Source organism: Anopheles moucheti, chromosome 2 (genome assembly GCF_943734755.1).
Source record: "Anopheles moucheti chromosome 2, idAnoMoucSN_F20_07, whole genome shotgun sequence".
Classification (NCBI taxonomy): Eukaryota; Metazoa; Arthropoda; class Insecta; order Diptera; family Culicidae; genus Anopheles; species Anopheles moucheti.
This window is the reverse complement of record NC_069140.1, coordinates 67,666,771-67,738,859: the sequence shown is the minus strand read 5'-3', so window position 1 is coordinate 67,738,859 and position 72,089 is coordinate 67,666,771. Positions and strand designations below refer to the sequence as shown.

Below are 72,089 nucleotides of genomic sequence, written 5' to 3'. Positions count from 1 at the left end.
CAAGATGGCGGCCAAGATGGCGGCCAAGATGGCGGACAAGATGGTGGACAAGATGGCGGCCAAGATGGCGGACCAGATGGCGGACAAGATGGTGGACAACATGGCGGACAAGATGGCGGACAAGATGGCGGCCAAGATGGCGGCCAAGATGGCGGACAAGATGGCGGACAAGATGGCGGACCAAGATGGCGGACAAGATGGCGGACAAGATGGCGGACCAAGATGGCGGACAAGATGGCGGACAAGATGGCGGACAAGATGGCGGACCAAGACGGCGGACAAGATGGCGGACAAGATGACGGACAAGATGGCGGACCAAGTTGGCGGACAAGATTGCAGACAAGATGGCGGACCAAGATGGCGGACCAAGATGGCGGCCAAGATGGCGGAAAAGATGGCGGACAAGATGGTGGACAATATGGCGGACAAGATGGCGGACAAGATGGCGGACAAGATGGTGGACAAAATGGTGGTCAAGATGGCGGACAAGATGGCGGACCAAGATGGCGGACAAGATGGCGGACAAGATGGCGTCCAAGATGGCGGACCAAGATGGCGGACCAAGATGGCGGCCAAGTTGGCGGCCAAGATGGCGGACAAGATGGCGGCCAAGATGGCGGACAAGATGGCGGCCAAAATGGCGGACAAGATGGCGGCCAAGATGGCGGACAAGATGGCGGACCAAGATGGCGGACAAGATGGAAGACCAAGATGGCGGACGAGATGGCGGACAAGATGGCGGACAAGATGGCGGACAAGATGGCGGACAAGATGGCGGACAAGATGGCGGCCATAATGGTGGCCAAGATGGCGGCCATGATGGCGGACAAGATGGCGGACCAGATGGCGGACAAGATGGCGGACCAAGATGGCGGCCAAGATGGCGGACAAGATGGCGGCCAAGATGGCGGACAAGATGGTAGTCAAGATGGCGGCCAAGATGGCGGACAAGAAGGTGGACAACATGGCGGACAAGATGGCGGACAAGATGGTGGACAACATGGCCCCCAACCACCCCACCCTACTTGCATTGGCGATCTCACGTGTTTGATAGTATGCAATAGCAATAGTGATGGGCAAATTTGTCCCAAGCTGCAGATGTCACCACTTGAAAACATGCTCTCCTGGTATCGGAAATCTGAAAACAATTGTGTGCGCGGCAACGGTATAGTGGTTTTCACAGTTGACCAACTGATTTGGTCATTGGACAAATTTGTCAGCATTTTGACAACCCTCGTGGCCCTGCACCTAATGGATCAAAGAATGCTATAAAACATAATCAATTGTTGAAATAGTTCAGTAAGTAGAAGCTCACCACAGAAATCAACCGTTAATTTTTGTTCATCGCCTAAAACATCGACGTGAGCGAATGATCATGGAGGTAGTCTTTCAACACAAAAACTTAACCTAGCATTTTAGTTTTCAACTGCTAAAAGCTATGCAAATCTAACCGACTGTGCATGACACAAATTATTATTATTATTATATAAAATTTGCGTTGTTTGTTTAATGGGATACACAATGGTAAACATTCCACTAAATAATAAATAAACAAAAAAATCGAAAGTCACAACTTAGTAACTCGCTCATTCTGTATTGCAAAATGTATGACAGCCTGACTACCCCTCACAATGCATCAGAGAATGAGCGATCTCCCGCCACGATATGCAATATATACGCGTCATACTTACGTGAAGTAATTTGATTGGATTAATTTTCCTCTGCATTCGGCTCCATCTGGGGATCATTCTCATTGATGACGACACCACTACCTGTGTTTGTCCCCGTGCTCCAAGGTCTCGGCTGTCTTCCTCGGTGACGTATCTTAAACATACCATGAGTCCAACCGGCTTCACCCCGTGGAAACAGGATCAGGTACTGTAGTGAACGCATCATCTGGATGGTCTCATACACTGGCCTTAAGGATCCTGCAGCACGATGTTGCAGCACAATCTCCCGTGTATATTCCGTGCTACCGGTGATATCGTCACAAACACACATGAACCACCTCACCTGCAGTCGGTGCGTTGTTCTGGCACTGGTCAATACCTGGTATACGTGAAAAGAGGCAAAGGCGCAGCTCATCGCGATCAGACATGCGTTCATACGTATGACTGAACATCCATGTTAGTGGATTGCGTATGATAAATACCCAGGATACAGGAAAGACAATAACGATTAAGTCCACCACCAACTACTGGTACTTGAGTGTTTTGTTAAGTTAAGATCGAAGAAGTATAACTGAGTGTTGCATGGCGAATATCTCGGAAGCACAGCGAGCGAACCAATTCGATGGAAAAGTGCTCCTTGGATGCTGTAGTTGTAAATTCCACCACGTGCAGCTTCTCTAAGCTGGCGCACGTATGATTGAAGCTCCATTTAAAAGAGTGCAGGTACAGTGGTAACTGGTGCTGGAGGTGATATAGCCGGTTCCGATATTTAATTCGAAGATGGTGATGGCCCTGGCCATTGAAGAACATGGTTAGGGACGGCCCAGCGGCGGATCAAACGGTAGGCGGAGTAGGCCCCTTCTTACTGCGCTTTTCGCCTTGTCTCATTTCAAGTCCCCTCAATGTCCCCCTTCCATCCTGCATCGTTTTTAAAATTAGAGGCCCCAACTATATTTACGCCCTGGGCCTCCAAGGGGATTGATTCTCCACTGATCATAAGGCTTGGTTCGTTTAGAAATGGGGCACTTTGCACAGCGGATATCTTTTATACCATTAATCCAATTGAAAAACTTTGTTTGAATGAATCATAGGTTTCGATATATTATATTAGTTAATTTTTACATGGCCGGTTTGGCCATAAAAAAATATGTTTTTATTAACTAAAACTTAAAACTAAGTCTTAACACTATTGAGTTCCTAACCAGACCTGCACTGGTTGGCTGCTTAACTAGAACTGCTTCGTCTGAATGCTCAACTGGAACTATCTTGCCTTTGCTTTGTTTTGCGTGGATGCCGGTTGATCTTGGGAACGGATGTTTATGTTGAATGCGCGTTGTCAGCTCTCTTGGTGTCAACGCGATTATGCTCTTTGTTCGATGTAACGCTGCACGGGAATTTGTTTACGCTGCGGCGCAATCTGTTTACGAAACGCGATCTGTTTATGTAGTGCGATCATGGCTGTAGGAATATACGTTGCGCTATGTTTTATGCTGAGTATGCATTATGCTGCCTTTGTGTTGAATATGTGTTGTGCTGACTGTTGTGCTAACTTATTTAAAAAAAATATGATTAAAATTACACTTCGCTTTTACGAAGAAATTCTCGGACTTTTCTGTTTATACCGCCCATCAACCGTCGCACAGCTGCATCAGTCACTGTCCTGGCCATTAAATTCCACAAATTCTTCATTTGTATTATATCCTTAGTAATTGCATCCTTTTTCTTTAGTTTTTGTTTCATTATTGCCCAATATCGCTCTATTGGACGGAACGGGGTGCAATTTGGTGGATTCAGTGTTTTTGGTATAAATTTCACACCATTATCGTTGTACCATTGTAGCACGTCCTTGCTATAATGGCAGCTTGCTAGATCAGGCCAAAACATTACTGACCCATGATGAGACCTAATAAATGGCAAAATACGTTTCTTAAGACACTCATTCTTATACAAATCCGAATTCATGTTCTTATTTGTCACAAACACGTTGGTCTCTTTGTCACATGAACAGATTCCTTGCTAAATTATAAATTTTTTAGCAAATTTATCGTTAAAAACAAATTTGAATCTCTTGGGGACGTTGCCGCGAGCATAAGCCTTATAAAATTTAACACCCGGGATTTGTTTAAAATCGGCTTTCACGTAGGTTTCATCGTCCATCAAAATGCAACCATGCGGTTTGATCAGCACTTGATCGTACAGCTTCCGAGCTCGGTTTCTGGCCATTGTTTGTTGCTTCATATTTCGATTGGGATGTTTACTTGCTCGAAAACATTTAAAACCTTCTCGGAGTCGGATTCGCCGAACAGTAGAGCGGTCGGCGTTAAGATTTTTGGCCAAGTCGTAGTCGGGGATGTTTGGGTTAGCCTTGATTTTCCGAATGACTCTCAATCGCAGTTCACGATTCACGGTTCCACTCCGTCGCTTAGTTTGCACCTTACGAACAATCGTCTGTGTCTCTTTGAACTTTTTAATCACTCGCGCAACAGTCGACTTAGGCAAACTTAACTGTTTTGCCACCTCCAGAGATGACTCTGCTGGATTTTGCAGATAGTTGTGTACTATAAGTTTTCGCTTCTCCTCTTGCATGTCGAATATCTTAGAGCAGGGAAAACAAAATTGCGTGAAGTTTTCACAAAGCGAAATGTTTACTATTGTCTACAAAACGCTGTCAAAAGTTTCCATTTTTGTTCACGGGGGGCGCCACTATAAATCAATCAAAGTGCCCCATTTCTAAATGAACCAAGCCTTAACTACATTTCCAGATGGCACAGGGCACAGCGAGCTCCACTGCAGGAACCAGCAGCAACCGTAGGAATACGAATTCGGCACACGGACAAACATCGAGGACGAGGACAATACAATACTGGAAGTAGATGATCATTCCGGTGGGCATCATCATCATCCTTTGTTCGTCGTGATAGAATGTTCCGATCGTGTGTTGCAGTTTCGGTCATAATGCCTGAATAGAATTATGTTAAAGATTGTGCGGATATGTATTGTGATATAAAAACCTTTTAGTGAAATAAAATAATAAACAAAACAAACAAACAATAATTATTTTCATTAATATTTAATAATCTTGAGAAATATTCATTATTATGAACCTTGGGGAAAGCATCAGAGCTGTCAATCTGAATTGTACGAATAGATCTTCTTCTTCCTAATCGTACAATTGCAATTGCCCTAACCGGTGCACTATCAGTACAATTGTGCCGCCAGGGGAGTGTTTGTTGATTACAATCACTGGGGGCAGCGTTTAATGTTATCCAACGGTCGATTAGAATGCGACAGTTGGTTTCAACCGTTTGGCTGTAGAGGGCACCACAACGATCGGTGCAACCGATCGAGCCGAGCACGCCCGAACTAACAGGATCAACGACCTGGAGAAGGCAATCTATAAAGCTATCCCAGTGAACGAGAACGTGATTTTTTAGCTCCGCAAATAAAGCATGCTAAAGAAATTCCTGTTTGTGTATTTTATTATGTTTGTGCATTTATGTGTTAATGTAATTGAAAGAACGATGTTGCTTGTGGCAACACATGACTTAATCTACTATGCTTTCGTAGATGCTTTCCAACGCTCGTCCAATATGCCTACACGCAGTGTCAGTTCTGAGAATTCATTCTCTTTATACTGCGCCAAAAACGTGTCGATTCGTGTCAGCGACCGCACGATCCTATCGCGCTCGCGCTTTAGCACTTCAATGTTTGAAACCACTTCCATGTTCACGTTTTGCATCGCGTTTTCCATACACGGAGCATCCGCAAAACCTGCAAAATCGTCTTCTTTACTGGTCGACATACCTGACTCCAAACGCTGTTCACGTACACAAAAAAACAAAGATCGATTTCACACGCTTTCGCGATTTTTAGATGAAGAAATCAGCAATAGTCTATGTCCTTTTCACTTTGTCCTAAATCACCAAAACTAAGCAAAAATAATTACACCATCCTGGTCACGGCACCAATGTTGCTTTCTAACATCTTGGCGATTCCAGCCCCTACGTTGTGATATAACTTTTTTATTACAAAGTGATCGAGACGTCTGCTCATGATCTTGTTTCCAGCGAGAGTGTGTCCGCTTTTATTATTACAAATAATCCATGCAGAGCTGTCACCTGCAGTGCTGCCATACCCAATACATTTTTCCCAAGTAGCAAAAAATTCTAATGGCAGACTGCCCGTAACAGTAAACAAATTCCAACAGTCACCATACAGAAAAAGACAGACCAATACAGTATGTATCTATAAACCTTTAAGGTTTATGAGCAATTACAGACACCATTAATCGTTCTTCAAGACAAATGTATGGCCTGTGAGTAGGCAATTTTGAGATATGATGCTCAATCTTTCCTAATATGAAATAGAATGTATGTTTCGACATTCTCATATATTCGAATAATTTGACTTCATCTCGTAAAAGCTTCACACACACATAGTGTGAAGGATTGCGCCCTACACTGATTGATTGAGAATTCGAGAGGTGAATCCTCCAAGGGGGCCAAGAATAACAGCTTGATTTAATAAAGTTGTCCTAACCACCTAACCTAAGTTACCCAGATGGATTCTCTCCCTCCCCCACATACTTCCACGTTTCCACTTTTATGTGTGGTTATGAGACCCCGAATAGCATTCTACAGGGTTTGGTGCTCCAGCTTCCCCTGTAGCAGCTATGTCGCAAACTAATATTGGTAAAGGTGAGGGCTAGGCGTCACTGAAAACCCCGTGCGAGAATTGCAATAGTTCTATACATATGATACATTACGCTTGTGATCGTCATTTGGTGAAGTAAGCTTTGATCTGTGCCTCGAAGTGTGTTTTTTGCTCTGTTTGAAAGCGTGTTTTGAAAAAGTCAAGCTTTTTAATTTTTAGCTATTTATTTTAAAACTTATAAGCTTAGCTTTTATTTTTTTTAGCTTATTCTTTTAAGCTTATATTTTTTTAATACTATTTTATTCTTAGTTTTTAAGTTTTAAGTAAGTAATTAGTAATAAGTTTGTTTTCTTCACATTTTTTATACTTTTTTTCTTTGAATTACTTACTTACTTTACGAATTACTTCTTTACTAATTTACTCTTATTTACTATTACTAACTAACTAACTATTACTAACACAACTACTACCACAACATTATGAAACGCTACCACAGTGGCGCCGAGAAGCGCAAAAAAATTAAAAAAGATTATGAATTTGTGCAATCGCAAAAAAATGCGTTGGATAAGTTTGTTGTCGTGCATGATAAAGCTGAAACAACAACAACAGATATTTTGCTTAGTTGCGACCAAGCAAGCCACGAGGAAAGTAGAATTATCGCTCCCATCCGTAATGTATCACACGATACAAACGAAACAGGTTCAACTAGCTATACTGTACCAAAAGATATTTCTCTGTGGAAACGTCCTTTTTCAGAGGTGTTTGTTGACTTTGTTATTAGAAATAAACCAACAAACTTTGGTAATATATAAGATTCCAAAACGCTGTATAAGGACAATGAGCATGTATATTACAGAAGCCTGACACAAGACCATTTTTATAGAAAAAAAAGCAATGGTGTTTTGGAAGAGAGAACTTGGCTTGTGTTTTCCTCAACCAATAAATATGTCTATTGCTATCCTTGCGTGCTTTTTTCTAATTCAAATTCGAAATTTATAGCAGGTCTAAATAACTGGAAGTCTATTACCGCTCTTTTGTCAGGTCATGAAACATCAAAAGAATACATATCATCAATGTGCAGCTTATTTAAAAGATCTGGAATGCTTAATAGAGTCGATTCCGCGTTGGAGTTAGAAATGGACAAGGAAGAGAAATATTGAAGAAGCAAGATAGAAGTTCTTAAGCGAGTAGTCAGTACAATTAAATTATTGAGTCATTTAGGAATCGCTTTCAGAGGACATGACGAAAGCGAGCAAAGTCAAGGAAAGGGAAATTATCTGTCCTGCTTATATTTAGCAGAATATGACGAAGTTTTAAAACAACATTTAGAAAAATATGGCCATCCTGGTCGTGGGAAAGTAAACTATTTGTCACATCATATCTGCGATGAGTTTTTAAAACACAAATTAAACAAAATTAAATTAACAAATTAACAAATTAAAAACCAAATAGTAGAAGATGTAATATTAGTACAATATTACAGCATCATAATAGATTCTACACCGGACGTAGCTCACATCGATCAACTAACTTTTGTAATACGATATGTTGCTCCTTATGGGAAAATATTCGAACGTTTTCTGGGATTTATTCCAATAGATAGACATAACGCATCTTATCTAGAACAAGAAGTGTTAAATAAATTAAATAAATTAGGTTTGATTGTTTCTAACTGCCGTGGTCAGTCATTCGATAATGCGGCAAATATGTCTGGGAAACACTCGGGATTACAATCACGGATTAATCAACACAGTTCGAGTGCCGTATTCATTCCTTGCGCTAATCATGCTTTGAATGTAGTAGCAAATTTTGCAGCTGAAAATTGCAAAACAGCTGTACACTATTTCAGTTTCATACAGAAACTATACACATTTTTCTCGTCTTCAACCCACCGATGGAAAGTTTAAACCGAGTGCTTGAAGAAAAATGAAAATCAACCACCTGTGTCCTTGAAACGATGTTCAGTTACCAGGTGGTCAGCAAGAGCAGATGCAGTGTTCGCTTTAAAAGTGGGTTTTAAAAATATTCAGGATGCATTGTTTAATATATGCAATGATAAAAATGAAAAAGTGGCGACATTAGATGAAGCAAATTCTCTTTTGAAGCAAATGAAAAAACAAGAAACTGCTTTAATGACTGCTATATGGAACCCACTTCTTCAAAGGATTAATGCTACAAGTAAATCACTCCAGACTGTTGAATGCGAACTATTAAAAGGAGCAACGTTACTAAATTCATTGGTGAAATTTATTAAAAGTTTTCGAGGTAATTTTGCAAAAATTGAAGAAGATGCTAAAGAATTTTCGGGGTTGTCTTCCATGTTTTCACCAGAAACACGTGTTCGAAAGCGAAAACTGTTTCATGACGAATCTGGGGATAATGAATACCAATATTTAGTAAGAGAAGAATTTATAGTAAATTCATTTTACGTGATATGTGATAATATCAAAGGACAGATTTTGCAAAGAGCTGAAACATATGAATCTGTCTTAGAGCCATTTAGAGTCTTTTACGACTGGAATTTCTCAGTAGAAATCAAGAAGAAATCACTGAACATATTATCAGAGCTTAATCGAAATGATATTGATGCAATAGGTTTGGAAGACGAACTAGATCAATTTGTAGTCCTTTTTAAGGAAAACGAATCCGAAACGAAAGATAATCAGAATGCCGAAAACGTTGAAAAAAGAAAAAAAGAGTAGAAAAAGGTATATTTAAGCAAAGTTTTCATTTTATTCCCGTGTAAACAGTAAAGGCTTATATCTTGATTTTATCTGTTTTGTTGTTTCATGTTTGTAGTGTATTAATTTAATAACTTACTAACCTCATGACTTCATCTTACTATTGTGCATGTTTTATCAGGTGGGTAATGGGGTCGCTCGGCTAATAAAATCCACCTCAGGGCGCCATCGTATTCACCCGATCGTACTTCACTTTAGATAGTGTGTACCAAAGTTGGGCGGCTTGATGGCGCGGTTATGGTGTCATCTAATAGGCCTATTACATCAGGTGGTTTCGGATAAAATTTTTTCGTCATATCGTTACGTCGGTAAGAAAAGAAATCGGTCTTGACGAATGTAAATTCTTTCATTGATGGGAATTATCTGTCTACCGGAGCAAGGAAGAATTCTGTGCGTGCTAGACAGTGGAGATGGTTTTAGGCGACGATAATTTAGTCTCGAATCCAAAAAATTACAGAAAATGTCCTTCCAAAACCACCAGATGTAACTTACCTATAAAACTGTTGAAATGTCATGTGGTGCAATTATTGCCAAAGTTGCTTGCATTACGCAATGTTAACCTGCTTCGATACTTACTTATAACTGCATCCATATTTTCATCAATGTGTACTTCGATGTAACCACTGTTTCATTGCATCTAATAGACATCATGTTTGGAACGGTTGAATCGATTTGATTTGCGGGAGGTTATTATCGTCGATGAATACTGCTTGTATTACAAAAGCTCATTTCTAATTTAGAACAAATTTTGGTAGTTTAAAAAATTAATTTATGTATTTATATTTATACATATTTATATTTTTTTTATATTATATATTTGATGACGAATACTACAATGAATGAATTTTTTTGCCATACATTCAAAAAGCATCCATTCCATTGAAATTAGTATAGAAACCGAAAATAAAAACAATATATTTTTTGTTTCGTTCGAACGGCCTGTCCGTAGCAACTTATTTTACCACGTTAGTCCTTGCTACGGGGGATTGGTCCGCATGGGATTTTGGTCGGGACCGTTCGTGAGAAGACCGGCTCCGCTACTCTCATGCCACCGGGCCGCCCCTAATATTATTCCTCTCATTGAAGTATTTCCTACTACCACACGCAGATTAGAACCAAAAATACCTATGGTCCTTATTTTTTCCAAATGCACTGCATTTACATTTTTTTACATCGTTTTTGATTGATTGATGAAAATATGGATGCAGTTATAAGTAAATATCGAACCCACTTAACATTGAAAGCGACACTGTTGAAATCAACGGGGAAAATGTTAATTTGAACTTAACAGGTTGGCTGATAAGTCCCCGGTCTGACACATAGATGGCGCCGCTAGTATTAAATGCATATTATTTTTATATAGCACCAACCTTCAAATGATTCGTGTCAAAATTTGACATCTGTATGTCAATTAGTTTGCGAAACAGAGCGTCTTTTGTCAAGCAACTTTTGTTATTGTGAAAAAAATGGAAAAAAAGGAATTTCGTGTTTTGATAAAATACTGTTTTCTGAAGGGAAAAAATAGAGTGGAAGCAAAAACTAGGCTTGATAATGAGTTTCCGAACTCTGCCCCAGGGAAATCAACAATAATTGATTGGTATGCAAAATTCAAGCGTGGTGAAATGAGCACGGAGGACGGTGAACGCAGTGGACGCCCGAAAGAGGTGGTTACCGACGAAAACATAAAAAAAATCCACAAAATGATTTTGAATGACCGTAAAATGAAGTTGATCGAGATAGCAGAGGCCTTAAAGATATCAAAGGAACGTGTTGGTCATATCATTCATCAATATTTGGATATGCGGAAGCTCTGTGCAAAATGGGTGCCGCGCGAGCTCACATTTGACCAAAAACACCAACGTGTTGATGATTCTGAGCGGTGTTTGCAGCTGTTAACTCGTAATACACCCGAGTTTTTGCGTCGATATGTGACAATGGATGAAACATGGCTCCATCACTACACTCCTGAGTCCAATCGACAGTCGGCTCAGTGGACAGCGACCGGTGAACCGGCTCCGAAGCGTGGAAAGACTCAAAAGTCCGCTGGCAAAGTAATGGCCTCTGTTTTTTGGGATGCGCATGGAATAATTTTTATCGATTATCTTGAGAAGGGAAAAACCATCAACAGTGACTATTATATGGCGTTATTGGAGCGTTTGAAGGTCGAAATCGCGGCAAAACGGCCCCATATGAAGAAGAAAAAAGTGTTGTTCGAAACGAATTTTGACAAAAAAAATGTGTTTTTCTTTGTTAGAACGGGGACTTATCAGCCAACCTGTTAGAAACGCTGTAATCAGATAAACTAACGATTCAAAATGTGTTCAACAGCGTAAAGTGTACAATGTGTACCCATACTTTGTCAAGCGCTATGCTGTAACTCAGCGTATAAACTGATTGTTTTTCTCGACTATAATTTTTTCATGCAAATTATATATAATTAAACGATAATTTAAAATATCGAGAAGAGGTCATAAATACGCGAGTGCTAAGTTTTTTTTAGGTATTAAAAATAATTCCTCGTTCCAGCGTTCTTTGGTGTAACTTCATCGGCCATACATGGGAATTTTTTACCCACCCAAAGCCTTTTGATTTTTACAATCACTTTAATAAAAACCGTAAGTACAGAGAAATACTACGAAAATCCCAGAAACAGTTGTTGACTTACTAGGATTCTTTTTTTTCGTTAGCATGGCTGTATCGACTTATTTTACCACGTAGCCGGATAGTCAGTCCTTGCTACGGGGGATTGGTCCGGTCCGTTCGTGAGAAAACCGCTTCGCATTGGCGATGTTTAAATATTTCAACCTGGTAATTCTGAATTCGCCACTTTGTCCAATAACCAAAAGGTTATCCTGTCCTAGTAGTGCTTATTCTTATACCTTGGTGGCGCTAACCGTCTCATTTTATTGCCTACCCTCTAGGCGCTTTATCTATCCTAAACACATAGTATTCTCCATTTTGTTGGCGATCCTTGGCGATTGGTTTAGTTAATGATAATAATTTAAGTGATGATACTACTAACTGGCAGGCCTACTTTTAAGACCAAATTTCAATGATCGATGTAGCGCAGGATGGTCTTAAACATTTCAACCTGCCTCCTAGCAGCCATCAACTAGTCGCAAAAAGATTGAGATGGACAACTAGTATGTCACGAACATACGTACCTCTAGTCAAAATTCTTCCCGGCATTCTGGATGCAAGAGTCACATCACAATTGCGACGGCAGGCGGTACCTCATGTTGAATATTTACGGCAAGTATGCACCAATATACAAATCACAATCACACAAACCGGACGTACACCAACGATCGGTGTGTGATAACCAGAATGACAATTAAATGCTGCATCCGAAATCCGAATAGTGTGGATTGCAAAGGACTTTGAAGGTCGGCGATGTTGTTGCTGGCGACTGATACAACACCGTCATACGCCAATTGCCGTAAGCTGCACCCAGGAGCTAGGCATGAATCAATATCTGATACATAGAAATTGTACAACAAGGGGCTCAAACAGGACCCTTGTGGAAGTCCATAGAAACTGACCCTACGAATTTTCAGATGGCCATTGTCGAAATTCATCGCCTTTTCTGAAAGGAGGTTAAAAACGATGTTGTTTAATTTTGGGCTTAAACCCACAGTTTCTAACTTTTGACATAGCAGATGTACAGACACTGAGTCAAAAGCCCCTTTGATGTCAAGAAATAGAGAGGCCATCAATTCTTTTCGAGAATGAGCCAACTCAATTTCTGATACAAGCAGCGCCAAGCAATCGTTGGTACCCTGGCCTTTGCGAAATCCAAGCTGGGTATCTGACAAGAGACCATTAGATTCTAGCCAGTTGTCTAATCTAAAAAGAATCATTTTCTGAAATAATTTTCGTAGACACGATAACATCGAAATCGGTCGATACGAGTCTTGCTCTGATGCTGGTTTGCCAGGTTTCAAGAAGGCAATAACCTTCACCTCTCTCCACTCCGACGGGACGGTGTTGAGATCCAACATAATGTTGAATAACCTCAACAGGCGCTTCTTCGCTAGCTCTGGTAGGTTATGGAGCAATTTGTTCCTTATCCGATCCAAACCTGGAGATGAATTGTTGCTGGAGTAGAGAGCAAGAGAAAGCTCGACCATAGTGAAAGGTGAATCCATGGAGGAATCACTACCAGATGCACTGTGGATGAAAGGAAATGCTTGAGCGAAGTCTGGACAGACTTTTTTGTGCAAAGGGTTCAAGCCATTCTCCGGACACTCGTTTGCTCTCATTAGATGCTCTGCTGTTCCGCATCCTTCTCGCCATGCTCTGAAGTGAACTAAGCGAAGTTGAAGGACTGAGGTTTTGCGCACACCTCCTCCAGTAGGTCCTTTTCTTTCCCTTAAGCAAGTTTTTGCACTTGCGCTCCAGGCTTCTATACTTACAGGGTTTACCAGTCCTTAAAACAACTGTCCACTTGATTATAACAACCGTCTCTTTGATTAGTCACCACTGTCTACCACTTGTACACACGACACACAGCGTAAGCTACTCTGTCCAAATGATTAACACAATTGTCAATTTCAATTGAACAACTGTCATTCTTGCTATTCAAGCTATATCTTTATGATGTACATGCACCTAGCATTTCTATATTACCTAAATTATTTTGTAGAGTTGAGTTAGGCAAAAAATAAAAAGAACGTCTTCATCTTTAGAAATAAAAAGGATAATTGGTATTTTAAGTACTAGAAAAAAGTGATTATCCTTTCGCAGATCTCATCTTTACACAATAATTTAAGCAATCTAGAAAAGCAGGTATACATGTGCATGTACATCATAAAGATATAGCTTGAATAGCAAGAATGACAGTTGTTCAATTGAAATTGACAATTGTGTTAATCATTTGGACAGAGTAGCTTACGCTGTGTGTCGTGTGTACAAGTGGTAGACAGTGGTGACTAATCAAAGAGACGGTTGTTATAATCAAGTGGACAGTTGTTTTAAGGACTGGTAAACCCTGTATCATATAGATCTGTGGAGCCAGTGATTCTGTAATGGACAAAGGCCTTCCTCTTTGCTTTGAATGCCGCCTGACAGTCCGCGTCCCACCAGGGAGTGGGAGGTTTATAAAATTTCCTTGCCTGGGGGGGCAACCTTGTTCGGGCGCCAAGGGCGCACACTGATCATCACGAGTGGGGAGGGGCGATGCTTCACCGTGACGACGCGGTGCCTTTTTGGGGAAAAAGGATTTCTGTTTTAGTGCCTTTCTGATCGGCATCTTTTGACTCCTGTGAGAGGAGCCAGACTGGGCAACGGTTCTTTTTCCGCTAATAGGGATAGCGTGTCGAACAGGTTCACGCTTGGGGTCGCCTTCAAAACATCAGCGTACGAACTCCTTGCAATATGTATAACTGATTTTTTGTGCTCCGCTTGTCTTCTCCGATAGACAGGACAGGACACAACCTCATGCCATTCCTGTTTACAGTGAATGCATTTTTCCGCCGATTTAATGCACTCTGCAATAGAGTGCGCTCCTTTGCATTTACTGCACTTCACTGCGTTTGAGCAGTAAGGAGCTGAATGCCCAATCTGACTGCATTTGGTGCAGTTTGCCACCTTTGTTACAAAAGATCGACGAATTGGCACGCGAAGTCTCTCAAAATAGAGGGAATTCGGTAGAGATGTGCCTTCGAAGGTGATACGGAGCGAGGAAGTCTAACGATACACCTTCTTTCCGTCGACCAAACATGGAGCGTAAAGCTTTTTCACCTCGAGGATCTTGACGCGAGGAATCGATTGGTGCAAAAAAAACCCCTCTCCGTACTTTAGGATGTCCTCTAGAGGGCATTCGAAGTCATCTACAACACCGATGACTTCCACCAATCCAACGGGTATATAAACCCGATAATCCTCCGTATAGGCCGGATCAGCCGCAATGGCATTAGCTTGTATCCGGTCCTTAGCGGAAACCCTAATCATATTAGGACGCAGCCGAAGTACGTCCAGAACTCCTGGATATTTCTTGAAGATCGATCTAGCATCCAGGGGTTTATTTCTGGGCATGAAGAAAACATCATGCACCCCTTTGAAAGAAGCAGGATACGCCCTGCTTCTTGGTTTCGCATCTGCTGGGCTCATCAGCTTGAGTGAAGAAGTAGCCTGTTCCGCCAATAGGGATTTCTTCTTTGCAAGAATCCCTGGTTCAGAACTTTTACGCTTTACGCTAGTGAAGCACTTGTCTGATCCGTCCATCGGCACCACCTCCATGGCGGAGCTCGACCGAGTGGTTTGTCCAATCAGACAGAAAGGAACAGCACGATAAAAAGGAACAACTTACCGGGTCAGGACAGGTGTAGGGAAGTGAGAGAGCGCACAGATCACAGAGCGTACGCACTTTACTGAGCGGGCGCTCAGCTTACCTACACTTACAACACTAGACGATACAACTCAGCTACTACAGTTACGCACAGATCGCTTCGCTATCGTTCTTAACACTTTCACAATACGCGTTACGTGTAGTTGGGGTCGATGGCTTTTGAAATTCTCAATTCTCGTCGCTTTCGTCAGCACGGAGCGGTTACCGATACGTCCTTCACGCTTCGTGGTTAGATTGCCAAAAATTAATAATGGAAAATATGTTTTATCCGCAAAGCCTCAAAGTGTAGGTAAATCAAATAATGAAATCCGGTCTGATAAAATTGGAGAACGGTACACATATTTTATTTTGTTTTGGTTATTGTGTTACAACTCCTAACCCACAACCGAAGCTACATACAAACTTGGATTCTCCAAACATTTGTGAAACTAATACATGCGATGACGACAATGCTGAAAATAGTTTTTCCGATTCCATTTCGCAACGCAAAAACCGCAATGTACCTCTCCGTCTCCCCGCAAACATCAAACGGCTACATATGGCATCATCATCCAAACTATATAATTCTATTGGCAGTGTATCCCATATAGAAATGGATCCATTAAAACAAAAAATAGACTCAGTTATGGAAAAATTAAATAGAATTGAACAACGACAACAGGACCATGAGAACGATTACAACACAAAGATGAGTGCTTTGGAGAAAAATTAAAGTATCATTAAAGCCAAACAAGATCCTAACGGGCCATCCGGAATGGGTTTCTGAGGCTTGAGAAGTTGTTAGTCCGTAGGCGCTCCTGCGAATCGGGCAGTTCCCTGACTATGGTGGTTCCTGTTTGAGCAGGCTTCCTTGGCCAAGGATGTGGGTTCTCTATGAAAATTCTCTCCTCTGACAATCCAAAAGAAAGAAAGAAAGCCAAACTGGATTTAATCTTAGACAAGCTTTCTCTTCGATTGGTACCAACATCTACATTCCAATGGAAATCCATTAACACCAAAGAAAACTTGGATGAATTCGAACAACAATTCGGAATGCCGGATTGTAATCAAAGATTAAAAGATTATTTGGAATGCCAGTGGCCAACTGTAAGTTCCCCAGAGAGGTTACATGCGGTAATGGACCTATTATTTGGAAGGACATTGTGGACGGGTATCGGACATCCAAATAGAAAGATGGCCTTGTGAATATATGTAAATATTTTAGCTTTATTTAAACACTTAGGAACGTTTCACGGAGTGACTCCGATACAACAAAAAATAAAATTTTGCTTCCAAAATAAACTGAAACATACCAGCCAAAGGCTGCATCTTCTAGGCAAAAATGAAATCCACCCACCAACGACACCGACAAATGTAGAGTTTAAGTTAAAGTGTTAGGTAATGTTTTTTGCAATACATTTATTACTTTTCAAATTTATAATAATTCCAATTGTAGAAAAACGCGGCTTTTTCAAGGGTTTCTTAGGGACGCTATTGCGAACCAAAAAATTAATGTCTTTATTAACTGCCGGTTTTCTACCAAAAGGCTCGTTGCTTACAATCCTGCCCTTTTTACACCTTTTCTCGCAAACCTAAACTCACCACGGATCTAATCGTTCTGATCGAATGCCAAGATCTACACAACGATGTCGACATTAGAAATCGCAGTGACAGCGGCGGTCGGTGTAAATACTGTTTGTTTACAACATTGCCCCCCACAGTGAGAAAAACAATCTATATGTCTCACTCTATTTCCCGTCGCTGTCGTTATTCGCAAGCGTTTGTTGTCGTACTAATCTTCTCCTCACCGGTAAGTATTTTACTCTCTATATCCAATAACGCAAGTTTCGTTGCAGGTCGTTTATAAATACCGCTAGACGTTCGAACACTTGCCTGTCTAACTTGACCATCACCAGCCCTAACTACTTCGATCACACGACCTTTTGGCCAACTGTTGCGTGGTAGACAGTTGTCGACTATTACTACTGTATCACCCACCTGAAGCGGCCGCACGTGTTCAAACCACTTCGATCGACGGGTCAGCATAGGAAGATATTCGGCTATCCATCTCTTCCAGAACAAGTCGGCAAAGTGCTGAGCGGCTCGCCAGGCTGATTTCACGACGGCGCCACCCTCCGTAAATACCGCGGGCGGCTTCGATCCGTCGGAGCTTCCAAGCAGTAGATGGTTTGGCGTCAGCGGGGTGTCCATCTCGTCGTCCAGTGGTACGTATGTCAGCGGCCTCGAATTAATGATGAGCTCGATTTCGGTGAACGCGGACATTAGGACTTCATCCGTCGGGTTTCGTGGTAGATTGATCTGACCTAGAACCTTCTTTACCGATCGGACCAACCGCTCCCAGCATCCGCCGAAGTGTGGTGCAGCCGGTGGGTTGAAGCTCCACTTCATATCCGGGCCGGTGAATTCGGTCATCAGCGCGTCAACGTCAACAGCTTGAAATGCCTCTTCCAGTTCACGTGCCGAACCGACGAAATTCGCTCCTCTGTCGCTGATCATCTCCAACGGTTTTCCACGTCTTGCCACAAAACGTCGAATCGCCATGATACAGGATGCCGTGGTCAGCGAATGAGCCATCTCCAGGTGCATAGCTCGGGACGTCAGACAGGTAAATATAACTCCCCATCTTTTTTCCGTTCGTCTTCCCACGGCAACCAGGAGGGGTCCAAAATAGTCAATTCCTGTAAAGGAGAATGCTCGCTGCTCGACCGCAACTCGTTGAGGGGGAAGGCTTCCCATCGCAGGTGGCTCAGGGGTGGCACCACTTATCTTACATCGCTGGCAGGATTTACGAACCCGATTGTACTCACCCAAAACACGGGGTATATAATACCGGGAGCGCAGCTCACTAACAACGGTACGGTGATTGCAGTGTTTGTAGCGTTCGTGGTAGTCCAGTATCAGCAAATCTGTTCCGCGATGCTTCCGGGGAAGGATGATGGGTTGGCGCAGTGTTTCGCTGACATTCCAGGTATCGGCTAGGCGTCCTCGCATCCTCACTACACCGTGTTCGTCGAGTACCGGCGAAAGTTTGTAAATCGGGCTGCTCTTCTCCACTCCGCTTTTCCATGGCTGCGACCGGGGGGGCTCACTCTTCAGGCAGCATATCTCGCGTGCGTAAACATCCGCTTGCATTCTGCTAAACAGGATACGCTCAGCTTGCGCCAGTTCTTCCTGCGTTAGTGATCCTCCTAAAACGATGTCTCCTCGCATGGCACGACGGACGTTAGTAACGAATCTTACCACATATCCTACTGTTCGCAGAAGCCTTCTCCATCTGGAAAAGCGGTTAAAATCTATTAGCTGATCGACGATGCTGTGGTGTAGCACATTGGGACGTAGCTCCTCCTCTGTGCTCGTAGATGGTGCTTTATACGTCGGCCAGTTCAACTCTGGGCCCCATAGGAAACTCGGCCCGTTGAACCAACGACTTGTTGGTGTTAGATCCGGTGTTCTTGTCCACTTCGTCCCGTCGTCTGCAACGTTCGATTTCGTTCCGATCCAGCGCCACTGTTCCACGTTCGTTGTCTCGAGCAGTTCGCCAATCCGAAATGCCACAAACTGATTGTAACGCCGATGATCCGATCGTAACCAGCTCAATACGTTCCGTGAGTCCGTCCAAAATACCGTGCGTGAAATATCCAACCGATGTGAGTTTACGATCGTAACGGCTAATCGGGCACCAATCACTGCTGCTTGCAGTTCCAGTCTTGGGATCGAGATGAACCGTAAGGGCGCCACGCGTGTTTTCGACCCAACGAGAGCACATTCTACTATCCCATCTTCCTCGAATCTCAAATAAGCAACGGCCGCCATTCCGGTTTCGCTTGCATCGCAGAAGACGTGCAACTCTACCCTAGCTGCGACCGATGTGAGTTTGCGATAACATCTGTTGATTCTCACCTTTTGAACCTCGGGTAGCACGCGTTGCCATGTTAGATACTTTTCCGCCAATTTCTCGTCCAGCTCCTGATCCCAACCGCTCCCGGAACGCCAAATCTCTTGGAGTAGGATCTTTAAAAACATCAGGAACAGCCCAAGTAGTCCCATAGGATCATAGATGCTCATTAGGATTCGGAGTATATTTCGCTTCGTGATAGTGGTTGTGCCAGCCTGTAATTTCTCGTGAAAATGTCCAGAAAGACGAAAGGTGAAAGTGTCAGAGCTCGTGTCCTACCACATACCGAGAACCTTTTCCGTCGCCAAATCATAACCGATGTTGATGCCTTTTTGTTGCTCTGCCTGCGTTTGAAGGTGTTTCACTACCGATAACGAATTGGATATCCAATTCCTTATCTCAAACCCTCCGCTTGCGTGCACGTACCGTACTTCTTTCGCCAGACGAATAGCCTCCTCTTCAGTCTCCACACTCACCAGCATGTCGTCCACATAATGCTCGTCCGTGATGCATTTCGTAGCCCGCGGGAACTCCTTCTCGAAACGCTCCGCATTGCGATTCTTCACGAATTGTGCGCTGCTTGGAGAACACGCAGCGCCGAAAGTCATAACGGTAACCGCGTACACAGCTGGATCACCATTCGGGTCGTCTCCATCCCAGAAGATCATCTGGCTTCGTTGGTCTTCCTTACGCATCATCACTCGGTGAAACATTTCGCGAATGTCTCCGACGACCGCCACGTGAAATTCTCTGAATTTGAAGAGCACAGAAAGGAGCCCGGCGAGCAGATCGGGTCCAGCTAGAAGGAAAGAATTCAGGCTTACTCCACTCACCTTCGCTGCTGCGTCGAAAACCATGCGGATTTTCCCCGGCTTATTTGGGTTGGTTACCGGGAAAATGGGTAAAAACCAGTCGTTGGGCTGTTTGTCTTCTACTTCGCTTGCTGATAAACGTCGAATGTACCCTTTCTCCAGGTAGTCTCTCATTTTGTCATTAATTGCTGCTGCTAATTCCAGATCTTTTTGCATCTTCTTCTTTAGGGTTACGTGGCGTTTCAAGGCTGCAGCTTTATTACACGGCAGGCGGATGTCGTCGTATTTCCATAGTAGTCCTGTTTCGAACCTGTCACCCTGCAGCTTCGTTTCCTTGGTAAGTATCGCCAGCGCTCGTTCATCGTCCTTGGATTTGAGTGGATGCGGAGATTTAGTGATACCGAGCGTATCCAGGGAGAAGAATGCCTTGACCTCCACCGTCAGCAGATAGTCGTTGCTTGTCTCGCAACTGCAAACGTGAAAACTTCTGTATCCTCCAGACGCGTTAGCGGTTGCGATTGGACAAGGTCCGTATATCATCCAGCCCAAGCGCGTTTTTGATGCAATCGGTTCATTAATCCTTCCTTCTGTACATTTTAGGGATTTGCTTAATCTACAGTTGTCGACGCCAATTAGAAGTCGAGGTACAGCATGTGTGTAAGAGGCTAACGGCAAACCTTTCAGGTGTGGGTACGCTGCTTCCAATTGTTGCACATCAATCGATTGTGAGGGTAACGCTAGATTGGTAACGGTGTGTACCTTAGCCAGATCGTGTACGGAGGCTCCTTTGTACGCACCAGAGATCTGCACCGCTAACTGAACAGAGGCCTTTTCATCTCTGGTTGTATCTCCTGTCCACTTGAGACACAACGGCCGGGACGTACCACTCAAACCCAACTCTTTCATCAGACTGTGGTCCATGAAGGTTGACGATGATCCTTCGTCGAGAAACGCGAAAGTGTGAACCACTTTGCCGTCTTTACCACGTACTATTACCGGCACATAACGGAACAGGGTCCGATCGTTTGAGCCGGAGTGCGTTAAACAGTGTTTCTCCGCCGCGTTACCAGTACTCAAGGCCCCGTGAAGCAGCTTATGATGCATCGCCTCGCACCCGTTCACAGCACAATGCGTTTTAAGGTGGCACCATCCCTTATGCGATTTTAAACATTTTCGGCACAACTTACATTCCTTTATGTGATCCTTTCTTGCAGCTACCGTCCTCTTGAGGAAACGTTGGCAATCGACTAGTGCGGCACACTCTCCCTGGCATGCGGAACATTTAGGAGTAGAAAGAGTGTACTTACCGCTCGAGGCTGTAGCGTGCATGTTCACGTGCGTAGTCGTCGGATGACGCTGCTCTGGTCGTGACGGTTTACCACCGCGTCGGCGATCTGTGTCTGACGGTCCGTCAGGTCTTACGGGAACCACTCTACTGAGAGCCTCTGCTAGATCGCTGATCCACCTTCCAAACTCCGTCAAAGTTACGCTAGGTAAGCGCTGCTGATACCTCGCCCACTCGATGCAAGTCGTCGACGGCAATTTCGATACCAGCTCCTTCATCAGGACTACGTTGCATGTGTATTCGGGCAGCCCAGACGCCCTGATGGTCGCACACATGTTTCGTACCGCGAATCCAAAGTCGGCCAAGGTCTCCAGTCTATCAGCTCTTGGTGCAGGCATGCTCCTCACTTTCTGTATCAACGCGTCCACAATCACATCAGGTCTACCGAAGCGCAGCTTGAGTGTGGCTATAGCTTCCTTCAATCCCGATGGCAGCAACAGCAACGAGCTTACCGCTTCCAACGCAGCTCCTTTCAACGCCTTCTGCAACCTCATCAGATTTTCATCGTCGGAATATCCGCAGACTGCTGTCGAGTGCTCGTAGCTAGCAATAAAGAGTGGCCACTGTTCTGCCGATCCTGAAAAGGTAGGCAACTCTCTTCCGCTGGCCTTTCGTGCAGCAATTTGTGATTGGCTTAAAAATGTGTATCCGGAATATCCGAATGTTCCTGCATGTCCATCAGTCAATGGGTTGTACGGGTGAGTTCCAGGTGCGATCGTGTGTGTATGTGCAAATGTGCCAGTCTGGTGAACGGGTCCGCGAGGCTGTGCGAATGTGTTGTATCCGTGATCTTGTACGCGGGTTTGTGAACAGGTGCTGTGTCCGTATAATTGAGCATGTGTTTGTGTCGATGTGCCGTGTTCATAATCGTGTCCGAATGGTTGTGCCAAAGTGCTGTGACCAAAGTTGTTACCGCTTCCGTTCGTCGTCTTGTGCCTATTGCGAGGATCTCGTGACAGAAGTTCATCACGCGCGCGTTGCCACTCCTGAAAATCCGGGTCACATGGCGTAGTTGACTTGTATAACGTTGCTGGATTTCTCGCGGCCGTGGTCGGGTTGTCTGCACATCGTGAGCGTTGGGCCGTTTCGATGGTTCCGATGGACCTTACCACAGCGTCAGCAGAGACACCATTTTCTCTGTTCAGCAGCCATGCACTCGCCTTTTCCAATTCGGTACGCGGTTCGCACACATCTACTCGATTTATTTGTAATAACTCAAGCTCGCGCTCTCGGAGTTCCACTAAACGTTGTTGCACTTCAATTTTTAATCGATCAAGCTCGAGCTGCTTCTTTCGTAGTTCCTGCTCGGAGGTCATTAACCAACCCGGGGTCACTGACCGATGAGTGTTCGCCATCGCTGAGTTCGACGCGCCATCATTGACGCGTCCGTCGAAGTCCGGTTGTGTATGATCATTTTGTGCGGTTGTCGCTTTCTGGTTAGGGAGCGGCCGGGCTATCTGCGGTGTCACGTTCGACTTGTCGACATTCGTGTGTCTTACCGGAAAATATCCCCACGGAGTTTGCATAGTTTGCTCGCCTCGGTGGCTTAGCTTCCCTTCGCTCTGGGGCGATCCTTCGACGGGCACGGGCACTTGAGCCGAACACGATGGCGTCGTATTCACGATGGCGCCTACGTTGCCGTGCTCTACCGGCCGGTCCCTCGATGGTGTTTCGTGGCCCTCTCGCTGGCTCTTCGTATGCTCGTGCTGCACCATCAGATCGTCGTGTTCCATCTCGCGATACACCCTTTACACACGCGCGCACTGATCACAATTGCACTCCCGAAACTATACTTCCGATCGCGATTATCCCCTGTGGATAATACTTAGGGCCTGCTCTGGGGAGTTGTCGTATACGACCAACGACAACGACATGTTTTATGGGTGCTCTAGGAGTTGTCGTATACGACAAACTGTCAAAGCATGAAGGACGTCAAACCTAGCAGAAGAACGTCATACATACAAACACAACAAAAAGCGCGCGCGTTCGATTCTTCCTACGCGTACAATTTGTGAGTCGATTTGTTTCCATCAAAGTTGTGCAAAAATAATGATGCACCGTCCGGAAAGCGGAGAATTCAGCGTCCTGTTCGAGCACCTGTTGAGGCAGCCGAGGCATGTTTTATTATATATTATATCCTTTCTAACATTTATAAAACTGTATGTTTCTCAATACCTTATACCATAATAAAAGTATTTAGACTCACATATTATTACCAGTGTTGTATTTATTCCTAACCTTACAATTATAATAACTTATATCGTTATGGTTTAAAAAACGCTGTTTTAGTGCGTTCGATATATGTTTTTCCTAGAGGTTCTCTTTTTCGGATCTAACAAGCAAGAGCACAACCACCAGATTAGCAGCACCAGAACCAACCCGGCTGAAAACGTCGACCTAAATTCCGGTAGAAAAAGCGGCGGCAGTAGAGAAGGGGACTGGACAGGCTGAAAGAGACATATTCGACCCAACAACCTAAAAAAACCTAAAAAGAAACATTGAAATTTAATTACCATTTGATTTGCTGTAGCACGGATCCGTTGGGCACCACAACTTCTTTCGCTTCTGAACCAAACTGATCAACTTTTCAACATTGATGTGTTGCATTTCTGAAAAAAAACGATTAAATACATTATGAATACATTACTTTTTATGATGAAGAATACGTACCGTTCGATCGATCCAAAAAAGGTTGCAGATAATGAATATTCAAAACTGTTGATTTTTTGTTGTTGTTGACGATTTAACGGATTTGTTTTGATTTCTCCCCCCCCAAAACGCTTGTCACATGTTTTTGACACCCAAGATGCACATATGCTAGCTATGCGAACGACAAGTTTCACGAGGTTTATAGAAAAAACAAAATGATTTGTATGACGACAGATGTTTTACCAAGTTTTACGGGATTTCTCAGAGCACCTCCATAGAACGCCATACGTTTGTATTTGTCGTTGGTCGTATACGACAAATCCCAGAGCAGGCCCTTACACCTTTTGGCGGAACTTGTAGAAGCGCGTGCAAATTTAGTATTTCGAAGCAAATACGTTGCGACTAGTCACTAGTTTGACTAATTTTTTGGAATGTAGAAAAACGCGGCTTTTTCAAGGGTTTCTTAGGGACGCTATTGCGAACCAAAAAATTAATGTCTTTATTAACTGCCGGTTTTCTACCAAAAGGCTCGTTGCTTACAATCCTGCCCTTTTTACACCTTTTCTCGCAAACCTAAACTCACCACGGATCTAATCGTTCTGATCGAATGCCAAGATCTACACAACGATGTCGACATTAGAAATCGCAGTGACAGCGGCGGTCGGTGTAAATACTGTTTGTTTACAACACCAATGTTTTACCCATATGACATTTCCCGAAGTTTGCGTTCGGTTTTTGCTGTACGGACACGAAATTTAGCGCGTTTGCGCTTGTGTTGGTGTCGAATTTACCGTATCGAGCAATACGAATCGTTTTTTTACTCAATTTTGTCAATGTGTAGTGGCAATTGCAACCGCGATCGGAAAAGATCGAGAGCGAAAGAAGAACACACTCATGCACACAGTCCGTGAGGCCGTCGGTAAATGTTGTGCTCAGCTGTGGTGAAGCAACTTGCATGATGGACGCTTGTAAGTCGGCCGTGGAGCAGTGAAATATTAGTGCATCATGTTGCATAAGGTAAGATAAAGTGTAGGATAATGTTTGGGACCTTTTCTAATATCATTTTTCTCTGGTTCCTTGTGTTTCAGACGACGATTCCAGGAGCGACCGACGGCGTCATTGGAAGCGTCATCCGCACAGTCATGTACTCAGCGAGGGAAGGCTGCATTCGTTCAGCCGTAAAAGTGTTTTTTTTTTTCTATTGTTTCGCAGTGTTTTCACAGTTTCTATTTTCTAAGTGCAGTGAAAGTAGTGTGCAAGTGACCTTATAATTATTTTTATATAAAAAATAAAGTAAAGTATTTCGTATAGCAAGTGTTGTGCATCGTACTGTGTTTCCTTTGTCGCCGAAAGAACGAAAGAAATGGAAGGGAAAACTAACACTAACACATGGAAAGAAATATGTCTCGATACCCGAAGAGGACACGAACGCCGGAGAGACACGAACACGCACACATGTTCAAAACCTTCTCAATAACGACGCCTTTCGCGAAGGTATTGAGAAATTATTGAGAAGGTTTTGTATATGTATGGGTGGGATTTTGCCAGGTGGGTAACATGTAGACGTACGAAAATTATTCACCCTGGGCAAGAAAATGTAAAAACCTTGAACTAATATGTATACCGTGATGATCAGTTTGACATATGTCATGTGTCAGAGAATAAAGAGGAGAGAACTTTGTAAAAACGCGGAAAAACCTCGCTCCGTGTTTAATCTTAAAAAATCCTCCGAAAAACCCGTTGAAATCCACCTAGTGGTTTACAAACATAATGCTATTTTTCGTACGAAAGTTTCCTTATTGACAATTTTAGTTTTAAACTATGTTAGTTCAACTTACATTCAAAATAAATTACTTGATAGTCATTTTTCCTAATGTTCAAATAGAAGGTAAACTCAGTGTAAAATGACATCAATGATATATAGTGAATTAAACAAAAACAACTAGAACCTACCGGTTTCGATTGTGTTTCTTTTTTTTAAAAATACATTGTGTTACAAACTATTATTCTGTTATATTATTAATATTATATTATTCTACTAATGGATGTATCAAGCAAACAAAACAAGAATAATTTTCCTGAGAGGGAAAAATCGTGACTCAATCATTCAATCAATCCATCATTCATTAATCAATCAATTTTGTGATGCTCACCATAAATGCGCATTCTAAATCCCTGATCTGTTCGCTCTGGTGCATTCTCTGAAGAGAATGCAGTTCTTCTTTTCAGGCTTCTTCCTACTGTTGTGCACATCAAACAGCGAGGTCGTGCATTATAACCAATAACACCTATTGGAAGAAGTGTGTTAGGTAATAAACAATAAACAAAGTAATTTTTGTTATTTTACCTTCAATGTATTCCCGACCAGGTGAATCAGCTATAATCACTCGTAATTCAACGTTAAACTTTCTGCTGTTGATGGCTATTCCTTTTTTCGTAAGAAAATTCATTTCATCTACGAAGGGCTGAAGGAATTTTTCGATGTTTCCTGGTTTTTGTACATCCGCTGTAAATTGCAACAGTCATCACTGGTGCGTCAGGTACATTATGTATGTTTATCAATATTGGCCAAAATTGCCCATATGACATTTCCCGAAGTTTGCGTTCGGTTTTTGCTGTACGGACACGAAATTTAGCGCGTTTGCGCTTGTGTTGGTGTCGAATTTACCGTATCGAGCAATACGAATCGTTTTTTTACTCAATTTTGTCAATGTGTAGTGGCAATTGCAACCGCGATCGGAAAAGATCGAGAGCGAAAGAAGAACACACTCATGCACACAGTCCGTGAGGCCGTCGGTAAATGTTGTGCTCAGCTGTGGTGAAGCAACTTGCATGATGGACGCTTGTAAGTCGGCCGTGGAGCAGTGAAATATTAGTGCATCATGTTGCATAAGGTAAGATAAAGTGTAGGATAATGTTTGGGACCTTTTCTAATATCATTTTTCTCTGGTTCCTTGTGTTTCAGACGACGATTCCAGGAGCGACCGACGGCGTCATTGGAAGCGTCATCCGCACAGTCATGTACTCAGCGAGGGAAGGCTGCATTCGTTCAGCCGTAAAAGTGTTTTTTTTTTTCTATTGTTTCGCAGTGTTTTCACAGTTTCTATTTTCTAAGTGCAGTGAAAGTAGTGTGCAAGTGACCTTATAATTATTTTTATATAAAAAATAAAGTAAAGTATTTCGTATAGCAAGTGTTGTGCATCGTACTGTGTTTCCTTTGTCGCCGAAAGAACGAAAGAAATGGAAGGGAAAACTAACACTAACACATGGAAAGAAATATGTCTCGATACCCGAAGAGGACACGAACGCCGGAGAGACACGAACACGCACACATGTTCAAAACCTTCTCAATAACGACGCCTTTCGCGAAGGTATTGAGAAATTATTGAGAAGGTTTTGTATATGTATGGGTGGGATTTTGCCAGGTGGGTGAAGATTGCTGCTTGTTGTGAATAGCGGTGTTCACACGTATGTAGAAACAGGCGTGATCGAGCGCGAACGCTGTCAGATTTCACGCTAGCGCGACGTCGCGCCATATCCTGCAATGCAGGAAAAATGAAGCGCGACGCTGCCATCGAACCGTTACGGGCAACTTTAAAATTAAATAACTTTTTAATGCGTGATCCAAATCGGATGAAATATTCTAGTGAAAATTAAGAAAAAAATATATCTTTTTAAATCTATAAATAGGTTTCCTAAACTCGTTTAAAATTATAAAAGAAAAACAGTGTCAACGGTTGTTTTTTCAAATATAATATTGTTTTAATATTTAATTTATTTCATAGAAAACTGTATATAACTGGTTTATACTTTTGTTTGCCTCAGAAATGGCATCCTATAATTAAAATTGAAAATAAAGAAGCTAAATAAATAAAGAAAACTATGTAAAAACCAGGCGTATATATTTTTTTTCTTAGAATTAGGTTTTCATTGTTTTCAGGTTTGTTTACTATTTGATCATACAGCGTCAGTGCAGCGTTCTTGTGGTAATTTTTGTCCTTCGTTGGTTTTATCTTTATTCGGATTGGAAATTGAGAGTGAAATAATGGCACAGATGCCAAAGAAAGCGAAGAAAATGGTAAGTGCATTGGTAGTTGGTTCGTTTATTTATTTATGTTGTGACTCGTATTTTTATCGGTCGAATGTTTTTCATGCTGCAGTATACTTTCTTCACTTCGAAGAAAACATCGAATTTTACGATTGATCCATGTTGGTTTTGGTCGTTTCCGATGGTTAAAGAAGGGTGTATTTGGCTCAATATCAGGAAAAAAAGACATCCGTAGTGCAAGTGTAGAATTTCGGTTAGGATTAAACATCTTCACTAATATCTGCACCCACGGAGGCATCCGCTAGCGAGTCTAACGATGGGCGGAGTAGGTGCCCGACTAGGATCTCGTTATTTACGTTCCTGAATAGTATGTGGTGTAAAAGTATCTTACATAAAATGATGCACGCATGCACCAACCTTCACGCATGCCAGAGGGTACCCTAAATTAGAACACCCCTCAAAGTTCGACAGTTATGGAACCCCCTTCAAATATAAATATTTTTTTCAATTCATCTCATTCGAGGAGTCCCTTAGTTCGTTAAGCTGAAATAAAGTGTCTTTAGGCCTCACTCCGCCTCCGAGGGGCTTGATCCGTTACTAATACATCCGAGCAGATTAAGTATTTGATTCAGCCAACTAGCCAAGCAGGACGAGCACCTTTTCATTGATTACGACTTCTGGATAGTTAACACGCGGTGCAACTATCGTATTCTTCCGGTCAATGTAATAGTTTAACGTGTGTTAAACTATCTATTTATGTGCAGTGTGCAATTATATCCGAGTCGCATGTAATTAATTATAAGTAATCCTTAATGATTTTTTAACCATCTTTTTCAGTCTGTTACTATGTCGCATGATAGTACGACGCGTTTCATTGCGGCGGTTCGAGAGCTACCAGTGTTGTGGAACGTGGCACTGAACGATTATCGTAACGGCATGGCGCGGGAAAGAGCGTGGGCGAAAATAGCTGAAGAGCAGGGCTTTACCATCAGCGAAGTAAAAGAAAAGTGGAAGAGTCTTCGTTCTTCCTATCGTCACTACACCAAGGTCCGGAAGGACAGCATGTCATCCGGAGCAGGTAAAGCATGAACATTCATTAAAAATGTTTTATTTATAATATAACTGATAATATACAATCAATTATTGCTTGCTTGTAGGAACATCGCAAAAGTACCGGATTGATTGGATGTGGTACGATGAAATGGTTTTCCTCGCGGACACCTTTGATGGGGGAAAAACTAAAAATTCTGTAAGTATGTTTTTATTTATTTATATTTATATAAAACGGTCAGTCTGCCTCCAGCTTCCGTAGCGAGAGGACGTATTTCGTTTGAAAGCGTACCTACGGAGATTTTGCATACGGCAGCCAATGGTCATTACCCCGAAGTGCGATTGCGTACTCAGCGTGTCTACTCGTTTTGGCTGTAGCGTGCTAATCGGTGTCTCCGTCTGTCTCCGATCTTCGCTCGGTAGACAATTGTGTTGTGAGTGTTATCGATCAACAGCGATAAGCAAGCGTACGCATACGTTGCGGAGCGACGCTTTCGTTTCGATCGAGGTTTGTCGAGTGTGGTGTAGTGCGTGTATCTGTTCTGTAACTGTCTATCGTGTGTAACGGTAAGTTTGTCCTCCCGTTCCTTCCTTGACCGTTACCTCCGGCTCTACCATGGCGGTAGAGCAAGAGAGTTCGGACTCCGAAAAGGAGATCGAAACCAGCGCGAAGCGTAAACCGGGACGGCCTAAAACCGCTCCTGGCTCTAAAAAGGTGGCGCTTGATGTTCGTCCTTCAACTTCGAAGGACAAACAAAACGAAGAAACCACGCTTGAAACACAGCACAGAGCACGTGCTTACCCTTCCTCCTGGGAAGGTAAGCCGCTCGTGTATTTCATGCCGCGGACCAAACAGCTCGACGTTAGATCGATCGCATCATCGATCTTTAAAAAGTATCCGGGTGTTACCGATGTGTTTCGGATGCGCCCGAACAAGATAAGGGTAACCGCAAAGGACCGGGCTCAAGCCAACGTTATTGCGGCTGACCCAGATTATACGGAGCACTATCGTGTTTATATCCCCGGTAGTTTGGTTGAGGTCACTGGCGTGATCGAGGATTTTAACTATCCCGAGGAGGATGTTGTTAGAATGGGCTTGGGCGTATTTTCATCCCCTGATTCGCCCAAAGTGAAGGTGCTGGAAGCGAAAAAGCTTTATAAGCTTGACGCTTCAGCAACAGAAAAGAGTTTTGTTCCTACCTCGTCAATCCGAGTTACGTTTGAGGGAACGGTACTTCCGCAGGCCCTCGTTATCGAAGGTCTCCGGATACCCATTGACCGACCATACGTACCAAAGGTGGCCACCTGTTCGAAGTGCAGCCGGATTGGTCATGCCGAAGCGTTTTGCACCCGCAAAACGTGCTGCGGAAAGTGCAAAGGGGCGCACGCCACTGAGGAGTGCAAAGCTGCGTCTCAGAAATGTTCGCATTGCCGAGACGAGTGGCATGAGGTTGCGCAGTGCCCCGTGTACCGGAAGCTACAAAGGGAGCAAGTTAAGACGGTAGCCGAGCGGGCACGCGGCTCATACAGCGATGCCCTAAAAGGGGCAAATGTCGCTAATCCCTTTGCGGCGTTGTCCAGCTCGGATGCAAACGATGCATCAACACCGGCTGTCCTGACACAGGTGGCCATGAGACCGATTAAGAACCGGAGGGTACTTTATAAAAAAGTGCAGCGAAAAGTCTTAAAGGCAAAAAAGAAACCTTTGGCACCACAGCGTTCCATGACCAAAAAAAATCCATCTCCCATCATTCCGACACGGGACGCTGCTCCTTCTACCCCTGATCCTAATCCCAGGAAACCCAAGCCTAAGCGATCCCCTCGGACCGAGGTTCCTTTGGAAAGCCTGGCTTTCTCTAAGGAGCCTAAAAGCTTCCCGAGGATACCTACCCCATCCTTAACCGAGATCCTCCAGTCCCTCCTCATGACCCTAAACCTACCGCAACCATTGCAACTGATCGCTACTTGGGCCCTTCCTTACCTGAAGGGGATGATTAAACAGTGGCTGGCGCAATGGCCGTGCCTAAGTATGATGGTGCGCCTGGACGACTAGTCTTCCAATGGCTACCATCATACAATGGAACTGTAGAAGTTTGTTGGGAAAATTAGACTCTTTTAAAGCACTAGTAGGCGAACATAATTGTGATGTGTTCGCCCTCTGTGAAACTTGGCTATCGGAAGACATAAATCTAACCTTCCCGGGGTATAACATAATCCGTGAAGACCGAATCTCCAGGGGTGGGGGGGTATTGATCGGTATAGGAAAGAGTCACAGCTTTTCCAGAATACCAACCCCAAATCAACAATATATTGAAACTGTCGCAATAAAGGCAAAACTTGGGGGTCTTCACGTGACAATTGCATCTGTTTATATCCCCCCGATAGCCAATAATGAAAAAGACAAAATTGAAAAGTTCAAAGAGGATCTTGGAAATTTAGCAACGGACTTGCCTGGACCGCTTTTGATCCTGGGAGATTTTAACTCCCATGGAATCGAATGGGGGAGCGATAAGGATGATATCCGCGCTCCCATCATTCGTGAGTTCTGCGACAGGTTTGCGTTTTCTATCCTAAACTCAGGAGAGGCAACTAGGATGCCGACGCCGAAAAGTAGAGCAAGTGCACTGGATCTGTCTCTATGTCCTTTAGCTATGGCCCTGGATTTTAGTTGGAAGGTCATCCAGGACCCTATCGGAAGTGATCACTTACCGATAGAAATTTCCTATGTCAAGGGATGTCCAGTTAATGCAAATCCCGTCAAATGTGACTTGACGAGGAACATTGACTGGACAAGATACGGTGAATTAGTAGCCGCTTCGCTTTCTCTTGTAGGAGAAAATTTGCTCCCTGTAAAGGAGTATGAAAACCTTGTTTTAATAATAAACAAGTGCGCCCTTGAAGCTCAAACAAGGGGCACCCACCAAGCAAGGAAATTCAAAAGACCTCCCACTCCTTGGTGGGACAAGGACTGCCAAGCGGCTTTTAACAAGAAGCGGAAGGCATTTAAAGCCTTCAGAGACACAGGTTCCAGGTCATTATATGACAAATATAAAGGACTGGAGAGATTGTGCAAAAACCTCCTGAAGGCGAAGAAAAAGGGTTATTGGCGCCAATACGTCAATAATCTTGATCCTTCCACTTCTCTAAATTCGCTTTGGAAAATGGCTAGAAGGATGCGAAACAGCAACAACACCAACGAGAACGAATGTTTTTCTGGCGAATGGCTTAACGAGTTTGCTCACAAGTTTTGCCCCGATTTCGTTCCAGCGCAAAACTTCTTCCAAGATGCGCCTGGTAGTGATCCAATGTTGGACTCACCATTCACCATGATGGAGCTATCTCTGGCTCTTCTTTCATGCAAAAATTCGACCCCAGGTCTGGACCAGGTTAGTAGCAAACTGCTTCAAAACCTACCAGACGTGGGCAAGAAACGACTGTTGAGAATCTTCAACAATATGTTGGAACTCAACATCGTCCCGCAGGAATGGAGAGAAGTGAAAGTTGTCACTATTTTGAAGCCTGGCAAACCGCCATCAAGACACGACTCATATCGTCCGATATCTTTGTTGTCGTGTCTGAGGAAACTCCTAGAAAGAATGATTCTTTTCCGATTAGAAGAATGGTTGGAATCACACAACCTTCTTTCAAATACCCAGTTTGGTTTCCGTAAAGCTAAGGGTACTAATGACTGTTTAGCGCTTCTGGTAACAGAAATTGAACTTGCTCGTGCTCGCAAGCAAAACATGGGGTCTATTTTTCTAGATATACAGGGGGCGTTTGATTCAGTTTCTCCGCACAAACTGAGCCAAAAACTGCAAACTGCCGGGCTGGGACCAAAATTGAATAATTTCCTATTCAATCTTTTGTCGGAAAAAGCTATGAATTTTAACAATGGTCACGTTCAATTAAAACGAACCAGCTACCACGGACTGGCACAAGGGTCCTGTCTGAGCCCCCTGCTATATAATTTTTATGTGAGTGAAATAGATTCTTGTCTAGCACCCAACTGCAGTATTAGACAATTGGCAGACGACGGCGTCATTTCAGTCGCCAGCAGGGACGCCGTCGAAATACAACAGGCTTTACAAACCACTCTGGACAATCTTGCCGAGTGGTCCGATAACCTTGGTATCAAGTTCTCTACAACGAAAACTGAAATGGTAGTCTTTTCTCCTTTTAGCGACACCGAAAAAAATAGGGAGAAAAGACTATATGAACCAAACATTGATGTCTTTTTATACGGGGAAAAGATATCAATCACCGACAATTTTCGATACCTTGGTGTTTGGTTCAACTCCAGGCTCAACTGGAGCGTACACATCACCCAGCTGATAAAAAAATGCTCGAAAAGAATCAACTTTCTAAGGACAGTCACAGGATTTTGGTGGGGCGCACACCCATCGGATGTCCTGCGACTGTATAAGACTACGGTACTCTCCGTATTGGAATATGGAAGCATATGTTTCCATTGGGCATCCAATACGCAGTTCCTTAAATTGGAAAGACTACAATATCGTAGTCTTAGACTCGCACTAGGGAGCATGAAATCTACGCACACCATGTCCCTAGAAGTGATGGCCGGAGTGATGCCGCTGAGATTACGTTTTGAAATGCTGTCGCTTCGCCTTCTGGTTCGTTCTTCAGTATCAAATCCCTTGATCATAGAAAATTTTAAAGCGCTTATAGAGACAGGTTCTAAGAGCAAAATCATTAATATCTAAGTTAACGAGTCTGCACACTCTGGTGGTTGCTTATCGACTAAAGTTTTATTATAAAAGACACGCACTTTATACCTAACGAGAACTAATACATAGATAAAATACTTAATACTAACATAATACTATTCGATCGTATGCGATGCGGTAACTACCCCATCCTTAAGTGTTGATTCTCCAGGATCAACTTTGATAATTATCGCCTTATTTCTACAATTCATATATGTTTTACATTTCATTTCATAACGTCATATTTGTACATTCCGGATATTCGTTTTATGAATCACATGATTCTGTTCGTTTTTCGCAGTTACTCGCGTATTTGTGATAACATTTGTTTTTCGAAATAGCGGTTTTTGTTTACCTTTAAATATTTTGTCTTTAACAAATATTTCTTGGCCCACCCTTAGCTCTGGAGGTGCCCTTCTGCCTTTGTTGTGATGTTTCTGTTGCTTCTCTTGAGCTTCTTTCAGCTGAACTATCACTACATCGTACACTTTTTGTCGCACTGTTTCGATGTCTTCCACTGTAGTGGGATTATGAGAAATTCCTAAAAGAATTTCTTTTGGTGTTTTTTTCGTAACACTGTGGATTGTGTCGTTGTACTTTCCAATCACAATTGCCATCCTCCTCTTTGTCGAGTAATTGGGTTGAACAAGCTTTTCTATGCGGTACATCTCAGTTATCGTTGAATGGAACCTTTCCACCTGACCATTGACCTCTGATTTATTACTTGGCGTAATATAGGCTCTTATGTTTAAGTCCAGCATAATTCCTCGTATTTCCGTTGATAGAAAAGACTTCTCGTTATCGGTGACAATCATTGACGGTATGAGATACGATGTAATGGTTTTTTCGAACGCTTTTCGAATATCTACAATTTGTCTTGATTTTATAGGTAACATTCTTCCAAATTTCGAAAATTTGTCAATACTTGAAAGGAAGCTTTCCCCGTCTATCTGGTAGATGTCTACGTGGAGTATTTCGAAGGGGTGTTTCGGTATAGGCGTTTCTTGTAAGTGTATTTTGAATGGGTGTCGATCGTATTTGCACGTATTACATGCATCGCATGTTTTAATGTAGTTTCTGACCTTTTCGGTTATCTTCGGAAAATAATACTTCCTTAATATCTGTCTCTTATTCTCATCAATGCCTCTATGGGCTCTTTCGTGTTCGTTTTTTATAATTTCTTCTTGTTCTTCAACGTCCCTAACATCATTAAGAATATTCTGTGTGAACCTGATCTTGTACGTTTTTGATGAACTATAATAATCTTGGTACATTCTTTGAAAATCGCCCATGATTTTTTCTGTTGTGTGTAATCCCGTCAATTTGTTTGGAACAAAAAGTTGATTGAAAATACTATGTAGCACTTGCTCTGAATACTGTCGTCTTTTAACGATTATTTTTTTATAGCCGGGAAAAGGATTTGAAAAAATAGTATCTTCATTATCATCCGTCTCAATAACAATTTGCAATTTGAAAGCGTTGAGAGGAGCTTCAGTGCATTTGATAAGATCTGAAGGATCTTCATCGGCAGAATGCCGAGTTGGAGTAAGGGAGAAAATCTGTACGCGACTAAGCGCATCAGCTACAACGTTGTTCTTTCCTGGAGTATACACCATTTCATAGTCGTGTTCCTCCAAATAAGATTTCCAACGTTTTAGTTTAGTGTTAATGTTTTTAGGCGACAAGGAAAACGTTAAAGGTTGATGGTCAGTAATAATTTTAAATTTTTGCCCGTAGATATAGTTGCGAAAAATTTTAAGAGACCAGTAGATAGCCAACATTTCTTTTTCAGTTGCTGAAAAATTTTCTTCTCTTTTGTTTAAGGTTCGTGAAGCGAAATGTATCGGTTTATCTTTTCCGATTTCTCCTTGACTGAGCACTGCTCCTATGGCGTGGTTAGATGCATCAGTTGTTATAAGGAAAGGCTTGTTGAAATCCGGGTAGGAAAGAATATCGTTTCCAGATAGAATTAGTTTCATGCTTTCGAAACATTTTGTTTCTGCAGAGGTTAATTGAATTAGTTTGGAATCATTAGTAAGGCCTCTAAGTAGATTGGTTAAAGGCTTGGTTAGGTTAGCGTAGCCTTTAACAAACCTTCTATAGTATCCAACCATACCTAAGAAACTTCTTAGCTGCTTTACGTTTTTTGGTTGAGGCCATTTACGTATCGTTGCGATTTTTTCCTCGTTTGGTTTTATACCGTTTGACGTGATTACGTATCCGAGAAATTCGACGGATTTACAGAGGAATTTAGATTTTTCTAGTTGGACTTTGAGATTAGCTTTTTTCAATGTAGACAAAATTAAATTTAAATTATTTATGTGATCAGCCAAATCTTTACCACAAACTACTAAATCGTCCATGTATACGTAGCAAATTTTACCAATGTACTCCCGGAAAATATCGTCTATCGCACGTTGAAAAATTGCCGGCGCATTCTTTAAGCCAAACGGCATTCGCAAAAACTCATATTTTCCGTTATTGACCGAAAATGCAGTTTTTTCTACGTCAGTTTCGTTTACTTTAATCTGGTGAAAACCAGAGGCCAGGTCCAATGTAGTAAAGTATGTGTTTCCACCTAATTGGTCGAGAATATTTTGAATTTCCGGCATAGGATATTTTTCCGAGACTGTTTTTTGGTTTAGTTTACGGTAATCTACGACGAGTCTAAACTTTTGTTCACCGGAATGGTCAGCTTTTTTAGGAACAATCCAAAGAGGAGAATTCCAAGCAGAACGCGATGCTCGAATAATACCATCATCCAATAGCTTTGAGATTTGTTTTTCTACTTCGTTTTTGTACGCAATAGGATAGGGATAACTTTTTTGGTAAACAGGAGCATCATCGGTTGTCTGTATCCTACATTCAACATTTGTTGTGCAAGTAAGCTTTGAATCTTGTGCATGGAAGATATTACTGTGTGAGTTAAGGATCGGAATGAGAGAATTTCGCTCTTCAATCGAAAGGTAAGGTAGTTGAATTTTGGATTCGATATTGAGAACCTGATGAACTCTTCTTTTATCTGTTTGGGTATTCTCGCCCGTTGCGTGAAATTTTAGTGGTATGTGGTAGATTCTGTTATTTGCGTTTGTAATTTCTATTCTTCGGTAACGTGTAATGAGATTAAATTCTTTCGCGAATAATATCTCGGTACCAATTATTCCATCGAAAAAATCGTGGTAATCGTAAATATGAAACACAAATTCTCTTTCTAACACTGGTGAAAATAATTTCAAAGCCACAACTTCTGATGATACTAACGTACCGACAACACTTTGAAACGATTTCGGTTCGATTTCAAAAATGTTGTTACCTGAACTATAAGCCCATTTTTTTGATATAATGTTGATATTTGCTCCACTGTCGACCAATAATCTTATTTTGCCGCATGAAACTGGGACTTCAATGTATGGAAGCTGCGGCACGATATTCTCTACGAATACGGTGTCTCTGTACTCGTGCCCATCCCAAAAAAATTTGAGCTACATTGTGCCTCATTATCTTGATATGCGTTTACTTGTGTCGACTTTTTGGGAGCGTGTGTTGATCTTGATCGCATAGAATGATCAACCTCCATGGGTTCTGATGAACGTGTCTCTCTTTGTGGCTGTGTCTGATAACGGTAATTTCTCTTCGCTTCTGGTTTAACAGAATACTCCATTTTTTTCAATCCGTTCTGGCCAAGCTTATCTTTTTTTAGCTTTTGAAATTCCAAACAAAGTTGGTATGCCTTATTTAAGCTATCAGGAGCTGCAGTCTTAACCAAAATTCCGAGTTCATTATTTAATCCTCGAATAAAACTATCTACAGCTTTTTCTTTAAAATATTCCACAAAACCATTTCCTAATTCTATATATTTTTCACTATTCTTAATATATGCTATTATTAACGATAAGAGTTCATTTGTTCTATTGTAGTATTGCTCTAGAGTTTCGTTGTATTTTTGTTTAATTACTGTTAAATCGTAATCGAGAGTTTTGAGGTTACGTTGATCACGGAAATTTTTTTTAAGAGTTTCTTTTGTACTCTCCCAGTCAAATCCTACGTGGTTTGCGTTGAGAACGTCAGACGCTTCGCCAACAATCTTTCTTCGCACAATTCGCATTATAATTCCCATCTGCGTGGGACAATTGGCGAACGATGCATAAAAATGAAAAATGCCTTCAACATCATCAAGCCAAGTATTAAGGCCTTTAGGGTTACCATTATATTCCGGTAACATTTTTAGAATATCGGGCACTTTGCCCATTTCTAGAAACATCTTCATCTCTTCCATTTTTGTTTCCATTTCTCCTGGTTTTTGCGATCACTATCACTGTTTTTTTTTTTCACTATACTTACACGTACAGGAAACAGTTAGATCTCCAGGATACTGTGAGAGTCGATTTTATTTTTTTGGATATCGGTCTTCCGAAGAGAAATCAGCGCACCTAATCGCGCTACAACACCGCAAATCAACGACACGTTCGATGATAGCTCTTGGGCTGGATGCTGTATTCTCAGAAAAGAGACAGCTAAAGGTGGCTTCGCTCTGAGAGTTTATACAGTTGCTAATCACTCTTCTTGATTCGGGCGCCAGTTAACGAGTCTGCACACTCTGGTGGTTGCTTATCGACTAAAGTTTTATTATAAAAGACACGCACTTTATACCTAACGAGAACTAATACATAGATAAAATACTTAATACTAACATAATACTATTCGATCGTATGCGATGCGGTAACTTCTATAATGATTTTGTTACTCTACAAGTCAATCCTAGCGCCCCACAAGCAGTAAACCGTGCTGCCCTTCCTGAGTGCTACAGTTCTATTGTTAGTACGGACTCCTCGTTGCGTGAGGAGATCAAGATCATTCCTCATGATCTTCGCCCGAGGGTTGTGCCGGGCATTTTTGTGAACAAGTACGGCCATATTGACAAAATGAACCAGTATTACACTGATGGGTCATCCTCTGAGGAGGGCACTGGCTTCGGTGTTTTTAGCGAGACCACCGAAGCATTCTTCAAATTGAGGCAGCCATGTTCCGTGTTCACGGCTGAGCTTGCCGCAATTTTTTACGCACTATTGTTAATAGCAGCGAGTCCCCCGGATCAGTACTTCATATTTACAGATAGCCTCAGTGCTATTGAAGCACTGAAAACTCCAAGGGCTGTTAAGAGCCAAGACCATTTTGTAGTTAAAATTGTGGAATTGCTCGGCTCTGTGTTTAACAAGGCGTTTAGAATATCGCTAATTTGGGTCCCTTCTCATTGTGGAATTCCCGGCAATGAGAAAGCAGACTCACTGGCCAAAACAGGCGCCACAGAAGGCGTTTTTTACGACCGATCCATCTCCTATCAAGAGTTCTTACGCACCCCACAGCAACTTTTCCTGTCTCGATGGCAGAGCATGTGGGAGGCGGATGAACTCGGTCGCTTCCTTTTCTCGGTCTCTCCGCAAGTGTCCCTGCGGCCTTGGTTCGGTGGGCTCCCTGTAGATCGTGCATTCATTCGGATGATGTCCCGACTCATGTCGAATCATTTCGCATTGGATGCACATCTACAGCGTATCAATCTGGCTGAGTCAAAAGTGTGTGGCTGTGGGGTCGGATTCCATGATGTGGACCATCTTCTATGGCACTGCGTGGAGTTCGAAACCGCCAGACCCTCCTTGAAGAGTGCAGTCGTGGACATCGGTGGAATCCCGGATACACCGATTCGAGATGTTTTGGCTGGCAGGGACCTGAAATACATGAGGCTTATCTTCCGCTTCGCCAGGGACAACGGTCTTCTCCTTTGAATCCCATCCTTATTTCCACATGAATCCTTTCATCCCCCATCCTTCGTTATTCGTTGTGTGGTCCTTGTAAATAAATGTTTTTTGTTGTGCCATTTTCAAGCCGTTGAGGAAACAGTCGCCTTTGAGGACAGCACCAAAGCCGCAAAAAGGGGGCAGACTTATAGGTGTATGCTTGTAGTCCGTCTTAATCATTTGTTGTCTGTTTTGTTTCAGTTCCGTCAAGGCTTTGCCAATGTCCAACACCGAATGTTGTGTATGAGAAAAGCGACGCAGTCACCTGCCAGCCACGCCCCGAGCCTCCATGTGGTTGCCAAACCACACTAACAGTCATCACAATCACAATCTCATCTACAACAATAGCACCGGACCAAAATCAACACACAAAACAATAGAACAGACATAACGATTACAACAACGATAGACAAACCGACAAACAACACAGACATACTCCAACATCCAATACAACCGAGTATGCCCGGGATAAGGCAAATCGCAAGGAGGAAATGCCTTGGGACAATTGTTATTATCGCTCAACACAAGCGGTGTTGAAAATACGGCATTGCCGTCATAATATGAATTAAATAAATAAATTTATATAAAACGGTTGCGGCTTTGTCATTGTACACTTACACTTGAGAGAATAGGGAATATATTTATATTCGGAAGTTTGATTCGGAAGTTGCAAATAATATCAATATTATCAATAATAAATGTATATATAAAAATTCATATTTAACAATAGCAATATAAAACAATACAACAATTAACAATAAAAAAAAACAAAGTAATAGAAAAACTATTCTAGAGTTGTTAAGTAATGCGCAATATGGTTCCTAATTGACAATAAATCTAAAGAAGGCCTTTGCACAATACCATTCAAACTCATTCTTGCGGCTGTTGCTCGAGCCTCAGAGGGGGTATCACCAAATAGCGTATTATTTCGCACATTTCGTGTCTTTAGAAAATTGTGCAGATAAACACATGCCAATGTTATTTTCGTTGCAAATTCTGGATTCAATTGCATTGTTGTTAATAAGACTCGAAATCTCGTACTTAAATGGCCAAACGCAGTTTCAACCGGAAGGCGCGCACGTGAATGACATGTGTTAAATATTCCTTCCGGACTGTCGCTACGCAGGTCTCGGGTAGAGTATGGTCTCAAGCAATATTTTTTTAAGGGAAAGGCCTTGTCTCCAAGAAACATGTATGGTATGTTAACCGTATCGTTGGGCCTAAGTTTGTCCGCGTTAGGAATATTGAGCTCCTCTCTTTCCAAGAGGTTGTATAATTCCGAATTTTTTAATACCCCTCCATCGGAAATACGACCCTTGCAGCCGACATCTACATATAGGAAGTTCACATCCGAATCTACTACAGCCAATAGGACAATGCTGTAGAAGCCTTTATAATTGTAGTATGATGCTCCACTTTGTGCTGGAGCACGAATATCTACGTGTTTTCCATCCAAAGCGCCTATTACGTGGGGAAATCCATATTTGCGATTGAAACCATCGCTTACTTTTATCCATTCTTCTTGTGTACTAGGAAGCTGAAAAAAAGGAAATAAATAAACAGGAGATTATTAAAAAAGGGAAAAAACTAAAAAAATTAAACATCTGCAATGTTTCGTAACATATAATACATAAAATAACGTTAATAACTAGCACATCTTTTCCAAAAATTCTTTTTTTTATCTTCTAGCTTCCAAAAACTCGGTTGAAGGCTTCGGAACGTGTGGATCCATCGCAGGATGCAATGATGATGGAAGAATGGTTGGAGGATCCAGTATTAGATACTGCTGCGCCGGAAGTGGTGTTGGAGGAGGAGGTGTTGGAAGAGGAGGTGTTGGAGGAGGAGGTGTTGGAAGAGGAGGTGGTGACGGAGGAAGAGCATCAACCAGGCCCATCCCATCAGCAATCGGCGGTACGATCAACCCGTCAAAATCGACGCGAGGGGAACTCCCGCATCGATGAGGAATGTAGTGAGGCCCTACAGTCGTTGGTTGAAATGAACCATGCAATTCTGGACCACCTGAATCGTCCAGAAATTCACTATGTGTCGTCATTGCGAGAAAAGCTGGAGCAACTTTCCCCCCGAAACAGAACGGCTGTAAAGATTAAAATCGACGCCCTGGTAAACGAATATCTGGAGAGAGAATTGGAGAATCAATAATTGATTTGATTGATCTATAATTGACGTATTTCTGTAACATAAATCTCGTTTTTAAATGTACAGTAAACCAAATAAATATGCTTACGTGTAGAACACACATTTGCCAAAGCTAAGATTACCGCCGATACTGTTACGTATATAGAGCCGATATACAACGAAGCTAAATGAGTACTATCCTGATATGTTTCTTTGAATTGTTCGACCGAGCTGTGATATGGTTAGAGTTAGGAGACGACCAGCAACGATTGCATGTATTCAGTTATGATGAATATCTTTTAATTCAGCAATCAAGCAAGACTGGCTATGCAAGACAATCTTTGTAACCTCAAATAACAAACAGAAATATTAATAAAGTAAACTCACCTTTACATAATCTTCCAGCACTTCTATGATAGCATCGCAAACCTCCGACACAATCCTTGATATTGCTTGCTTAGACACCTATAACGATTGATTTTTTTGTATAATGTCTTCGTCATTGAGTTACAATTTTGCTTTTTACTTACGTGAAATAGCAAATGAAGACTCCCAAATGAATCTCCTGTGGCTAAAAACCGTAGTGTTATTGCCAACCGTTCTTTAGTTGTAATTGCCTTGCGCATCACCGTATCCATACGATATATTTTATCCTCCAGCAGCGAAAGCAGATAATAGAAATCTGCTTCTGTCATCCTTATATATTGTTTTATAGTTTTATCTAGATTTTCCTTTGCTAAAAGCTCGAACAATTTGTTCCCATCCTCGTCTCGGTCCAAATGAATTGGGTGCATCCAAATTCTTGCTCGCATTTTGTTTTTTTGTTTCTGTCGAATCGCTTGTATAAGTTTCACAAATGTTGCGTTATACAACGGCAGTTGATTGGCAATAGCTAAATCCATACTAAATAAACGCAAGAAACAATAATTAATACTGTTACTAAAATTGTACCCAACATTTCCACGGATAGTCTACCTTGCGTTTTTATAAATTCAAACAATATAAACAAATGAACTGTCAAAATCCACCCATTTGAAACGGCGATCAAATGAAGGTGTTCACACGTACGTTGATCGATTCGGAGCGTGAACGGCCCGTTTGACAGCGTTCGCGCCTAGTTCTCGCCTGTTTCTACATACGTGTGAACACCGTTAATGCGTTTGTTTTGTTAGCGCTTACGCCCTACAACAGCCGTCTGCTGTTGTAGAGCTTCAAGAGCAAAAACGACGGTGGGACAGTGCCCACCATTATTATAGCGGCGGTTGCGATGGCGCCCTGGGAAAAAGGGATAAATAGAGCCGAAAGACGCGCCCTCGGTCTTTTTAACCGCGAATGATAGCCGAATAAACCACTAATTTTGTTATACTTCTGTTAACCAAAGATATCGTACAGAATTTAATTCGACGTTCGCGGCATTCTCAACACTGCTTCTAAATATAGGCAATCCATCTATAGAAACATTAAACTGCAACGCTATCAATATTCGCACCAATATCCCTGCTATCGAAGTGCAGTGCAGTGAAGTTCCATTTGATTAAACCGTTGGTTTTATTAGTCATGTCGGACGAAATCGATCGCAAACGTTGCACCGGTGGATTTTATTGCCGGTCAGCTAAATTACGGAAGGTGAACGAGGCCGGAGATGAGCAGCAACCGGGCCCTAACCGAAATGGTAAGTTCGTGTGCAGTGTGTGTATGTGTGTGTACCCATCCTGAGTACAAAACGGTTCCGTTGTTGTAGATTCGTTTCCCCACGAGGAGTCCACTCTGGAGCAGCCGGTGATTCCGGTAGAGCCGATACCGGTGGATCCGGAAGAGCCGCTACCGGTGGCTACGGAAGAGCCGATACCGGTGGATACGGAAGATGCTCATCGGCTTTCCGATTATTTGGGCGAGAGCGAGGCGAGAGGACGAGAACGACAGTGACGTGGAAGTTGAGATGGAGCGCACGTTCCAGACAATGCCGATCGACGACGGGATTCGCTATTGGGCGTTGGTCAACAACGAAACGCACTGGTCCATCAACATGGTGTTGCAGCTTTTTCGAAGAGCAGGCGTTCGCGTGCCTCGATCCGCCGGAACTTTGCTGCGCACCAAGAGACATGCGTCTAGTGAAATTGCTGAACTTGGCGGTGGGCACTATTGGTATAACGGGTTTGAGAAAACGTTATTATCGTTATTATCGGTAAGTAAAATTGTTGTGAACCATATGTAGCAACATGGTTTGCGTTTGCAGGTCTAACCATCTCTGCATTTTTTTCTGTATTTCAGATATGATGCTCCACCAGTTGAGCAGTTCACGTTGACGCTGTCGGTTGATGGGTTGCCGCTGCACAGGAGCGGAGCAATGCAATTTTGGCCAATACTTTTCGCCGTCGACGAGTTGCCGGCAGCTCCAGTAATGACGGCGGCCATCTATTGTGGGCTCACAAAGCCCACAAGTATCGAAATGTACCTGCGCCCAGCGATCAATGAGCTGAACGGCCTTTTACGAAACGGTATGCTTCTAAACGGGAAGCATATCACCGTTAAGGTTCGTGCCATTGTCGCTGACACTCCTGCCAGGGCATTTGTAAAAGGTAAGGGAGATTTTTGTTCAAACATTTTCATTTAATATGAGGAATTAGCTAATAAGACCAATACTTCTTTTTTTTATTTCCCCAGGCGTGGCTGGTCACACCGGTTACTGGAGCTGCCAGAAGTGTACGGTGCGGGGAACGTACAATCGCCAGGGTCACACGATGGTGTTTCCGTACGAGCGTGCCCCGAAGCGCACGGACCAGAGCTTCCGGGATAATGTTCCGGCGGGACACCGGAAGGGTGATACACCGTTGCTCGAACTGGACAGGTTCGACATTGTCGAAGCTGGACCTCGGCAACATAAAGCGAAATTTAATGGGGTGGCGCGACGGGAAACTGGGCAAAACACACTGGAAACCGAATCAATGGGAGCAGATTTCATCGTCGCTACAGCTTACTGCCCAGCCCTGTGAAGTCAAATGCACGGCACATAAAATTGGGCTACTGGAAGGGTTCCGAACATGCGTACTTTTTTCACTATTGTTCCTTCATAGTGTTAAAGGCGCATGTTGATCCTGCAGAGTACGAACATTTTATGCTGTTGTATTGTGCCATCACTTTGTTGTCTGCCAAAGCGCACAAAGAAAAGTGGCCACTTGCGGCTCTAATGCTGGACAAGTACGAGAAGGACTTCGAAACGGTATACGGGGTAAGGTATATGACCAGTAATGTCCACGCTTTGTTGCATCTGCACGATGAAGTGGTTCGTTTCGGGTCATTATCTGCTATTGCGAAGTACCGTTTCGAAAGCGCACTCCAGCATTTGACGCGTTTGGTTCGCAGCGGCTGGAACAATCTGGAGCAGGCGGTAAATCGGCTTTCCGAATTCGAAAGCTTCAGTATGCCAAAGACCCACGAGCAGACGGTCAGCTATCCCTCCGTGCAAAGCAAGTTTGTCGTTAAGGTGTTCGTGCGTCCACGTTTCACCTTACAAACCACCTGGGGGAACGCATGGTTTTTGACCAAGGACGGCAGCATTGGCAAGCTGCAGTCTGCCGCTTATGGCACGGATGTTGATGTAGGTAAAGTAATTGTGAGAGGACATACACTAAACTGTAAAATGCTAGCATTTGACGGTGCTATGAACTCGAGCGATATGTTCATTTACAGAGGATGCATTCGAGACCTGTAGAGCGGTGTTGACCTCCAGTGTGCGACGGACGAGATACTTTGTAAGCTGGTGGTAACCAGACACAAGAATAAGCAGGACCTAACGTTTGTGCCACTGCTGCATACTTTTTCGGACGAACTACTCTGGTCCGAATGAGTTATTAAAATAGTGCGTGCATTTCAACGTGGCACCGCAAGTGGCGGATTTAACAACGCGATTTCGGGGTTCTGCGTGTTTCGTCTCTTCGGAATCGAAGGAAGGGATCGTTCTTACCTGTTACGCTCACACCTGCATTAACCTCTCGAATATGCTCAAATGCGTGGGCATAAACATGTGCTACATTTACATACTACAACTCGTGTGATAAGTATTCCGTTTGTCAACGTGTTAAAGTTTGTATTCGAGCATCTGTTACTAGTGTTGTGATATATACATGGTACAATCAAACCATCGCTTAAATTGTGATATGTTACACTACATATACTACAAACAGATGACATTTGTTTTTGTTGTTTGTCTATGCGTCTGCTTTCATTTGTTTGTATTTGTAATATAAAAATAAATACATTTTTGGTTATTGCGAACGAAACATGCGTTTATCATTGTTCGCTATTATCACATTGTTATATGTTTGCGATTATGTTTGTACATTTTACAGCTTTGGGTTTTGCACACGATAGTTGGTTCTATCTTGTATCTAGCAACTAAGGGAACAAAAAAACGCATTATCATATAGCACTGGGAATGAATATTTCCAATCAGGATCAGCTGATCCGAGTTACCTGGCAGTGGATCTTGCAATGTCCATCACGGTGTCCATTACACAAATGTGTACGAATCAAGCAATCATTGGATTGGTAATTCCCGGCACTGTGGAGAAGAACCGCGAAGCACATTATAAACAGGACAATGCGTTTTAAGCGCTGCACCGTACTTTCCTTATTCCTTAACACGTTGACTGCCACATCACCCATTCGTGGGTGATAGTACCATTTCCTAGGGGGCCACATCACCCAATTTTTGGGTGATGACAAAAGCGCTCAACGTACCGTGCTAATACGGACAGCGCTCTAAAACAAATCATGCTGTTATAGCATTTCCATTTGCACATACTATCTTACCTTTGTGAAATTGTATGTTTTACATAAATAAATTAGTTTCATTACGTAAATACTTAGTTACTTAGGAGTATATATTTTTTTGTTTCTTCAAGAACGGCCAGTGCCGTATTGCTTACAACTAACGGTAACTTAATCTGTTGCACAATTCACATTCGTTTGAAGACATTTCTTTCTCCAAACAGTGAAAGAAAACCTTATCCATGGTGTACTCGGTCGACCTAGGAGTATTACCTAGGAGATGGTGAAGCATTCTTCACGCATCCTTGGCTTAGATTTTACGTTATTACGATCCTTTGACGGGACATTGTTACTGTTGTTTCGGTCACATGCACGAAACCTGACAATATAAAATTAATTAAGCATAATAAGACCGGTACAATAATAAGAATATATGTTTGTTTGTGTATGTTTGAATTGCTTGTTTTTAAGAATAAAGCTCTTATCGTACCATATCGGTAGAAATGGTTACAGGTGATGAGCAGGCGAAGCGCTTCGCACAAAGACATATACAGAAGTTGCACTCGCGCTATAGCGATTTCCGTGGCCTGACGAAGAATTTCGCTCAAAAAGGCTTGGCGGTCAACGTGTTAATTGATCTGAAACGATATAAGAGTCGTTAAGTAAAGGCGAAACATTGTCACCTAAAAAACCAAACGCGACGCGTGTTGCACTAATTTATGTGCTTCGAACATCGATGCTCCAGCGCATCACACAACTTTACACTGTACACTATCACCGGCCGGTGTTTCACTCCGCTTTTAAGCGTAGAACAAAACATGCTTCTTTACACACTGTTTTGGCGCCAAACCCATAGCACCTTCGTACAACGGACATCGCAACCATCACAGTAAGTACTAGCACAAAATGCAATACCAAAATTAAGCCGGATCGAATTTCAATAATCTCTCTAGTTTCCCTACAGAAAAAGTTTAAAAAACACACCTTCTTCCTCCCACACCTAGAGACCGCTTATAAAAAGCATCGCACATACAAAAACAGAAGGGGGAAGAGAATTCAAAATAACAACACGATCGAGTGCGGTGCAGGGGGGCGCACGCGGCGACACAGCCACGCACGGTCAAATAGAGCACCAGAGTAGAACGGGAAGAGCGACGTAAATACATAAATCGACAGCACATGCAGCGCAAAGGCTGTGGGTGGAGAAAAACCACGGTACCTTTTTTTTGCTCACCAAAGCGAAGTGGGGGAAACGCTCTGGCTAGAGTTTATTTTCTCTTCCATGCGAGCACTCTCTCGTAACGCTTGATTTGGACCGTTACGCTAAAATGCGGCGTTACTTTTGGTCGAAGCCTCTGAAAATTGGAAACCTTTTAGACGTCTTCTAGACGTCTAAAAATTGTCTAAACCAAGGTCTAAAATTTAGATTTTTGTTCGTTTGGGATATATGCAAAATTGTCACGTAGCTGGCAAGATTCTTGATAATTTTGTTGATGAGTTTAAAAACATCTACCACGAAAAGTATCTTACCAATAATGTGCGTAATTTGCTACATGTTTTGGATGACGTGAAGAGATTTGGTGTCCTTAGCTCGATTTCCACGTATCCTTTTGAGATTCATCTTCAATTCTTAAAAAAAATTATTCGAGGTGACCGAATCGAAAAATCAACTTGAACAAGCTGTTAACGAAAATTGTAAACGAGAATTAAATTGGCGTTCGTTTCGGTTTAGTTCTAAAGCAATACTCATTTATATTTCTCTTAATCGCTATTCTTAATTCTATTCCCATTCAGGTTCGCTCGTGAGCGCCGCTCACATATTCCGCTTGGCCACTTCAGGCCGATCCTATCTCAATTCTTAACACAAGCCATAAACCGTATTACAGAACTACAAAATTATCTGATGATGTCGTCGAAAGAAGAACTATTCAAACCTTCGATAAAGAAAAAACAAGATGAGATGTTATTACACTTGAGTAGGACATGTACGTTAAGAAAAGGCAATTGCGATGGTTGGTTTTTATGTACCGATAATACCATAGCGCAGTACTAAACTGCTGAAGAAACACGAACTTTACCGTTAATTTATGGAAGAAAAATGGAATTCAAAACCGATTGGTTTTCTTATCCTTTCAAATCTTTTGTCTTACACATTTATAAGACGCAAATGTTAAATCTGTCCGTAAAACATTATAATTTTAAAAGTGAAAATGTGAAATGTAGACTTGTTGCTGTAGCAACAACAACACACACCAAATGTTAGTCACAGATGGATTGCCCCAAAGAGACGTTATGTCACGCTGTTTAATTTATACACCAAAGATTGCGGCTCCCACGTGGCCAAACGGCGATTGCTGGCTGGAGTTGCTAAGTCCGTCATCCTCTACGCCTCGCCCATCTGATCCAAAGCAACGGACTTGCGCAGTGGTGTCGGAGGAAACTCGCCCAAGTCCAGAAACCGTTGGCACGCGGAGTGTCGAGCTCGTTCCGCTCGGTGTCGTATGAGGTGTCTGTGGTGCTAGCCGGTCTGATACCGTACCGGTTAATCATTCAGGAGGACGCAAGGTGCCATAGCAGGCTTCTGGCTGAACCTGGCACCAGCAGGAAGAAGGCGAGGGCGCTGGAGAGAGCGGCTTCGATGTTGGAGTGGCAGGACACGTGGGATCGTGCGGCGGCAACTCCATCGGCCAGCCGCTACCTGACATGCGACGGATCGGTCGAGTCGGTGGCCCATGTCATGTTTGAGTGCCTCGTGTTTGACGACACCAGACGCGAGCTTCCGGGGTGGGGTACACCCGAGGCAGTCCAGCTGGATAATATCGCCGAGAAGCTGCTGGAGAGTGCGGAGGGGTGGGACCGCATTCAATGGGCAGCGAAGACGATCACCACGGTGTTACAACAACTTTGGCGCGACGAGGAGGCCCTCGCCAGCGGACGAGTGGAAGCAGCCTTTGCGGAAGATGAGGAAGTGGTCCTCGAAAGCGTGGCCGCACTCTTCGGTGAAGAAATGGATGACACAGTCATAGCAGACATCACACAACGAGTCAACGCGGCACGAGGTCTGCCCGCAACAGACGGCTTCGAGGTCGGGCCGAAGATCGGGCCCGAGTGCGTCTGGCTGCAGACGTTGCGGCAACACTGGTCCCCTGGCGCAGCAGGGGAGGTCCTCCTTCCCCGGAGACGGTGAGGGTTCGGCACGAGCGACGTCTGTTCATGCAGCGAGCGTGGAGGGCTGGGGTTCGCGATGAGGGCCCCTCGACGACACGCCGCCGTCAAACACTTCCTACGGAGGCGGATATGATCCGTTCAAGACGTAACCGACGAGAAAACGAAAGACGTTGTAGGGCTACAGCTGCAGGTCGGCATTGGTCTCCTGCGGAAGAGGCTGTAGCTAGCGAGGCCGACCGTTAAGTGAGAAGATGTCATCGACGAATGCGTTAAAACACGAGAGAGTCATGCGGACTCAGGAGGCGCGACATTTTACGTGTGGGAAAGATAAAAAACGAAAGTAATAAAGAAATTGGGTTGCGATATCCGAAAGGGTTGAACTACGTACGACAAATCCCTGGCGGGCGAAGCCGTACGTCAAGCGTGTAGGTTGATAAGGTTTCTGTTCAGAAAATAAAACCTGCAATGAATTAAAAAAAAGATAATACAGTATGCAGACGATTTTGTGCTGTTCAGTAGTGGAAAAAACGAAACAGAACTACAACAAAACATCCAAAAAGCACTTAACGCTTTCACATAAGAAATCGAATCTTTAAAACTAAACATCAACATAAATAAAACCAAATACATGATCTTTACAAAACAGGGAACTAACATCCAGGTCAGAATCAAAAATATAAACATCGAAAAAACAAACACATACAAAAATCTAGGCACTATAATAGACAACAACCTCATCTTCCATAAACACATAGAACACCTAAGAAACAAGGCGACAACACGACTAAATTTCCTAAAAATCATCAGCTCCAAACAAAACAATATAAATCCAACAAAAAATCTTAATATTTATCGCACCACTATCAGAAACATTTTAGAAACGGGAGCTTCATATATACTAAACAGCAACAAAAACAAGAGCAGAACTATGAATACCATTCTAAATCAAGCACTCAGAAAAGCAACAGGCTGCACCAAGACAACACCCATAAACACACTACACGCAATCGCAGCGGAAATACCATACAACATCAGAATAAAATTCATAGCTAGAAAGGAACTTGCCAAAGACATAGTATTTTCAAAGACAATTAGACAACAACTTAACAAACATCATCGAACAACTTACAAAAGAAAGAAGAAAACACACCAAGAAGAACTATACAATAAAGATCTGAACATCCTCAAAAAATTATACATCGCAAAAAACAACGACACGTAAAACCACACAAACATCAACACTAAACTTGCACAAACAATAGGCACAAAAACAAGCAGCAACCAAACAACTCTAAAACAGATAACACTAGAATACATGAACAAACTAAATAACAACAGACCATGCATTTTCACAGACGGAAATATTATAAGAAATAAGGCCGGTATAGGTATATACATTAAAAACAACCCCCATCAATACTACTACAGCTACAACATAAAAAACTAAACCTCAACAACCACTATAGAACTGATCGCAATAGAAAAAACGCTGAAACTGACAGAAGAAAATAACATCATGGAACCAATCATTTATACAGATAGTCTAACATCCTGTAACACACTAATAACATCTACCACAGAAACAAAAATAGAAGAAATCCTATACAATATACTAAAAACAGCACACAAAATAAAAGCACACACAATTTGGATACCATCACATATAGCGATAGTAGGAAACGACAAAGCGGACGAACTAGCAACAAAAGGCACCATATCAAACTCCACATTAGAAAACAAAATCAGATACATAGACGCCATAACGATTTACAAAAACGAAATGATCACTCAAACAAAAAACTGGTTCACTCACACAAGCAGAGAGAAAGGGCGGAAATTCCTAGCTTTCCAAAACGAATTCAAACCAGACCCATGGTACAAACACACGTTACTCAAAGGAAATGAAATCAAAACAGTTAACAAAAACCAACAAGAGAAAAACCATACCATACTACGTCACAACTTAATTCTTCAATCCGTTAAATTACTATGCATGTTCAGTACCAATTAATAACTAACTCATGCACGAATGCATTATTTATTTATTCAATTATGTATTTATTTACTTATTTATTTTATTTATTTATTTCTAGTCACTTATTCTAATTGTTCCTTATCACACTTATTACCACAATTATTTATTGCTTTATTAACTGACGTCAAATCGCTTTCATCACCCTGTTTTCAAATTCTCACTTTCAACTTTAAATTATAAAGCCCTTTTTGTATACTATTTCGCTTAATATAACAACCACACCAACAACAACTCCACTCACATTAGTGCAACATCCCTGTATCTCCGTAATAACGAAACACAAAAAAAAGATAAATAAAATAAAAATAAAAAGGTCTCAAAAGAAATAGTAATATCACTGAAGAATCCAGATTATGCACAAGGACATCAAGAAAATAACAGAAGAAGAAACTAACCGGGAACTATAAACAACAGCTACAAAACCAAAACCAGAGCAATGGATGACAGTCCGCTCCCACAAAAGCGATAGGTCGGCTCTGATTATACCTGCGCTATCGCGGAGAGTATATAGGAGCTGAACAACAAAATATCAACCTACCAAGAAGAAGAAAAAGAAGAAGTTGCTGTATCAACTTCAAATACAGGTGAAATACTATTTGTCCCGTTGTTACACTCATTTTTCAAGAAATGAAAACATATTGGTATAAGTACGACTGTAAACAAATTCATTGTAGTCAATCATTTTATAACATATAGACAACAACAAAACAACAACAATAAAACAACAAATACAAATTGTAATTTTTCATGTAACTTTGTGTTACTAACTTTATTTCATGTAACTATCAACAATTCATTCAACTGTATCACTTCACTAAATTTACATTATTTGTTTGAAAATATTCACTCCAGCTTTGGAGTTTTAATGAAATGGGATGTGCTTTTTCGCAGTCCCTTCGCAAGCGATCTTTTGGGAGCGTTATTTAGTTTCTCTTCTTTCTAAAATTCTTTTACTGATGCTCTGTTTACAGTTACTAAATCCGTCGTTCCTATTATTTTAAAAAGCTTTGTAATTCTAGTGTGTCGCATCGCATAGCAAATCTTTGGTCCAGTTTTACCAATTCCTGTCCAACTTATTTCTGCGAATAATTGTTTCGATAACAAGAGGTCGATTGCCTCGGTCATCCTATTCTCACTTCGCGCTTCCGTGATTGTTGCAAAGTTTCGGATACTCTCTGTTGCGAACACAACAGGGCAACAAAACACGCGGCACGAGAAAATTCACTTTTCTTAATACCTTTATTTAATACCTTAATCGTAGGCTCACGGGGAAGGATTAAAAAATCAAGCGTGTTCTCTACCGCGGTTGGCTTGTTACTGGGGCCCACTTCACCTGATTCCACGCGTGTCCTCCGGTCATCGCCTTTGCCAACAGGTCATCCCTTTTCCTTAGTGTGTGAGTGAGCGCGCCGGACTTTCTCCACTCAGGGCTAGATTCACTCACGCCCGTGCTTTCTGTCAAACCGGCTGTCATCGACGTTGATGTTTGTCAACACTCTCAGTAGATCTTTAACAGCCTCGTTTATAATCAGAGACGTTCAAAATTTATTACTGGTCTTTACTTCGTTTGCAACAAGAATAGAGCTCGATCCTCGAAATGAAGTCCTTTTTATAGCTAGCCGTAGACGTTGCATATGAATCTGCGCAGATGTTTGACGTCTACAGCTTTTCTTTTGTTCTTTCCGCAATGGCGGCCAGCAACGACCTTGGATAAATAGCTCACGTTTGGGAGGGCTTCTGGGTTGCGCGGATGTTGCTGTCAATCGCTGCAGTTGCAGATGTCAAATGAGGGTTTATTGTGTTTATGATCGAGATCAATTCTTCAAATTGTGCCGTGTGTTGTGACTCTCTTTTTTCGTGAAAATAATTTAATCATGGAAGAGGAATTTCTTGAAGTGATGAATGATGCAGCTGAAGAAATAGTAAATTTAGTGCAGTTATTAGTTGAAGAGGAGGAGGAAGAAGAGCAGCAGACTGCGGAACGGCGCTGCTGGATGACCGACCTTTTTTGGGAAAGGGATCTTGTGTGGACCCGTCTCTTCCAGGCCATTGATGGGGATGGACCGAACAACCGCTACAACGATTTCTTTCGGCTGAATCGGGAGGAGTTTCACCATCTTTTATCGTTGCTCGGGCCGAAAATAACAAAACAAGATACAACAATGCGCAAATCCATATCGCCTAAGCAACGGCTCTCCATAGCGCTTCGGTTTTTGGCTACAGGCGATTCATATGAATCATTGGCTTTCATATTCAGAGTAAGTTATTTGTAAACAATATGTACTCTTTATTAATCTTATAACTAATTTTAGGTTTCTAGCAACTCCATTTCACTGATCGTCCGAGAAGTTAGTACCATACCTTTACGTATTCCTTTAACTCATGGATGATATAGGTACAAATTCCTCCAGGTTGAATACAATTTATTCTGCTTTAATGTTTTGAACCGGCAACTGTTAGGCACGTCTCGTGTTTTAATGACCAGGGATCCGAAATCCGAGATACTTCAAATGGCGCATATGAAAACAAGGGCTGTTGATGTTAATATTTGTGGATTGACTTGGTGGTCCGCTGATTTTGGGAATAAAAGATCCACCGTCCAGCACTACCTCGCTCAACCATTTCTCGGTCTGATACAGTTCTGCCTGTGCGCTGAGGGATGTTAGTTAATGGCCACATTTTTGTCACCAATATGTTACATGTTTGGCTTTCTGATTGATGGCTACGTTTGCATAAAATGTGTTACATACGGCGTGCTAATCAGCACCAATTGATCGCTTCGTTTGTTAAAATTGTGTTTTGTTTTTTTTTGTAAAATGCGCATCAGGGTTCATTTTGTATTCGTTAGGACGGTCAGGCCGTATCTTTTTTTTTCATAGTGCCAGATAATCAATCCTATAAAGGAGCAGTTCGTAATGGATGTTGTAATCATGTATTTAGGAACCGGTGCCGCCATTAAGTACTGCACTGGGGAGTGCAATTATGGTTTAAATTTTTAGTATTATGATCGTGTTTTCAAACTGAACATAAAACATAAGCAGATATATTTAACTGTTGTGCTGGTCGATGTTACAGAAAAGAATTATACATGTGACTCAATGTATTGTTCTTCTTTTGATGGGTTTTCGCACACACATGCCCAGGATAATAAATAGTTTCCCGTACAATAGATTTCATGGTGCATTGAATTTACGCTAGTCAGCATAAAATCTTCGGATGAGGATTAACTCCGTTTGAGTCAATAAATTATATATACTCCTTGGTTCATACACTTGAAGTCGTAAAATAAAAAAATACGCAGCAAGATTTTATGCGACAACAAAAATTTTATTGTCTCCGTTAAACGTTCCGTGCATCAATTACACGTAGTTTTTGATATCCGTTCACGCAGGATGGGGCAAGAGAATTTACGGATACAAATACTCTCCCACGCACTATTTCATGTGACATATCGATAACCTAAAGAAGTCATTAGGTTAAACGCGTTTCGTAAAATAGGTGTTATCTTCGAATACAAAACGCATTTGAACGAAGAAACACATCCTACTTTGAGTATTTCGCACATCTTCAAGTAACCAGATAACCACTTCTGTAGACTACGTGCCAAACGAGTAGCTGACGAGCACCCGCCAGGTGGGGCATGAGACTCAGTCTCATCATCCACATCACGTGCCATCTTATCCTTCCAGCCTTAGCCGGTAACCGGATATTTGCTTCGCCAAACCGCTCTGCTAGCTCCAAATTCATTATCCATCGAATTGGATGCGAATTGGAGAGAAAGCGTGAATCGAGCCGGGCTCATCTTGAAGAGTTCTGCCAACAAACCATCGCGTCCAAATGGTTTGTTACTTTTCAGCTGTTTGATGGGCCCTTGTTGAACCTCGATGATGATGATGATTATTGTACAGCTCTCTGCGATACCTCCTGGATCCGCACGCACCAATTGCTACAACTACAAGTAGTCGTGGTCGTGACGTGGTCCTAAGCGCTGCGTCTCGTAGAACTTCTTGATTTCTTCGTTAAGAAATGAAGTCACCCCACGGATGAGCAGGCTGCAGAACTCCGGGTTACTTTGCTCGAACGGAAGAACTTCAGTCTCCACAAAGTTTCCCAAATTTCTGGCTCGCGATGGCGGTGCAGCTGCTGCTGTTGTTATAGCAGCGCTTACAGCGCTAGCGGAATCTTGGATGGTGCGGAGTGTGCTGACGCAATCGGTGACCAGCCGAGAGCGACCTCCCACCATCTCACGCTTCCTTTTACGGCCTCGCGAGCCAGAAACACGTCCCTCCAGCATGCCACTACTTGTAGTTGCAACCGGTGCGGTGGAGGAAGCCACGGGCGAATCGGTGGTAGCGGAGGCATTCACACCGGATGTTGATGGTTGTGGGCTTCCAACAGCTGGGGACGCGCTGCTGGTGGTCAGATTTGCCTGCAACGATAAAATGAAGATAAAATAAGATTATAATAGTTATAAAAGGTTCATTTGGGCTAACGGTAATATTAATGCGTTAATTTCTATTTCTTTTCAGTTACCGTCCACTACTGCAGACTGGCTGAAAATTTCCCAGGGATTTCAAAGAGCAATGGAATTTTCCGCATACAATTGGTTCCATCGATGGGAAACATGTAACCATTAAAGCTCCAGCGAATTCCGGCAGCCAATACTTCAATTATAAAAAATCCTTCAGTATTGTGCTCCTTGCAATAGTGGACGCAAACTACAATTTTCTGTTTGTCGACATCGATTGTCAAGGGAGGATCTCAGATGGTGGAGTGCTTCAAAATAGCCCCATTTTCCAAAAATTGGAACGACGGTTAATGAACATACCCGTTCCCGAAATTTTGAATTTGCCTTTTAGCATTGAAGTCCCATATTTCTTTTTAGGAGATCAGGCGTTTGCAATGAAAGAGTATTGCCTCAGACCATATGGAGGAATGCATCCCGCAGAGTCGATGGAACGGAGTTTTAATTATCGACATTCAAGAGCGCGTCGTACTGTAGAGAACGCTTTTGGAATTTTGGCGAAAGTGTTCCGGGTTTTAGCAAAGCCCATAGATACCCGAATAAAAAAAAAAGCAAAGCCCCCCCTTGAACCCGATATTGCTGAAAAAGTTGTTCTTGCGGCTTTAACATTGCACAATTTTCAACGACGGCACACTTTATATAATTATTCCACCGAATTTCTTCCACCCACTACAAACACACCATCTACATCAACTGAATTCGAACAATTCAACGATGAAGCATCACCTCCTTCAATGATACCTATCCCAGCTGTTGCATTAAGACGAGCAAGAGCATTACAGAATATGCGAAACCATTTGGCACGGCATTTTTTGTTAAATGATCCTTTACCCTTTCCTTTACCGCAACCACGAAGAGTTTTGTAAAGCGATCAAAGAATGAAGATGAAGGAGAAGAAGGTGCGATGGTTAATAGTTTATCAATTCCAAAATATATTGTGTCAATTTGTTGGGTGAGGTAGACTTAATTGGGATTAGTTATGCAAAAGGTGTCGTTATCTTTCGTTTTGCAGATATATGACTATAAGAACTATTTTTCTGCAATGTACAGTTTTTTACGAGAGCAAGCAAACGTCAGGTCACCTAGATTCTAATATGGGACATTCTCTTAGTTGCTAGTTTGCTAAATTTCGGGTGCGCCTAAGTTTAACTCAGCCAACAGTATGAGGAATACTTGACGTGTTTTATAAGCAAAGGAGGAAAAGGGTAAACTATGTAATATTGCTACTTACACTGTTGATCGATGGCCGCGGTGTAACCGAGTCATGCAAAATTTGCATGTGCTCGTAGGCGAACCATGTTTGCTGCACGGGGTCCCCAGTTCCTGAAAGATAATACATAAGAATACATGTAATTATCCATAATATAGAGCAACAGAAAGGCAATACAACAAATGCCATCATGAACAGTGAATTGTGTTAATAAATGAAATATATTGAATTATGATTATGTTCTTATATTATATGCAACGATACTACAAAATTTGTATACGAACTAAACGACTCTATACACTAATGTAGAAATAGGAATATGAATGTAATGTTCTTACCTGCACCAGTCGTGAAACTTTTGGCCACTTCTTTTCTTGTACGTCGGTACGTATTCAGCAAGTTTTTCCACTTACTGATGCAGTCGTTGGAAGCCCTGCCGAGTGTAGCCCCGATTTGCACCCATGCCTGATTTTGGAGCTCCCGGTTTTTGTGCTGCCGGTCATCATCCTTCCACAGGCATGGGTACGATTTCACCAGCTCGACCAATGATAAAATTTCCTCAACTTCTTGAATTGGCTGCAAAATGAAATTAGTCATTAATTTTATGTTGCAAATAATACTTCCATAAGTTTAACTTAACTTACGTTTTTTATATACTGCTTTGGAGAATCCATTTTAGTATAAAGCAAAGAAATAATAAGCACACCAAAATTTCGTACTGATCGCACAGAATTGTACTTGCCTTTGAATAATCACATTGGACTCAGAGCATAACGGTTAAGTCAAAATAGCAAAATATCATTTCCATGTTAAATTTGTTCCAATTCAGCCACGAAAAAGTTCGAAAAAAAAAGGATTAAAACACTTCAAAAACGTAATCTTATCTTGAGCCATCAAATTGCAAAGTTATTCATTGATACCATATAAAACATCGATTAGTTCAAATTTATTTTTTTGACGCTCATCGATCATCCTGCATTTCTACTGTGGACGTAAAGAATTTCCTGGAAAAATTTCATCATTCAAACAAATCGCCATTCACCATCGCCAAAACCATTCTATGACCTGTTTGAACTTTACAATACAAAAAAATAATACATCAAACATAACATTGTAAAAGTTTTGTGGGAAACATTTTATTCACTACAACATTATACATAAATATCATTCTACTCCAGCCACATTTTTCACATTTCTTGAAAATATTAACAGTTTACTTAAAAATAGTTTAACATCAAACCTAGAACAATTTTAATGTCTCTTTTATATTTACTTGCCGTTATAACTTTCGTACATGCCCTTACTAAATCATACCCCTTGCTAAATCATATAAACAAACATAATCAATTTCGGAAAAAAACGGCGGAAATTCAAATGCGCGAGTTTCTTTTCATTGAACATGCATGAACTCCTGAACTCAATAGGTATAACCTGAGCGGTCGCCGATCTGTCATCAACATCCCCGCAGATATCCCACATATTCGGGTTACGAGCCGGCGACGAGAGAACAATGGAAGGCGATAGACGTCAAACATCTGCGCAGATTCATATGCAGCGTCTACGGCCAGCTTATTGCATTGCTGGTGGCGCTCTCTCCCGTCATTTGTTCCAAGCTCCGACTCCAGATGGTCAGGTTGTGTCAAAAACTTTGACAGTGATATTCGTTTGAAGAAAGGACAATATTTTTTCCTGATATTGTGGGTTGTTTAAATTTTCATCAAACAATTCCAGCTGAACGCGATCTTCGAGAGGAACGAAATTAATTTGTTCTTCTGCATCTGAACGCCGTTGTACTTTTCGTTTTGGTCTGATTGTATCCAGTAAAATTTGAATACTTGCAAGTATTGTATCAATTTTTTTCGCGTTTTGTTCATTTTGAGCCTTTATCTCTTGCACCTCCTTTTCTATTCTTTTACAATTTACGCATTCTAACATTGTTAGCGGTACAACGTAGCTGGTATTGTTCAGATCTGTAACAAATAAAGTTACTATTGTTATTGTTGTAAATAAATGTATAAACGTATAAACGACATACCGGCTTCAATAATTGTGGTTTCGTTTTCCATTAGGATTCTGGGCGACTGCTCCGTTTCGAACGTTTCCTCATTTCTGGACGAAGAACAACTTGCGGACAAATGCTTGCAATTTTCTATAACAGACAGACAATTAATAAATCACTTATAGAGTTCTTTACGTGGTGATTTTCATTTACATACCTTCATCAATAAGCAAATTTTGGTACGTTTCCATTTTTTCTGTTGCCGATCGTTTTCTGCTTTTGGTCTTCTTCAAATTTTCAACTTGGGATGAAGATTCACCGCTCATTCCTTCTGCGACCTCGTCAGCCAAAAACGAAGAACCTATGTGCCGGCGCTTTACGACACAGAGCATTTTGTTCCAAGAAGTAGACGCCACGCTGTCTCCGTCTTTCAACATTTTGTTGATTGATGGACCGTTCTTTATATTAGGCCATAAAAGAGTTGTATTAGATTTTGTGGCATCGAACAGTCTTCCTTCTGGAACCACCGATATTTCCTTTTTTCCATTGGCAGAAACAGTTTGAACCACCGCAAAAGGCATTGTTAAACCCCAACGTGTTTTGCTCTTCACGAAATGCGAACAAAGACTGACCGTAGGAAAAAAGGTATGCTCATAAGCAAACACAATTAGCACTAGTAGTTGCATTGTCTATCTTGTTGCAACATGTTCACCGCCGTGTCAAAAAAACACACAAACTAGTAACACATTTGTCCAACACGCATACAGATATAAATGGTCTAAAAATACTATTTGCGCGGCGATAGTGCTGTAATGAAAGAGAAAATTTGATTAAATCGGTCGAGCAGCAACAATAGGTACATCCTTCAGGGTCGCGCGAGTAGCTTGGCGCACGTGCGTTGCCTACGGTTTATAAACAAAGCGTAACGGGAAGGATTTTTGTCATTGAACATATTGAAAAACATTCAAATGGCTTGGCGATTGGCTGTTTTTAAATAAAACATAAAATTTAAGGCATTTTGAAATAATTTTTGCATTGAAAAATAATGAAAAAAAAATTTTGGTATAAGTTTTAGAACTTTTCAAAAACCATAAAAAGATGTATTATTTTATTCTTTACATTTTTGTAGAACATCATTTTTATCTATCTCTGCTACTTTTCTAGTTATTCTTAAAAATATGTAAAAACTATAGAAAAATCACTAATATGTATAAAAAAGCTACATTTCTTATTCTTATCTATTTTGTAGAACAACGTATGTATCTAAAACTTAAACTTTTCCTACTATTGTTAAATACTCCCGTGTGTTACCGATCGCCACAAAGCAATGTCTACGAATGTATCAAATTATACCTAGTTTTGATAATTGAATTTGTGCGCTTGTCCTTCAAAATATCTTAGGAAAAAGTGTACCAATTGTTTAGTTAAAGTGCTGCCAATGTATATAAATCTGATGGTTTATAAATAAATAATAATTTTAATACGAATAAATGCACAAGAGCCGGTCAGTTGGACGCTTTGAAGGAGCGCTTTAATCGAACTCAAGTCGGTTAAGCTGAACCAACTCGACACACAGTACATAGGTACCCTGTCGACACACGCGTTATCGGTCGGTCGCTTTGAATGTGTTGGTGTGTTGCGATGTCCGTATATGCGCGATGGAGGGCGTGGATTGCGTACCGTGATTTTGCGTGTGTATCACGTGTGTGTTCGATTTTTTATCTCGCGTCGCATGTAGGCCAGAACGAGAGATCCGAATAAAAAATGGATGGAAGGAGTCAAATTGCTGGTTGGGATAACATTCGGGAGAATTCGAGAATAGCAAGAAAAGTTAATAAGAAAATTATTTTAAGAAGAATAAGAATCAAGTGAATAAGAAAATGGGTTACTCAATGATTGTTCTATGTTAGGTTTTAATTGCCAAAAGAAAAATTTAAAAACAGATATAAATATGACTAGATAAGATATTACGATTGATTGCATTACGCTTCAATATTTATATTTAGAAACTATTTATGGCTAAATGTTAGATTACATTATTTTATTATACATGAGTTAAATATTCCTATTCCGACAACTACTTTTTCGAAGACACGGCAATTTTGCCCTATTAGCAGCGAGCTTCAATTTTAATTTAAAAAAATCGTTAACTGCTTCTGTAGACAGTGTTCCGTAGCCGCACTTTTCTACCGCTGTTATCAGGTTAATAACATTAGTTCTGTTAGAAAATTGTATCTTCGGGCCAGTTCTACCGAAACCCGTCCACAACTGCCAAAAAAAAGTCTATCGAACAGCAGGTCAAGAGCGTCTAACATTCGATTTTTTTGGATCATCGCGACGGATTTGACCATTAAACCACGTTGTCATTGCTGCAAAGTACTGCGCATCCGATTCCAACATTTTCTCCAAACTGTCCAGTTGTTCCGGTGTCTTAATTAGCTCGAATTGAAAACCACGTGGAGCCTGCTTGACATAGTGGAGAAGCCTGGTTCGAAGAGCGATAATGTACAGGCGATCGTTTCAACAGTGCACGACATCGTCAGAACAGTCCCGCCATGACTGTTCTGACGATGTCGTGCACTGTTGAAACGATCGCCTGTACATTATCGCTCTTCGAACCAGGCTTCTCCACTATTAGTCCACTGTGTCCGCCATGACTGTTCTGACGATGTCGTGCACTGTTGAAACGATCGCCTGTACATTATCGCTCTTCGAACCAGGCTTCTCCACTATTAGTCCACTGATTAATTGTTTGTTTCCCATTCTGAGCTGCTTTACTTTTTCCCCAAGCTGATTTACGTCCTCCCTGAGTCATTTTTGCTCCTGCAACACCGCCTCGTTCGTATTGTTGTTGGTAGAAGAAAAAACTCTCGATGGACCTTTGCGTTTAATCTGCACTATGTTTGCGGTTGTGGTGGTGATTCTGGCAAAACGGTGTCCTGGCACGGCTGTGGTAATTGGAGTCTTGACGTCGAAGGCTGTTGGAGTTCTGTTGCCGAATCTGAGACTAAATGTGCGATGTCAAGAGACGGCAACTGGATGTTCGATACAATATGAACACCAGTGTCGACGAAAGCAGTTTCCTGGTTAGCTGAAGAATACATCTTTACACACGTGTTGGCTTGTCAAGAATCTTGCAAATAATGAATAAGATGCGTACTTCATCCCGTCTTAATAAACTAAAATTTTATGCTTAATAACTTACCTGTACTACATATAGACATGGGTATATCATTGCTCTTCATGTAAATTGCAACTTTGGTGGTTTTACCCTAGTTCGATGCTTTATAATAGCTTAGACATAATGTCATGTGTGTTTCAAGTGGGTATACACCTTCCACAGGTCCCCTAAGTAATATTTATGAATATACCTGCTCTTAGGTGAACATTTTTTACATAACGTTGTGCAGAGGTAAACATACTAAAGTGAAATGTTTAGCATATGTATCTATAACTTCTAGGCAGTAGCATTAATTTTGTACAGCATGCCAAGAATGTTTCTTACCTCGAGGTAAGAATTTTGCATAAACTGTTTGATGGCTGCCTATTTAAACTGGTGATCTTGTCAAGAAACAAATTATTTTTGCTGCAGTCATATACCTCAACGGTTGTTTTCTGAAGTGAGACATTTATAAACATTCAATGGCTACCAAACGTTTACGTGACAACGGTGCGTTCTACAAACGCCGAGATAAAATCAGCAAACAGTTCGATAAGGAATTAGAAGTACAACAACTAGCTTCAAGTGGTTCCGTTTTGCCTGTTGATGGTAAGTTTTTTTATCATAGGAGGAATTTGCAACAATTGATGACATGTTTTGCTTTTTTTATTCCAAATATCCTTCAAAATTTCACAGGGGCTAATTTAGATATGCCGTCGCTTGTACCAGCAGATAGCACCAATGCAAATGTATTAGATAACGAAAATCATCGCCTATCATCGGATGAAGAATTAGATGTATCACACGATCCGGAATCAACAGACGAGTCAAAGTCTATTTTTTTTATTACAGCGATGTAAATCCTGGTTTACAGATGCTTTGGCTCGATGTTTCCATGGATGGATTGCCACTACATAGAAGTGGACCTACTCAATTTGGCCTATTTTAATGAGGCTGGTTGAAATGCCCCAAGTTTCTGTATTCGTCGTTGCTATATTTTGCGGGTCATCAAAACCAACAAACGTCGAAGAATATTTAAGACAATTTGTAACAGAGATCAACGACCTTCAAAGCAACGGCGTTATTTTACATAGCGTAACGCATGAAGTCAAACTACGAGCTATTCTAGCAGATCAGCGGCGGATCAAACGGTAAGCGGAGTAGGCGGTCGCCTAGGGCCTCGCCGTGTTGGGGGCCCCAAACAATTTGTGCAGATTGTGCGATTTTTGGAAATTTAGCGGGAGAGTTAATTTATAGCACAAAATCTAATTAAAAAGGCAGAAAATTGATCGAAAATATTCTTGGATTTTATCAAACTCCTTCTTCTTTATCGGCTCGACATCTTCAGGATGTTGAAGCCTACCATTTCCAGTTTTTCTTACTTTATTTACCCGTAGGATAGTCAGTGCTGCGTACGGAGGTTTGGTGGTCCAAATGAAATTTTTCCGTGGTCCTGTCTTGTGCAGACCGACTGCGCTACCAATACACCATCTGGCCGCCCCGTGAACCCATATATGCCCTTTTACTTCAACCTATTCATGTATTCTATTCTTGAACGGGATTTTTTCATCTGTTAGTAAATGATTTTACCGTTACATGCTAGAATAGAAACCATGCTTTTTTTCACTTCCGCAATATTCGCAAGATATTGCCATTGCGATACTCGTGGTGTGGTATTGTTTTCTTTCCCCGATTGAACCGTGAAAATGTCCAGCCTGCATGTTGTGTAACAGTATTGTGGTGGAGTATTGTGTTTAGTATTTCGATTGCCACAATTCGTGCAAGTTTGCAAGCCGGTAATGATGTTATAACCGACATAATCTGTCAGTGTACTACGAAATAGCTAGCATTGTCATAGAATATGAATAAAATCATATTTTTTTTTGTTTCGTTAGAACGGCCTGGCCGTATCGACTTAATTTACCACGTAGCCGGATAGTCAGTCCTTGCTACGGGGGATTGGTCCGGATGGGATTTTGGTCCGGGCCGATCGTGTGAAGATCGGCTCCGCTACCATCATGCCACCGGGCCGCCCCAAATAAAATCATATTACAATCATTAGAACTCTCTTTTCCGTTTGATATTTGATATCTCATGGTTCTTGGAATACCATTTCTGTCTTTCTTGATTATTCCTTATTCGAAGCTGGATTGTAGGATCAGCTTATGTCCACCCATCCCAAACTGTCCAAATACTTCATCATATCCCCGTGAATACTGTTCAAACTATATTGTTGTAATCTCGGTATCATTTGCATCGTTGTTAGACTGAAATTGTTTTAAAATGTTCAATTCAAAATCCATACGGTTGAAGGTCATCACCGCGAAATCGTTGATCTAAACTAAACAAAGAACATGAAAAAAAATACTTGAAGTAATCAGGTATGCATTGATATAAAAACGATGTATTCAGCGAAGAACCTATCATAGCAGTCTTGCTAAAACATTGTCGTGCATGCTGAAAGCGGTCTCGTTTTTTTGCATTGAAAACTCAGTTTGTTTGAGAAAAAATAGTGAGTGCTTTGTGGTGTTGTATCCCTACAATTTGCTACTGACTATCCAATTGTGCCTGAGGAGCACGTAGTGTGTTTCATACTGATGTAAATGTGCAAGTGTAAATGTGACGAAATGATCGCAAGTGGCTTCACAATGAGCGAAGAGATCGGTCCAGAAATTCTTGGATTTTTTGACGCACGGACAACCGACCTAAAATTGGAGCATCAAACTTAATACGCTAAAATCAATCGAACGATCGAAATTCACATAAATATGTGCCACCAGAGTTGACAAAATGCTGAAAAATTTGCCCAATGACAGAATAAGCTGAGCAACTGTGAAAACCACTATGCCGTAGCCGCGCACACAATTGTTTTCAGATTTCCGATACCAGGAGAGCATGTTTTTCCAGAGGTGACATCTGCAGCTTGGGACAAATTTGCCTATCACAATTGCTATTGCATACTATCAAACACGTGAGAACGATCGCAAATAAGTAAGATCAATAAAACGGAAAGCATCCTTCATTTCGCTCAAACTTTCCGTCGGCTGGTACGAAATTCCATACAAAACCAGCTGTTTTCCGATTTCCGATACCAGGAAAGCATCCACGGAAGAGATCACCTTGTACAGCAATTTTGGCCGAAAACCGCCGAAAGATATGCAATATTTAAACATTAACTTTCTCGTTGGTCGTGTAAAATTTTGCAGCAATTTTGCTCGAAAACCGCCGAAAGGTATGCAATTTTTTAACACTAACTTTTCCGTTGGTCGTGAAAAATTTCTTCGAAAACTACCAGTTTTTGAATGTATAGTACCAGGAGAGCATCCACGGAAGAGGTAGCTCCTGGTACTGCGCCGTAAGGTATGCAACGTGTATACACTAACGTTCCAACCAATTTTCCGCCGTAAGGTATGCAATGTTTATACAATAACGTCGCAACGAATTTTCCGCCGTAAGGTATGCAATGTTTATACACTAACTTTTCATACAAACCAGCTGTTTTCAGATTTCCGATACCAGGAGAGCATGTTGTTCAAGAGGTGACATCTTCCATCCCCCAACCCCCTTTCCCCTCAAAGATGGCGGACAAGATGGCGGCCAAGATGGCGGACACAAGATGGCGGACAAGATGGCGGACACAAGATGGCGGCCAAGATGGCAGACAAGATGGCGGACAAGATGGCAAACAAGATTTAAAACAAAATGGCGGACAAGATGGCGGGCAAGATGGCGGACAAGATGGCGGCCACGATGGCGGACAAGATGGCGGGCAAGATGGCGGGCAAGATGGCGGGCAAGATGGCGGGCAAGATGGCGGCCAAGATGGCGGACAAGATGGCGGACAAGATGGCGGACAAGATGGCGGCCAAGATGGCGGCCAAGATGGCGGACATGATGGCGGACAAGATGGCGGACATGATGGCGGACAAGATGATGGACAAGATGGCGACTAAGATGGCGGCCAAGATGGCGGACAAGATGGCGGACAAGATGGCGGTCAAGATGGTGCACAATTGGGGGACAAAAATTTTTCACGACCAACGGGAAAGTTAATGTTTAAAAATTGCATACCCTTCGGCGGTTTTTGACCAAAATTGCTGTACTAGGTGCTACCTCTTCCGTGCATGCTCTCCTGGTATCGGAAATCTGAAAAAAGCTAGTTTTGTATGGAATTTCGTACCAGCCGACGGAAAGTTTGAGCGAAATGAAGGATGCTCTCCGTTTCATCCATCTTCCTTAAACTAGTGAACGCTCTCACGGGTTTGATAGTATGCAATGCAATAGTGATGGGCAAATTTTTTCCGCGCTACAGGTTATTTCACCTGCAGCGCAAATTTATTCCACCTCTTGAAAAACATGCTCTCCTGGTATCGGAAATCTGAAAACAATTGTGTGCGCGGCAACGGTATAGTGGTTTTCACAGTTGACCAACTGATTTGGTCATTGGAAAAATTTGTCAGCATTTTGGCAACCCTCGTGGCCCTGCACCTAAATGCATCAAAGAATGCTATAAAACATTATCAATTGTTGAAAAAGTTCAGTAAGTAGGAGCTCACCACAGAAATCAACCGTTAATTTTTGTTCATCGCCTAAAACATCTACATGAGCGAAACAGGTTGCTAAGAAATTTCGCTGATTGTTACCGAAAAAGTAAACCAATTGGAAACTGTACCTTGGGCGAAAAAATCGTAGAAGGCGTTGGACTAATCAGGAATCATAAATGAACGTAAATCGTAGAAAATGTGATCCAAGTAGTGGCGTTATGGTTCTCCTTAGCTCATACAAACGTTTATATATAGTCTAGCTTAACGGCCCAGTTTCAGGGCTACGCAATAGAACTCTGAGTTGTACGCAAGGGAACTTTGTTATCGATACTTTGCTGATGTTTGTTTGATCATGGAGGTAGTCTTTCAACACAAAAACTTGACTTGATTTTAGTTTTCAAATGCTAAAAGCTAACCGGCTGTGCATAAAACAAATTACTATTATTATTAATATTATTATTATTATTATTATTATTATTATTATTATTAATATTATTATTAATATTATTATTATTATTATTAGATTGTCCGCACAAGCTTCACAAACATAACTTATAACTAAGCGCCTTAATTAAAAACTAACATAGAGGCAAAGATAAGATAAGTACTTACTAAGAGTAAAGGTCTAGACTAGAAATAAATTTAAATTAAGGCTACTAAGGCAAGGGAAAGGAGGGATGAAGGTATCAAAGAGAGGAAAGGAGATGTGCACGATAGGAAGAAAGAGATTGGAACTCAAACAGGTGACAGGAGAAGTTAAACAAATGCATTGCTCGCAAGAGAGGGTTTTTGCGGCCAACAAGAGTTCGCAATGTGGGGGTATTTAAAAGAGGGCGAGGACGGAGGGAGGTTATTAAATAAAATTTGCGTTGTTTGCTTAATGGGACACAATGTTAAACAATCCACTAAATAACAAATAAATAAAAGAATCGAAATTCACAACTTAGTAGTTCGTTCATTCTGTATTGCAAATCGTACTGGACTATATTCCTGTTATCAAGACTCGGATTACAAGTCACGGTGATGAACAGATCTGGTTTGCCCAAAAGCACAAACAATGATCATTGAATTTTGATACTGTGCCCTCATGTATCCGCTGCAACTGAGTGTTGCATGGCGAAAATCCCGGAAGCACTGCGAGCGAACCAGTTCGATGGCAAAGTGCTCCTTGGATGCTGTAGTTGTAAATTCCACCACGTGCTGCTTCTCGAAATTGGCGCACGTATGATTGTAGCTCCATTTAGAAGAGTACAGATACAGTGGTAACTGGTGTTGGTGGTGATATAGCCGGTTCCCATATTGTATTCGAAGATGGTGATGGCCCTGGCCATTGAAGAAGATGATTAGGGGTGGCCCAGCGGCGGATCAAACGGTAGGCTGAGTAGGCCCTTTCTTACTGCGCTTTTCGCCTTGTCTCATTTCAAATCCCCTCAATGTTCCCCTTCCCTCCTGCATCGTTTTTAAAATTAGAGGCCCCAACTATAATTCCGCCCTGGGCCTCCAAGGGGATTGATCCTCCACTGGCCTTAGCCATCGTTATTAAGACCACAGTTCCGCCATTCTCCAAAGAGAAAGGACGCCAAAAATTACCCTTTTGAGAAAAACCGCTAGATAGTGAGTAAAATACGATACACACGACTAAATCAACGAACAAACCAACTGGACTAGGACAGACTAATCACGAACTTCCAAAAATCACAAAGACAACAGTGTTAAGACAGTAGTGACAAAAAAAACAATAGTGTAGGACGCCTCAAACATGGGGGTCGATGACCCCGGCGGTACACACAGCATTCTAGACGAAAAAAGAGTGATAAACAATAAAAAACGGAAAAAATAAGGCTACACATAGGAGAAACGATCATACGGCCCTTGGCCGTCATAATGGAACAATAAATAAAAAAATAAAAACATAGGAGAAACAACAGAAGCGTACGTAGATGAAGCTTATATAATAGTGGAAAGCATAACACCGGGCAAATCCTTAACAACATACAACTCCTTCTTCTTTGCAAAAGCTACACAGCAAGCTATAGGAAATAAGCCACTGCAAACCACCCTACTGCGTGATGGCAGAATCCTCATCAAAATTAAAAATACTATTGAGGCAAAAAAACTGGAAAGACTAAGCTTAACACACCGCGATAATATAATACAAGTGAAAGTGTACGAACATGAACCGCTTAACTCATCAAAAGGAATAGTGAGATGTGACGCTTTTAAACACCTGACAGAACAAGAGGTTCTGGAGGGCCTAAGAAAGCAGAGTGTCACGGAGGTGGTAATAATGAAGAGAAAAAACATGCAGGGCGAATACACGAACACTAGAACCGCTATAATCACTTTTAAAAGCACAAGACTGCATAGGACCCAAGAGATTGGTTTCTACAATGACCGGGAAGAACAATACCCATGCCAATGCGCTGCATGAATTGCGTGTGATATGGGCATACAAAAAAAAAGGTGCAACAGGGAGAAAGTCTGTGCAAAGTGTGGAGAACAATACCACGAAGAGTGCAACATGCAACTCAAGTGAACTGAATGCGGTGAACCCCATTCAACATTAGATAGAGAATGCCCAGCGTTTAAAGACGAATATGAAATCAAAAAAATCCAAACGGTAAACAGGGTAACTATGAAAGAGGCAACCCACATGACAGATATCCCACCCAAACATATAAAAACATGCTCAATGCCGTTGTTCGAAGACACGCAGCAATCCGTGCAAATGGAAAATTTTAGTTTCCATGTGCAGCATTTACCACCGCTGCACATCAACGCCACTGCTGAACACAGTGGTACCACGGTAACTGCCTCCGAAGAAACGTTGACGGCTCTTTCGCCCATTTCCATGCCGCCACTTGCGTACTTCAGTGACCGTGTAAGTGCGCCACAGCCGAGAGTGAGTGTACCACAGGCGCCTATTCCGGTGCCGCCACTTATATATTTTAGTGGTCGGTTAGGTGCGCCACAGCAGCCTGCAGGCGGTCCACCATCACCTGGGCCAACTCCTCCGCAGTCTGCCTCCCACGATCCGCGTGGCCACGATTTTTCGCTGCAGCAGCCAGCATACAATACACCATCGCCTTCACTTGCCAGCCACAGTGGGCATGCTCGTTCGCTGCATCAGCCAGCAGTGGTTGATATGGCCAACGTTATGTCTGCGGTGGTTGAAATGAGGGAAGACATTAAACGAATATCAGATGGTTTGGCACATATGAATGCTCATATGTACAAATTGACGCGTACAATTGTACAACAGAGTGTCCAAGGAACAGGGATACGCGCAATCTCCGTCGGCAAAACTGTGCCAAAAACAATTTCTCCTGTGAAATCCAAGGAGGAGTTCGATAAACTGGAGGAATTTTTAAGCCACAATAATAATATGGAAAGTATGGTGGCACAATTAGATTTGAGTGATGCTCTCCATATTATTATTAGTGCAGAATTCTTGGTGCAGTGTAGCTGGCTAGGGGGCGGTAAAACTGGTTCAAAAGTTTCAATTTAATCATATGTGGCTCTTCAAACTCTACTGCTGCGAGTGTAATTGGTTTTTCAAGGGAGGAAAGGAAAGAGTTTGAACGAATGTTGAAACTAAAAATTTTCCATGCAGCTGATAGGCTGCGTTTAAAAAACATGCGGAGATGTGCATGTCGGAAACGGACATCGGTAGAGCGGACGGGCCAGTAACGGACAGTAATCTCCATCAAAGGTATTATGACCTTTCCAAAAGGTCCTTCTCAGAACTACCAAAAAAGTTATTTAAGAGATTATTCGAATTGCATTCTTATTTCTAACATAAATCATTGGTGGTGTTGGAAAAATATTTATATCTTGTGTCCTCACTTGGGATTGGGTGCAGATTGGGTGAACGTTTCAGGCTCCGGAATAGAATCCGGAATAGTGTGTAGGATGATTTTTCGTGCTCCCTATGAGCGCAAAAGACAAGAATCTTACAAACGTTAGTTACAATGATTCATTACCACTAACTCCTGCTCACTTTCTTATTGGCAGAATTTTGCAAGCTGTACCAGAAGTGGACCACAGTAAAACACCTGACAACCGCCTGAAGGAATACCAGTTGGTACAGAAAAACGTTCTGAACATTTGGTCCCGGTGGATGCCCGAATACCTTCGGCAACTGCAATCCTGTGCCAAACACTGTAACGGTTCACCAGTGACACTAAAGGAAAACCAGTTAGTCATCATAAAAGAGGATAATGTTCATCCTACGATGTGGCCGATGGGTAGGATTGTAGCTTTACATCCTGGCAAGGATGATGTTGTTGGTGTAGTTACGTTACGCACAGCATCAGGAAAACAGATCGTTCGTCCATCTGTTCGGTTAGCAATTCATCCGATTGCAGACACGGAAAGGAAATCAGATTAGTAAGACAGTCAATAAGTGAACTCGATATATATTTGAATTCTAATAGTTTCATGAACATACTCTATATGAACCCAGCTAAATCAGAAAAGAATAACTTCTTTTGGTGGCCGGAATGTTTGAATTATTAGGATTGTAAGTGCAAAGGTTAGATAATTAATTATTTTATTAAATTTGTCCTATCCGTCCACATGCATGCTATGCTAACACCGTAATGAATTTCTGTTGCGCCTCGTTCTCTATCCCGATCGCCTTCTTGTAATCCAGCCGCCTTAATTCGTCCCGATCGTTAGATCATGTGCAGCCGCCCCCTGTCGTACCGAACGTTCGTTCGTGTACAGCCGTCTTCTGTCGTGTCTACACGTAGCGACAAGTCGTAGCGGCCACGGTCGCTACAGTAAGCTAGGAATTTAAGTACATAGTATAG

General features: G+C 42.0%; 2 protein-coding genes, 1 long non-coding RNA gene and 1 pseudogene across 3 annotated transcripts; all 4 read left to right on the top strand.

Moving 5' to 3' along the window:
- The first annotated feature begins 16,005 nt into the window (after positions 1-16,005).
- On the top strand, positions 16,006-17,227 carry LOC128298602 (uncharacterized; annotated as a pseudogene).
- A 100-nt stretch (positions 17,228-17,327) lies between these two features.
- On the top strand, positions 17,328-22,033 carry LOC128297925 (uncharacterized). Its single transcript, XR_008287253.1, has 5 exons — positions 17,328-17,617; positions 17,755-18,018; positions 20,349-20,647; positions 20,721-21,260; positions 21,335-22,033. It is a non-coding gene; the product is annotated as an uncharacterized LOC128297925 (long non-coding RNA).
- Positions 22,034-28,159: 6,126 nt separating this feature from the next.
- Positions 28,160-41,888, top strand: LOC128298460 (uncharacterized). Its single transcript, XM_053034212.1, has 4 exons — positions 28,160-28,192; positions 29,000-29,240; positions 29,320-29,411; positions 41,418-41,888. The coding sequence occupies exons 1-4, from the start codon at positions 28,160-28,162 to the stop codon at positions 41,886-41,888; spliced, it is 837 nt and encodes a 278-aa protein (XP_052890172.1).
- Positions 41,889-43,803: 1,915 nt separating this feature from the next.
- Positions 43,804-44,857, top strand: LOC128298448 (uncharacterized). The gene is made up of 3 exons (XM_053034203.1): positions 43,804-44,039; positions 44,127-44,443; positions 44,529-44,857. Exons 1-3 carry the CDS (start codon positions 43,804-43,806, stop codon positions 44,855-44,857), a joined length of 882 nt encoding a protein of 293 aa, XP_052890163.1.
- The last annotated feature ends 27,232 nt before the right edge of the window (positions 44,858-72,089 follow it).

Excerpts from the sequence above, each read along its gene's own strand:
- LOC128298460 (XM_053034212.1), top strand. The coding sequence starts at position 28,160 with ATGGCACAGATGCCAAAGAAAGCGAAGAAAATG. Across the intron at positions 29,241-29,319 it reads CAGCATGTCATCCGGAGCAG|GAACATCGCAAAAGTACCGG; the intron begins GTAAAGCATGAA and ends GCTTGCTTGTAG. Across the intron at positions 29,412-41,417 it reads GGGGAAAAACTAAAAATTCT|CTTCCAAAAACTCGGTTGAA; the intron begins GTAAGTATGTTT and ends TTTATCTTCTAG.
- LOC128298448 (XM_053034203.1), top strand. The coding sequence starts at position 43,804 with ATGGAGCGCACGTTCCAGACAATGCCGATCGACGACGGGATTCGCTAT. Across the intron at positions 44,040-44,126 it reads TTTGAGAAAACGTTATTATC|GTATTTCAGATATGATGCTC; the intron begins GTTATTATCGGT and ends GCATTTTTTTCT. Across the intron at positions 44,444-44,528 it reads TGCCAGGGCATTTGTAAAAG|GCGTGGCTGGTCACACCGGT; the intron begins GTAAGGGAGATT and ends TTATTTCCCCAG.